Below are 72089 nucleotides of genomic sequence, written 5' to 3'. Positions count from 1 at the left end.
AGTACCTTCTTAATAACCCCTCCTAATCTGTGGTTTGTTTTTTTTTGTTGTTGTTTGTTTGTTTCTGTCCTAATTTTCTAAAAATATTCTAGTTGCTGAAACTTAATAGATATTACCTATGACAACTGCTTCTTTCTAGTCTTAAAACTGTACATATCTGGTACTGAGTAGAGTACATCAGTGCTTAATTGTGACTAAACTTCAACTCTGTGAGTACTTATTCAGAAGCAAGTACTGTTTCCCTAAGAGCCAAGAGATTTGAGTGATTTAAGAATATGATATCTGGGTTCTAGAACCATATAGCCCCAGACAGTGGTTGTGGAACTTTTCAAATTGCCACATAAATGGAGTTTTAATTTTTTTCACTGTTCTCTTTTAATTTAAATATCTCTCTCAAAATGAAATGAAGGCCAGTTCATTTTAAATGTCTATTTTTACTGCAGCAGAAGGTAAAGAAATATCGATTAAGGAAAAAGTTCATTCCATGGGCACCATAACATAACCCACAAATTATAAATAAATGGTACGGTGTTTGTTGTGAGTTATTGCAAATGTGTGATGTTTTCCACATCTCTACATAGTAATTGTATAGCCGGTGAGCCTATATACAGATAATAAACAAAAATATGATATTGGCTCAAACCGCCAGTAATAATTAGTTAAATGTTTTTGTGAAATTCTGCAGCACTTTGAAAATATTGCTTAAGGCTGACTCATATCAAATGAGTTCCACTAAAAACAATTCAGTTCCAGATTCTGAAGGCTGTAGGTGCTTATTATTTCTTCATCTGAAAACTTCCTTTCCTCCAAATTGAAATTTTATTTATTCAGCCTCTACAGTGCACTTACACGTTAAATGGAAATTTTTAGAGCACATATTATAAGCATTACAAAATTTGTGGTGATCCAAATCCTTTTTCCTTTCTCCTAAAAAGGAAATAACAGCTTTGGAAATTTACAAAAATGGTAGTAGTGGTACAACCTATTAGCAGACCACAACAGATATTTTAGTTGAATATGGATTTTTGTTTTTGTGGTTCTGAGGAATTCCTTACTGTTTTACTTCAGACTTGACTGTGTCTATATTTGAGTACTCTCCATTGCTTTTCAGACTGTTTTTTGTACTAATCTGCACTTAATTCGACACAAATCGTCAATGACAAAATTCCTTTTAGTTGATTCAAAACTTGACCACATCTCTTGTATGTTAAGAGAGACTAAGGTTATATTAGCCTCTATGTTAGTAGAGACTAAGGTTAGTAACTGTTTTATAAACATATATAAAGTCATGTAGCCTTGGAACATGAACCAACTCAGATAATTCTAAAATAAAGAGTATGAGAAGATATCAAGGAATTTTGGTGAATTTCTGGGAAAGTTGTGGTTACAGTTAAAAGTTACAAAGTATTAAACAGCACAGATAACTTATTACAGAATCACAGAATCACAGAATTGTAGGGGTTGGAAGGGACCTCAAGAGATCATCGAGTCCAACCCCTCTGCCAAAGCAGGTTCCTTAGAGCAGGCTGCCCAGGTTGGCATCCAGACGTGCCTTGAATATCTCCAGAGAAGAAGACTCCACAACCTCCCTGGGCAGCCTGTTCCAGTGCTCCATCACCCTCACTGTGAAGAAGTTCTTTTGCATGTTGGCACAGAACTTCCTGTGCTCTATCTTGTGGCCATCACCTCTTGTTCTATCCCCACAAACCACTGAAAAGAGGTTGGCCAAATCCCTCTGTCTCCCACACCTCAGGTATTTATAAACATTGATGAGATCCCCTCTCACTCCAGGCTGAACAGACCCAAGTCTCTCAGCTTTTCTTCATAGGGAAGATGCTCCAGGCCCCGTATCATATTTGTGGCCCTCCACTGGACTCTTTCCAGGAGATTCCTGTCTTTTTTGTACCGGGGAGCCCACAACTAGACACAGTACTCCAGGTGAGATCTGACCAGGGCAGAGTAGAGGGGGAGGATCACCTCCCTTGACCTGCTGGCCACGTTCCTTTTAATGCACGCCAGGATCCCATTGGTCCCCTTGGCCACGAGGGCACACTGCTGGCTCATGGTCAACCTGTCATCCACCAAGACCCCCGCTTATAGGGAAAGAAAGATCTAGGCATGGCAAACTTGGTTAGCTTACTGACTAACATTCATATATAACAATGCTCTACCTTCATAGACCTCCTTTGAAAATCATTAACTTCTTGCATCTTCTTTTAATTTAGACATTACCAATGTCTTTCTTCATTCAAATCACTAAAGTTTAAGGCCAGGAAGGTTGTTGCATCCCAATTTGTCATACATCGCAAAACATTAAACTTTATTCTGTTTCTGCTGTATTAAATCCAATAAAATGTCTTTGCCTACATATGATCCAGATAGCATATAGCCATGATCTAAGACCAAAAAAATTTTAGAGTTTTTTAGTTTGATGCAAAAACCTTTCACTTGTTAAATAAATAAATAAATAAATAAATCTTTGGCTCTGGTAACTCTTTTTCCTAACAGATGAAAGAAGCTGTAAGGCTTGCTACCATTAAAGAATACCTTCTAGCACATGGTCATTTCTTAATCTTCCGTTAGATCATCAAGAAAATAAACTAAAACAAACAAACAAAAAACAGACTAAACACTTGATCTTCTGCCTTCCATTTTAGCTATCCTTTCCATGAAGTTTTTTTTTTTTCCTTTTGCTACAGCTATATGTGTCACTATTTTACACAAAGATGAAGATGCCTTTAATTCCTCCTTGTTCTTTGTTATACAGCCAACATTTGCATAAGTGGTTTTTGTGACTTAATGGTCTTATTAGTTCATTTCTGTGTCTTTTTTTTCCATTACGGTTTCCCTACTGGAAACTGAAAATTTCCTTACTGAAAAATAAGAGTTCCTTACTGGAATTGGTTTCACAAGCTGGCAGGTTATGATGGGATACTCAGCACTGTCCCATTTGTGGGCAGAGAGTTGCTTTCTGAGGCAAAGTTGGACATTGAGACTGCCAGTTATGTAAGTTTTATTTATCAGAGATTTCACAGTTTTCATCCTTGTGTCTGCTAGTATGCACTTCCAGGTATCACTCAGTAATGGGGGCCTGATAGAAAAGAGGACCTGCTCAAGTTGTGCAGACCTAAGGCATCCCCAGTCTAAATATTAGTTTTACTGTTTCTCCTTCAAGCATAAACATCAAGCAACTTTAGGTTTATGAACTTAACAGAGTTGCCATGTTATCCAGGAACAGTAGCTCCCAGTTCATAGAGCATACAGGGTGGTCCTGGGGATTTGGCTCCTTATGTTTGTGCATGCACCTGCAGCACGCAGCACGTACTGGCACATCCTGCTCTACAAGACCTCAGTGGGAGTGGGAACTGCTTCCTCCTGCAAAGCTGGCTAGCTGTATCATGCTTCTCCATGACACGCTGTCTACAACTAAGTTCCAACAGGGATTTGAAATAGACAGGTGAATCTGGTGAATAAAAAATAAATAAATAAAAAATGCAGGGCTGGTGCTGCAGTCAGGGATTTGGCTACTTAGACCATTGGACTTGCTTTGAGAAACCTGGTCTACTGGAATTAGATGGGGTCCATCTGTATGAGGAGGGAAAGAACATCTTTAGTTACAGACTTGCCAAGCTGGTGAAGAAAGCTTTAAACTAAAGCTACCAGAGTAGGAGAATGTTGATGCTGACATTAACTATTGCTGCCCATAGATGCAGCACAAAAGTATGCCAACCAGTAAGTCAGTTTCATTAGAGGTCCAACTCAAATGCCTCTATGCAAACTCACACAGCATAGGAAATAAGCAGGGTAAACTGTAATTTTTATCCCAGTCTCAGGGCTGTGATATTACAGTCCTCAGTGAGATGTGGTGGGATGGCTCACATGACTGGAATGCTTGAATGGATGGCTACAGGCTGTTCGGGAGAGATAGGGAGGGAAGAAGAGGAGATGGGGGTAGCCCTCTACTTTAGGGAAGATCTGGAGTGTATGGAGCTTAGTTATGGCGATGAAAGGGTTTAATGTCTCTGCGTAATGATCAGAAGAAAGGCCAACAAGGAAGATATTAAGGTAGGAGTATATTATAGACCAATGAACCAAGCTGAAGAAGCAGGCAAAATATTCTGTAAGCATCTAGAAGTGTAAATCACTAGCACTCATTCTCATGGGAGACTTCAACTTCCCAGGTGTCTACTGGAAATAGGGGAGAAGGAGAAAACTAGGAGATTCGTGGAATTTGTGGAGGATTACTTCCTGTCTCAGGTGATGAGGGAACTTACTAGGGAAGGTGCTCCACTGGACCTCGTGCTTGTTAACAGAGAAGGTCTCAAGGCTGATGTGATGTTTGGAGACTGTTTCAAGCACAGTGACAATGAGATGATAGAGTTCTCAGTCCTTGGGGAAGCAAGAATAGCAGTCAGCAGAACTGCTACTTTGAATTTTCATAGGGCTGATTTTATCCTATTTAAGGACCTGGTTGACAGGTCCCTTGGGAGAGAGCTTTAAAGAATGAAAGAGTCCAGGAAGGCTTAATATTCCTCAAGAAAGAAATCCTGAAGGCACAAGAGCAGGCTTGCAGGCTGTCCCTATGTGCTTAAAGGTGAGCTTGTGGGATAGAATACTAGCCTAGCTAAATAGACAGCTTCTTCTGGAACTTGGGAAAAAAAAATACCTTTGGAAGAATGGAAGAAGGGGCCAGTAACTGAAGAGGACTACAAAGGTGTTGTGAGGTTATGCAGGGAAGAAGTTAGAAGTGCCAGAGCCCAGCTAGAGCTTAACTTTGCAAAAATGTTTTTATAATTGCACAAACAAGAAATGGAAGATTAAGGAGAATCCCCATTCTTAACAGGCGGAAGGGGGGAAACATAATGACGAGATGAGGAAAAGGCTGAGGTACTTACTGCCTTATTTGCCTCTGTCTTTATTAGTAAAACTAATTCTACTCAAGGTACCCATCCCATTGAGCTAGAAGACAGAGACAAGGAGCAGAATGAAGCACTTTCAATCCAAGATGAAATGGTTAGCAACCTACTATACCACTCAAATACCCACAAATCTATGGGATCAGATAGTATCCACCATAGGGTACTGAAGGAGTGACTTACCAAGGTCCCAGCTGACTGGGCGTTGGTGAATGTGACACCCACCTGCAAGAAGGGCAAGAAGGAGGATCCAAGGAATTATAGGCCTGTCTGTCTGACCTCAGTAAAAGGGAAGGTCACAGATGACATCTTGAGTGCCATCACACACCATGCACAAGAGAACCCAGCCAGCACGGGTTTACGAAAAGATGGTCCTGCCTGACTAGCTTGATCTCTTTCTATGAAAAGATGACCCCCTAGCGGACAAGGGAAGGGCTGTGGAGATTTCTTACTTGGACAGTAGCAAGGCATTTGATACTATTTCCAACAGCCTTCTGCTAGAACAACTGGCTGCTCATGGCTTAGATGAATGTAGTGTTTGCTTGGTGAAGAACTATCTGGCTGACCGTGCTCAGAGAGTCATAGTGAATGGAATTAAATCCATTTGGCAGCCAGTTACAAGTCGCATTCCTCATGGTTCAGTTCTGGAGTCAGTTTTGTTTTACATTTTTATCATTGATCTGGATAAGGGGATTGAGTGCACCCTCAGTAAGTTTTCAGATCACACTAAGTTTGGTGAAAGTGTGGATCTGTTTGAGGGCAGGATGGCTTTTCAGAGGTATCTGGATAGACTGGATTTATGCTCTGAGTCCAATCCCATGACTTTCAACAAGGCTAAGTGCTGGGTGCTGCACTTGGGTCATAACAACCCCATGCCGCAACATAGGCTTGGGGAAGAGTATCTGGAAGGTTGCCTGGCAGGAAAGAACCTGGGGCTGCTAGTTAACAGCCAGCTGAGCATAAGCCAGCAGTGTGCCCAGGTGGCCAAGAAGGCCAATGGCATCCTGGCTTTTATCAGAAATAGTGTGGCCAGCAGGACGAGGGAAGTGATCCTCCCTCTGTGCTTCTGTACTGGTGAAACAACACCTTGAATACTGTGTTCAGTTTTGGGCCCCTCACTACAAGAAGTATTCTGAGTTGCTTGAGAGTGTGCAGAAAAGAGCAGCAAGGGTGATTAAGGGACTAGAAAGCAAGACTTATGAGGAGCAGCTGACAGAACCGGGGTTGTTTAGTCTAGAGAAGAGGAGACTGAGGAGAGATCTCACTTATCACTCTCTAAAACTACCTGAAGGAAGGTTGCAGTGAGGTGGGTGTTGGTCTCTTCTCAGATAACAATTGATAGGATGCAATGGAATGACCTCAAGCTGCACCAGGGGAGGTTTAGATCAGATATTAGGAAGAATTTCTGCATGGGAAGGGTGGTTAGGCATTGCAATGGGCTGCCCAGGGAGGTGTTGGAGTCACCACCCCTGGAGGTATTTAAGAGATGTGTGTCTCTGGCTTTTAGGGACATGGTTTAGTGATAGACTTGTAGTGTTAGGTGGGTTTTTAGGCTTGATCTTAAAGGTTTTCTCCAACCTAAATGATTCTGTGATCCTATGATTACTTATCTATTATTATCTACTATAACATTAGTTGTTACTTTATTCATTAATTCATTCATTATAAAATTATTTTTCCTGGGACTGATGGCAGATTAGCAAGCTTGTAGCTTTAGTATTTACCTATCTGTAGTCCTCAAATACTGCACTAATGGTCTGGTAGTCCCAGGCTCATGAAAATAGACTTAGAATGAACCAAAGATCTCTTACACAGCTTTGTAAAACATTTAGGTACAAATTACTGTCATATCCCAATTTAAAAATGTTTATTACTAATATTATTTATTTATTTCCCCTTAAGAGTTAACATCATCATTCTCACATGATGAAAGTACTTCGGCCTGATGAAAGTATGTCAGTCTACTCCTCTCCAAATGCAGAGGAACAATTTTTACTGACTTTATTTACATATTTAATTACTATGAATATTTTTGTGTCTGTTTAGCTGTGGCTTTATAAAATTAATAGAATTTACTTGTCATAAACTTCAGCTTCTCCTAACTATCTTCAGCCTTGCTGTCTATGGATCTTGCATTGACATCTTCAGCGCAACTCAGATTTATTTCTGTCTTATTGCCGGTATGAGCAAAGACACTATTGTATGTGTACAATGTGTGTTTCCAGCTCACAAAGCCAAATATATCCTGGGCTTCATCAAAAGGTGTAGCTGACAGGTCGAGGGAGGTGATTCTCCCCCTCTGTTCCATTCTCATGAGACCCCACCTGGAGTGCTGCATTCACCTCTGTGGCCCCCAGCAAAAGAAGGATGTGGACCTGTTAGAGCAGGGCCAGAGGAGGGCCATGAGGGTGATAAATTGGCTGGAGAACCCCTCCTGTGAAGAAAGACTGAGGGAGTTGTGCCTGCTTAGCCTAGAGAAGTCTATGGGGAGATCCTTTCAGTAGCCTTTCAGTACCTAAAGGGGGCCTACAGGAAAGATGGGGAGGGACTCTATTGTAGTGACAGGTCAAGGGGCAATGGCTTTAAACTATGAGTGTAGACTTAGATTAGATATAAGCAAGACATTCTTCACTATGACAGTGGTGAGGCATTGGAACAAGTTGCCCAGAGAAGTTGTGGATGCCCTCTCCCTGGGAGTGTTGAAGACTAGGCTGGACTGGGCTTTGGGACACCTGATCTAGTGGAAGGTGTCCCTGCGCATATCAGTGCCATTGAAACTAGGTGATCCGTAAGGGTCCCTTCCAACCCAAAATATTCTATGATTTTATGATTCTCAATATACTTTATATTTCCTCATTTTTCATGTCTCATACTTTTTTATATTCTTTCACTTCCAATTGCATTTCACTTTTCTACTGAAACAAACATGCTTATGGCTAAAATTGGCCTTTTCTGGTTGTAAAATCATGGCAGTATTTAAGGACAATCTCTTAAATTCTTTTTAAGTATAGGTATTCTTATTTTTCTTCTAATTTTTTCCTTCCATACAAATTTGTTAATCCTTTTCCTCTTTGGGGATGTTTAGCTCTTCTGAAGTACTGGCTAGAAACATGTTTTTGACCATATTAAATGGTCAACTTTGGCAACCACCAGATTCCAATCCACTGATTAACTTGTCCTTACTCATCATAAGGAAGTTCAAAGTGGATTTACCTCATGTTGTACGCAATACTTTGTGTCTTAGAAATTGTACAGTGTTGAGAAGCTCACTAATGTTTTATTATGGGTTGCATGACATTGCTGACAACATTTCAGAAAATAAAATTTCCTATTAGAAAATATATTTGTTTTAAAAATTTCTTCATCTTGTACCTCATCAAGATTACCTCCATCTCTCTGTAAGATGTGGACCATCTCTTTTATAAATTGTCTCACATGCTGTATCTCACACTTTTGCTTCTGAGAGACAGCTAATGTAGGTGTCTACATGTATGCTAAGATTCCAAGCATTCTTTATCGTCAATGAGAATCTAGAAAATAGAGTTATGAAGCCTAGACTTAGCTCTCCTTAACACAGCCACCATGACAGGATTTAATTACATAAATTCTAGTATTATTTGAGATACTATAAGATATCCAGGTCATCTGTATAGGTTATGAGAAATGGCTTAAAGATCTGTTCTATTTTCAAATGGCAACTGATGACAAAGCATAGTAATTCATATTACATAATAACAAAATATCTGTGCTCAGGCGATTGCCATTTATCAAGGTGCTTCATTCAGCTGGTGATATGAAGACATCTACTGCTGTCAGATATGTCCTGGACTGTCCAGCACATCCACATCTCCACATCACTGGCAGTTATGACTTAAGATCATGAGATCTTTTGTTGTTTGGAAAGAGTGACAGGAAATCAGGTATGTCGAAGTAATCTAAAATTACTTTAGATATGTCTGGGGACCTGATACTTCACTTGGAGCTCCAGTCCAGGAGACAGCCAATCTCTTAAAATAAGGTAATATGCCCACTTTGTGGAAATTGTTTGAATGGTATTCTCTCCAACAGTTTTCATTGCCAATTTATATTAGCTGAGTATTCAGAACAATATCTGCATTCATATATGATAGAAACAGTGTCAGGCAAAATGAGATGTACAAGGTACAAACCTGGAGACAGTCAGGATCTGTTGTCCCAAAGGTATCTTCCTTTTTTAGTTTATTTTTATTTATTTTTTATTTTTTTTACTACTTAAAAGTATAATTTTAAAAAGGGCGGAAGGGGTCAAAGGTCAAACAAAAATTTAGAAGGCAGTCTAATATTTCCATTAAGTCATTACTTGATTCCTCAGTGAGCTGTTTTCTTTTATTTTAATTAAAGTATTTTAAATCGCTTTCTTATATAATTGTATAAGTTAGAAAGGACAGAAACAGCTTATAGCTTTGAGATTTGCAACATAGGCTTTCACAGGCTTATTTTGAATTTAAACTAGACTGCTTAAGGTCTAATTTGCTCTTCATCCAACCCAGGAAGAGACAAGATAGACCAATATTTCCTTCATCCCATGTTGATGGAGGAGAATATATCCGTTTCTAGGTATAGGTTTCTTCCTCACCTCCCATAGATCTTAGAACTTTCTCTACTCAGTCTGACATATTTTTCCTTACCTCTTCATACATTTCTAATTTCAGGAAACACTTCACAATCATTTTGGTATAATTTAGCATCTGTATATTTCTATACATGTATGTCTGTTTGCTAAATGGTAAACAGATTTGGCCTCACAAATGGACATAACAGATATCTCTTTGACTTCCTAGTAGACTCTTTCATGATTTCTTAATATTTATAGTTACTTTTTCATATATAAATATATATTATGAAACAAAATGGAATTACATTTTCAGACACTTCACATTTTTGGAATAGTGGTATGTATTTAACCTAGAGGTTAAATAACCTAGAGGGAGTCTCTTCTTTCTCTCTTCAAAAGCTGGGTTGTAATTTCTCTTGGATCATAAGTATGGAAAGTAAAATATTGCATTCAAATATTGTAACTCCTCCAAGCTTTCAGTCAGATCAGAACTCCATGTTATTAGCTGCTGGTCAAAGACAAAAAAAGACAGATGTAAATTTTGCCATGAAAGGCTGAAGAAGGCATTACAAATGACTGAGAAGAAAAAATAATAATAAAGGAAAACCTTCATAGAGCACATAGGTAACAAATTTGTCAATATCTGGATAGGCCAATGCAAAATATGAATAGAACCATATTACTGAATATGAGCATGACACATTTCCCATTTAGTCTCTACTTACAATAGTAAATCAGATAGTTCCTCTGGCATTGACAAATAATTTATTACAGTATTAATTTATTTAATTTTAGAATTTATCTAGCCTGAACTAAACAATTCATAGCCATGGTCTGTGACTTACTATTCTCAGCATGTTTAAAGGAAGCCACATAGTTTTGTGGAGTGAAATAGCCTTAGAATAGAGATCGGGTTAAGCTATACTAGCTAGTAGTTTCCAGAGCTGGAAAATGGCATGATTTCACTTAATAGCAAAGACACATCTTTAAACTCTGAGCTATAATCTGGGTTTTCAATACAAAAATTAACATTAGGGTCCTAAAGTGTGTTGACTTTAGCTGATCCACAATTTGACTTTTATCAAATTATTATTTCATTATTTTCATCATTTTCTCAAAATTTCTATGTGTTTTCACATGTGTGTGTGTGCATATGTCACTCTTGCTTTACACTGAAATTCTGAAGAAGATAAATGGATTATTTGCAAAAAAGGGAATAAATTCTACAGAAATAAGATCTGACTCCAAGTCTTAACAGAGTAATAATTTTTAAATGGAAAAGCTGGTTTCATAGAGGACTGTAGACACAGACTTAGAGACAGCAGTACCAATAAGACACACTATAATTTAGGTTATGTTCATATCTCATATATAACTTCAATAATGGCTAGCCAGTTGCTGTACAGCAAAATCCATTGCTTCTATTCCAATATCCTGAAAGCAGAATGAGATCTTGTTACCATAATCATACATATTCATAATAGTTTTGCTGGTAAACAGAAGGGTTTTACATGTGTTAAAGTGGTTAAATCTTTGCAACTACTACAGATTTTTGATCACAACAGTAATGAAATAACCCTGAGAGTAGCCAATAGCAGAAAACAGTATAAACACGGCAATACATTAGAAAGTCCCACACCATATTTAAAAGAACACTTGATGAGGCCTTCCTCCATTTTTTTTGTTTTGTTTTGTTTTTTATCCTACTGAGGTTTAGTCTCCCCTCTTTCTATGTCTTAGTAAAGAGGTTTCTTGAAGCATGCAAGTGATGAAGAATGACTAAGACTAGTACTAAGCACAAGTGAGAGACTGCATCATGTCCTGTATATCCAGGCCCATCAGAGAAGACTTGTGTTGTCTCAAATTGTTAACTTACCTAGGGAAATCAGAGGAGGAGCATTCTTTACAGCCAGTGGGGAATAGATGGTAGGTAATGGCCTGTGACATTCTGACTCAGGGCATGGTGATGTAAAAAATGTGTTTGATTTACCAATAAGAGTAAAAGCTCCTTGAAAGCCCCCGCTAATGTCTTGTCCCACATTCACATCCCAAAACATTTTCAGAAAAGGTATGTGCTTTTCCAAGTCTTGGAAAACAGGGTTTGGGCTACTAATTCTCTCAGGTGATGTTGAAAACTTGAATCTGTGCCTATGTGCCTCTAAGCCAAATAAAGATCATCTTGTCTATGTCTGAACTTCCTGCTAAACTTGGAACTAAGAATGTGCTTGGAGAAGACCTCATTGATTTTCCATATTTCAAGGCTGCAAAACAGGCTGTTGGGAGTGAATGGGGGCTTTTCCAGGGTCGTATATGCCAACATATATGGTTGGTCATAGATGCCATGGATCTAGGCCCGGAGCACACCAGCGGGCTCTGATAACACTGACAATCCCAATTCACATTCTCTGGCCATGTTGCCTCTATCCATTGACCCAGCAGCTGTATTTAAACTCAATCTCAAAACCCAGCTGTGGACATGCTTTAGATGGTTTTCTACCTTGCCAGTCTTGATATTGACTTGACATTTGAGTGTGATCATGGATGTGCCTCCTATTTACAGATCTGTCTCTGGACTGTTGGCCAGCCCTCTTTACAGTCACTGAACCACTCTGCTTTTCTTGATCAGGTGCTATGGGACTGCGCACCTTGTTGAGGAGGCTGTTGTCCTGCCTTGTGTGACCACTGGTGGAAACAAAGACCTGCTGCTCCACCTGGACTGTCACTAGTCCATGGGGCCAGATGGGATCGGCCCGAGGGTGTGAGGGACTTGGTGGATGTGATTGCTGGGCTGCTTTCCATCGTCTATCATCAGTCATGATCATCCAGAGAAGTCCCGGATGACTGGAGACTTGCTAATGTAACACCCATCTATAAGAAGGATTGTAAGGAGAACCCAGGGAACTCCAGACCTGTCAGCCTGACCTTGGTGCCAGGAAAGGTAATGGAGCAGGTCATCTTGAATGCAATCACACAGCATGTGTGGGACAGTCAGGGGATCAAGCCCAGTCAGCATGGGTTCATGAAAGGCAAGTTCTGCCTGACCAACCTCATCTCCTTCTATGACCGGGTAACCCATCTGGTGGATGAGTGAAAGGCTGTTGATGTAGTCTACCTAGACTTCAGCAAGGTCTTTTACATGGTATCCCACAGTATTCTCCTGGGGAAGCTGGCAGCCCATGGCTTAGACAAGTATACCCTTTGCTGGGTTAAAAACAGGCTGGACAGCAGGGCCCAGAGAGTGGTGGTGAATGGAGTGAAATCCAGCTGGTGACTGGTCACCAGTGGTCTCCAGGGGTCAGGTTGGAGCCTATCCTCTTCAATATCTTTATTGATGATTTGGATGAGGGAATTGAGTGCACCTTCAGTAAGTCTGTAGACGACACCAACTCGGGGGGGCAGTGTTGATCTGCCGAGAGGGTAGGAATGCCCTGCAGAGGGACCTGTACAGTTTGGATTGATGGGCAGAGGCCAATGGGATGAGGTTCAACATGGCTAAGTGCTGGGTCTTGTACTTTGGCCACAACAACCCCATGCAATGTTACAGGCTTAGAGCAGAGTGGCTGGAAAGCTGTGCAGAGGAAAAGGATCTGGGGGTGTTGGTTGACACTCGCCTGAACATGAGCTGGCAGTGTGCCCAGTTGGTGAAGAAGGCCAACGGCATCCTGGCTTGTATCAGGAATAGTGCAGCCAGCAGGACCAGGTTAGTGATTGTCCCCCTGTACTCAGCTCTGGTGAGGCCACACCTCGAGTACTGTGTTCAGTTTTGGGCCCCTCACTACAAGAAGGACATCAAGGCCCTAGAGTGTGTCCAGAGAAGGGCTACAAAGCTGGTGAAGAGTCTGGAACAAGAGTCTTATGAGAAGCCACTGAGGGAATGGGGGTTGTTTAGTCTGCAGAAGAGGAGGCTCAGGGGAGACCTTATTGCTCTCTACAGCTACCTGAAAGGAAGTTGTGGGGAGCTGGGGGTCAGCCTCTTCTTGCAGATAACTAGTGATAGGAGAAGAGGGAATGGTCTCAAGTTGCACCAGGGGAGGTTCAGGTTGGAAATTAGGAGAAATTTCCTCTCAAAAGTAGTAGTTAGGCATTGGAACGGGTTGCCCAGGGAGGTGGTGGAGTCACTGTCCCTGGGAGTGTTTAAGGAAAGGCTGGATGTGGTGCTTAGAGACATGGTTTAGTGGGTGACATTGGTGGTAGGGGAGTGGTTGGACCAGATGATCTTGGAGGTTATTTCCAATCTTAATGATTCTATGATTATATTCAGTTGAGTATTGTAGCCTGAAAATGAATAATAAGTTCAAGTATGGTATACCTTATATGATACACTTTAATACTATTGAATCCATAACAAAAAGAGCTGGGAAAAGTACTGGACATTTTCTCGTTTTAATGTTGAATATGAAAATATAAAGTTTTCTGAATTGTAGCCATTTACGCAGAGAAAGCCATATATCTTCTATTGTCCATTTTGCCAATTGCTAGAAGCAACAAAACACACTAATTCCAAAATATATTTGTGAGTATAAGCACAATATCATATCATGTATCAGAAATGATAATTTGCAATTCCCTTCATCCAGGCTTGGGCCAAATACACTACTTGGGACAAATCTTTGTGTCAGATTGTTCTGACGTGTTCTGGAGGTGGTTAAGGTAGTTTTTTGTTTGTTTGTTTGTTTGTTTTGTTTGTTTGATAGTTTAAACGCAGCTCAGGCCATGGGTGGCATCTTTCCTTCCTTCCTTCCTTCCTTCCTTCCTTCCTTCCTTCCTTCCTTCCTTCCTTCCTTCCTTCCTTCCTTCCTTCCTTCCTTCCTTCCTTCCTTCCTTCCTTCCTTCCTTCCTTCTCTCTCTCTCACTTTCCCTCTCTCTTTCTCTCTTCCTCTCTTTCTCTCTACCTCTCTTTCTCTATTTCTCTTTCTCTCTCTCTCTCTCTCTTTTTTTTTTTTTTCTTTTTTTGTCTGCAAAAGTGAATTCCCATCTGTAGCTTTCTGGTCCTCTAACTGAAAACATTGGAAATACTCATGTCAGTAAATGTTGGTAGACTCAAGGCCCACATTGCTTGTTATTTCCCAAAAACTTCTTCACTGTGTTGCTTGCTGCTCTCCTACATGTGGATTCAGAAATTTGGCATCATTGCTTTTCTTTACACTGTAGATACTCTGATTTTGCAATTAGTTCCCTTTATTTCTTAATTTTATTTTTCAATATTATGGTATAATCCAAAACAGTATGTCCATATATATATATATATATGTATAAAATAAGATTTAAAAAATAGCAGCTTTCATAGTTTTGTCCAATTCCATTCTTTGGTCCAGAGATTTAAATAAGTTCCAGTTTAAGAAGGAAGTAACAGAGCATTAACATTCTTTTTGTATGCTGGTTTAAGACACCCACATAGAGGTAATCTCCAAAATTTTTAAGTGCCACAATGTATACACCAAGTAAGGGAACTTCCTGACAAAACAGTTTTGAAGGAAATCATACCACATCTTCCAAGTATCTGAGAAAGGAAAGTGTGGTGTTTAACAGGCAGGGTCATCAGCCTTCTGTAGTGCCTGTGTCCAGACTGATCCTCAGGCTCTTAGGGTACATTAACAGTGCTTAACAACCAGAGCAGGAAGCAGGGCAGGAGACTAAAGGCTGGTTTATGTCACCTTATATGTATCCATTGGTGAGTATGGCTGTTAAGAGTGTTTGTGTTGAGTTTAATTCAAACAAAAAAGCAGTTTCCGTGCCTTTTCAGGGAGTGCACAGAAACTTTATTCTAATACAGCTGGAACAGCTGGAGCATTAGGATCTGCTGCCTCTGCACAACAAGGGTGATATTTTATTTTAAAATTTATCAACTACTTTTAGTTTTACTATTACATTTTGATGATGATATACTTAGTATTTGATATCTCACAGTCCATGTTTTTCCTTTCACAGTGTTTTCTGAAGTTGTCACAAGTGCATTCCCAAATTATTTTTCTCATTATTGAATAAATTACTTCCAAGTAAAACAATACCAACTACAACACTTTGGTGGTTTAAAATTTGCGAAGGAAAAAAAAAAAAAAAACAACCAACAAGCAAACAACAGCAACAACAACAACAAAACGCCAACACCTTGAAGTAGTTCGATGGTGATGGTGGAAAATAAGACCCCTTCTTTAAAAAGACACAGAGATGTAAGCCAAGCCCTGCAGCAAAACTGACTTCATAATAATGTGTATTTTCAGAGAGGATGCGAAAAAATAAATTCACAAGCAAAACAAAAAGAATATTTGACTGTGGACATGCAAAAGGTTATTGATTCCACAGCTAAACACTCTGATTTGCATGCTCTCCCCCTGCCCCCCACCAACAAAAGTACCAAAGAAAACAACATCAGCAAAACAAAACAGGCAAACAAACAAAACTAATACCAAGAACAGCAAAACACAGCAGTATAAGCATGTGAATTCATGTAACCTCTTTTCATAAATCCTCAAGAATCTCTTTCCCCCTGGTTTCCACAATTCATGAACAGCAACTTTGTTACTGTGCCTCAGCGACACTAGGTGGCACTTCAGAGTAGTGCTAGGATCAGAAAGACTTCTGTAATCTTTTCTGGGTATTATGTGTATGAAGTTGAAGATGCATAAAAGTAATAATAGCCTCAAACAGAAACTTAATAAATCAGATTTGGGGGTATTTTTCATATAAGACTAAGAAATAACCAATACTATCTGTCTGAGAAAAAAAAATAAAAAATAATAAAAAAAATAAACAGAAAAGGATTTTAAGAGATTTATTCACTGTTTTAGGTTGAAAAAGCGAGGCTATGGAACAAATATCTATTGCCAGACACTGTATCTAGAGGATTTGAGAAGCAGTCCAGGGAGGGAACTGAAGAAAAACTATAGGCCTGGAAATCAGAGCAATGTGGTCTGTGAAGTATTTGATCTGATACTAAGGATTTAAAAGTTAATCCTTTCCTGGAAATTAAATTAGATTTAATGTCATTTATATATCAGTAATCAAGTATGTGGTCACTGTCCATAACCAGGTGGACTTTAGAAGAGACAGATCAGCTTTGTTGTGGCCTATAAACCAAGCATATATGAAGGGTTTAATTTGGAGGTTTTCTTGTTAAGTTTTGAAAAATAAAATTATTTACCTTTATTTGGTTTTGCTAACATAAAAATGTATATATACCTTAGGAAAATCCTAAGCCTGTGGGATATCATTAATAATAATAATAATAATAATAATAATAATAATAATAATAATAATAATAATAATAACGGTAATAATAATAATAGTAATAATAATAATAATAATAATAAAAGGGGGGGTGTGACAAAGGGAAGATTTCTACAAAAGCAAATAACAACTTCAAACATTATCATCAAGCTAAAGTAAGGCATTAAAAAGGTGAAGCATTGCTTCTTCAAGATACTGTCTTTGTTTCCAACTTATTTAATCAATTTAGTGAGAAATTAGATTTTTTTTTTCAGTTAAAAACCTCCTGCAAGGATTTTAATGAGCATTCTAATAAGATTAATCTAATAAGATTAATGAATGAGGGAAAAATGATTAATTTAAATATCATAAAACAGTAGAAAATATTGGTCATAGCTCTGAAAAGTCCTTTGAATGAGAGGAGATGAAATTGAAGCTTTTATTCAGGTTTGTTCCTTAGTGCTGTGACAAATCACTGGCATCATTAATTAAAGATGACAAAAACACATTGTTGTCTAATTTTATTACTCTGTCTTCCTCATCATAAAAATACAGTTATGAAAAAATATGTCTTTAAAAGCAAAAACAGGCAAGGTGAGGTTTTGTGTGTGTATGTGTGTATCTTTTTATTATTTCATATTCAGAGGAAGCAATAAAAAGTTGCTGTACAGCAGTTAAATCCTTACATCATTCTTGCAGCTGAGGATCTGTCACTGCACCTTCTTATTCTCATATCTCTTGTTTTCACCAGCTTGAATTTTCAGATTATGAGGATATGTTTTTGGATAGGCTTCCTAGAAGAATCTATCCTAAAATCTGAGAGGTGGTCATCTGTTTTGCCTGTAGTGATCCTTCTGTGGTCCAGGGTTGCAGAAGGGGCTAGGGTACCTCAGCATGCCCCAGAAAACAAGCATTTTATTCCTTTATGGGAATAAAATGAGAGTAATCCCACATTTGATGTGGTTGATTACTATCTTCATTATTTATGAAGGGACTGGAGGTGGACTGTTTAGACTAAAGTTTTTCTATTTTATATCTCATTTTTTTCTACCTGACTGTTTATACCTTATTGTAAGCCCTTCCCTTCCCCTCCCTTCCCTTCCCTTCCCTTCCCTTCCCTTCCCTTCCCTTCCCTTCCCTTCCCTTCCCTTCCCTTCCCTTCCCTTCCCTTCCCTTCCCTTCCCTTCCCTTCCCTTCCCTTCCCTTCCCTTCCCTTCCCTTCCCTTCCCTTCCCTTCCCTTCCCTTCCCTTCCCTTCCCTTCCCTTCCCTTCCCTTCCCTTCCCTTCCCTTCCCTTCCCTTCCCTTCCATCTGTTCTGTATTTAAAAAAAAAAAAAAAAAAAAAAGTTTTAAAAGTATTGGGCTTCCCACTGTTTTGAAGTCTTTGCAGATGCTGCATGTAGGTTGGACCCAGTATAGGGTTCTGTCAGTTAGATATTGCAGAGTTGGCTGCATTATTTCTGGAAAATTAAGAGCATGTTTGCCTTCGGAATTGATCAACTACGACGATCTTGCTGGAGTTTCATGCTATAGGAATTACTTACTCTCTTTTATTATGGAGAACTGGGAATAACAAAAATCCCATTATATTTCCAGTCCTTTATTGATGGCAGAGAATGTACTATATGAGGAATACCTAGTGCTTAAGAATAGAAGGCAAGTAAGTTTGGTGTATTGGTATTGTATAGCTATTACACAGGCAGAGGAGAACCAGTTTCAGATATTTTCCTTTGGACTTAAAGTCGCTTCTAGTTTGAAAGAAGAGCCTTAGTCTGTAGAGATTTTTAAAACTATGGAGAGAAAAAAGGGAAGGTTGTATATATGTTCACATGAAGCTTTATGAAATAGGTTATTTGTATTGTTTTTAAATAAATTTCTTCTTGTAAGTTGTATCTGTTAATTTGAATAATGTGCATATTAACTGTGAAATTCAAGCTAAAAAAGGCCTATGCCCTCTATTGAAATGCCAGTGCTTAGCTTTCTGCATGAAGTCTCTCTCAGTAACATCAGAAATACAACTAAGAATCAAAGGGTAAAACAAGCAAACAAGCAAACTAAAACCTGCTGATTTTCTGTAGGGTTTTCCCTCCAGTGACAGATGGATATCATATACTGTCAGTTTTATAGATAATAACACTCAGAAAATGTGAAACCCAGAAGAAAATCAGATGCAAATGTTGGAACTCATTAGTTTCCTCTTTAAAACAAAGGTGCCAACAAGCCAACACACTGTTTCTGTGTAATGGCTTTAGTAATTCATTATAATTTCCATTTATTTATTACTTAAATAAACTACAACTATAAACTATATTGACTTTCAAAAAAAAAAAAAGAAGAAAAGAAAGGAGCTTTCACATAACCTGTTCTTACTATAGCTATCACTACATCAAAGAGGTTCATTTTTTCTGGACTTAATCATAATTAAAGTTATGATACATTATGTCATGCTGTCAAAACAGAAAATAAAGACAAACACTTTGGAGTTTGCCTGTATTACATTATTCTTTAATATAAATGACATATATGTTTTACAAATTAGAGAGATTGGCTTTGGAGAATTAAGAGGCTGCAGAAGATTCTTTTAAGGTGACATTTTGATTGAGTATATGTTTAGCTTTGTAGATTGACAGTAGAAATGTGCAGCCTACCTTGATGTGCTTGCTACCCATTAGAATGTGTTGAAGAATCTCAATTTGCAGAGAGCTTCAAATCATTATCAGAAGATACTTCTACAAATGGTGCCCCAGCAATGTCCAGATAGGCCTTGCAGTTGTTTCACTTTGTTTTTATTTTTATTTTTGCTATTCTTATGTTTTGGCTCATAATTTAAATTCCACAAATTCATCATATGGGGAGCCTGCATATCTCTACTCGACAGTTAAAAACAGTGTTGAAGAACCCAAATCAGTAAATGATGATGACAAATGTACAATGTAGACCAAGTTAACAGGGAATTATTACTATTTTTGTTTTAGATATACACACGGATTTATACCAATGGCCAAACCCTAATACCTTTGTCTGCAAAGCAACCTTACTGAAGTCAGTGAAACTGCTCTTGTGACTAAGATAAGAGGGATTATCCTAAAGGAAATTTAGTAATTGAGCTCCAGACATAGGTTATAGGTTTTGTACTGCAGACTACTCATTCTTTTGTTCACTAGGATTACGTTAGACTAATCCTGAATAACAATGCTCTAAAAGAATGGCAAACTTAAAAGAACTATGTGTACAATATGAATTTATTTTTATTTTTCCCAAAATAATGACATTAGCAACAATTTTATTTGCCTTTGCTAAATAGATACATTCAGAATTAGCTTAGTATTATAGTGATATTTTTAAACCTCCAGGGCTTGAAATAAATTTAAAGGAGGTAACCCTCACCTTCTCAAGTCTCAAAATGACTTGAGAGTCCTTTTCTCCTCTATTTGTCTTGTGTGGCTATAAAAATATGCTCAATCACTATCTTTTTTTTTCTTTTTTATATATCATAACTTGACAAATATTTACTCCGAATCTCATATACAGTGGAATGTGAAAAACTGTAGCATTCAGCAAATCAAAAATTACCACAGAAAGCATGCTGGAAAAGAAGGCTGAAATAAGTCAGTTTAAAGCACAGTCAGTAATTCTTTTTTGATGGCATGTTTTATCTTGTAGATCTGCAATGATTAATTTATTTTACATCAATGGATCATCTCCACTTTGCAGTAAAGTTTCTGGTATTTGGCATTGTTAGCAACAATTTTTTGAACAGGCCTATTACAACAGGTACTTTAGCTGAAATACAATTGAACCCCATCTTGAGAAATCTATTTGTAATTTCCAATCTGTATTGCAGAGCGTTCATGGATACACCGGAAAGCAGAGGGCTGGATTTCCCAGTATTGCACAGGGTTGCTGAAGAGACTCACACCGGAATAGGTAGCCTTTTTGGTGTTGTATCCAAGAGGGCAAAAGTCGTTGATACCAACGGAAGCAATTTTGTTGTTATGAAGATAGACCACCTAAAAAGTATAGAAATGCAGAAGTGAGAAATAAAGCTCCTGTGGCAAATAACATAAATCATTTGATGTCAAATACTTGGTTAGCATTGTGCAATACTGTACAGACTGACAAAATATCCACTTTTCCAAACAAACATTTGATTCTTCTTACTTTTTGAAATACCTAGATTATACCAAATTAGAAATAATTTCTAGAGAAAAAGCAGAAATCCTGCAAGGAAGTCCAGTAGTAATACTATCATTTGATTGTACTGTAACTGAAAGGGGAGTCAAATGTGATATTATTAATATAGTGCTGTGGTTCAGAAGCATGTGCTGTATATAAAAATGTATTTGGTGTTGATTGGTTTCTCTCCAACTTTCACTCTCATGACTCCAAAAGTAATTACTAATGATGATTAAAAGAGCTGATGGTTACTTTGCTCCAGAGAAACTATTTCTGATGAGTTTTCCCAAGGTAAATTCAGGCAGCGTTTTCCATTTGGGAGTCTTCATTCTTGTGGAGTTTTCTTTACTGTAAAACCTTAGTTTAAGTGAAGACAGATTTTAACTGGTTCCATAAGGTTATATTTCTTGCTGTTCAGTTACACAGACCTTAAGAATAGTACTGGTTTGAAATGTATATTTCTTCTCTTTGCCTTCCTGAAGACATAGTTTTGTAGGATACCAAAGGGGTGGTTCTTGGGAAAAGTTGAAAAATGTCACTGAGTCGAATCAAAAAACAAAACAAAATAAAACAAACAAACAAAAAACAATGGAAGAAATGTTCTCAGAAAGCAGGTTTTCTGAGCAAAGAAGAAATAAGAGTACACAAATAATTGTATATTTGTTTTTTTTTACTCTTAGAGACACAAATTAATGCCTACAGGTCTACACCCTTCCATAGCTACACCCACACAAAAAACAGAATGGGTACTCCCGTATTTTGCAACTTTTCTATGACAGTTCAATGGTTTATAAAACTTGAATCAAGTTACCTCTTGCACAAATACTTTTCTGTTCAAAACTAAATAACCATATATATATCATACAGAGTCTTCCAAATCTTGTTCTCTGAGGCAGTATAATAAACAATACCTGTATATATTTGTGTTCACCCAGCCCACTAGGTACTCTGACAAGTTCATTGTTATTCAGATGAAGCTCTCTCAGATGAGGTACATTGTTAAGAGACCCATTTTCAACTGAAGAAATACTGTTGAAGCTGAGACCCAATCTGCAGAAAATAAATAAAAATAAAAATAAAAAGTGATGTCAAAGTTGCCCACATTATCATCTTTCTTGGAGTGTTTACATCTATATACTACTGCAGTAGGAATGACCAGGCTAATTACGCATGAAGTTTACACTCACCACAGAGAACTAGTTTAGAAAAGTATATTTAAATGTCTGACATCTGATACGAACTATCATAATTATCATGACTTCATTCAACCTTTGTCCATAGTACTGCATACCTTCATAACTTACACTACTGATGCCACTGTATGGCATCATACTATAGCATCAGTAATATACATCGTACTGTGTAACCCCATAAGCACGGGCCTTTCTTTAAAAGCTGAATAAAAGTTTCTTGCGGGACTTTAGGAGCACTGGCTTTAACTTTCTTGTCAAAATACATAACCCACGGTGACCAGAACTGTTAATTTTAAATCTTCACCACATCCTAAAATACACATGTAGTTAAGAGCCATGTTGCAAACTGGAAACTGGAGCTGAGTCATATGTAATGATCTGCTCATCAGGACACAGAAGTGGGACATTACACATTTTTCCCAGGTTCCAGACCAGAGCTTTAACCACAGAATCATCCCTCCCAATTTATACTTCTTTATATTCTTGGTTTATTAACACAGTTTATGTCCAGTTTGGAAAACCTAGTTCTATCTGCATGTCTCTGTGTTAACAGTATTTAAATTTGCAATCATCAGACTATGTATTTATTTATTTGTTTGTTTTGTTTTGTTTTGAAGACACTCATAAGTTACAATGTTTTGTGTTGCAGTAAGGAATTCAGTGGTAATTCTTCAGTTGTCAGTAAGTGTGTTGTCCTTTGAGAAAATTATCTCTGTAAAAGCTAGATATACATCATCTAGTTTGGGTTATTTGTTTATTATTTTTATTTAGGCAATCTTTTTATAATTTTGAGAAAAATTATGTGATCTACTAATAACTGAAACAATTAAAGAATTTAATATAAGTGATCAGAATCCCTATGATAAAATAATTTGCTATGGATGAATACCTTTAAAGAAATCCTGTTTCACAGCAATATACTGTAATTCTTTGTAGCTTGTGCCTGTTTCAGAAGTCAGAATCTGGATCTAGTACAAAATCATAGAACTAAAAATTCTTTCGTGATATTTATAGCAGAGATGTTTCTAGAAATAGGGCAGTACAAGAACAGAAGCACATTTCAGAAATTTTCTTTTAAGAATAAACAGTCAAAGAAAGATCTTGCTAGCTAATATTATACATAAACAGTCATAATAATGCTCATTTAAATATTGCAAAATTATCATATTATTAAAAGACAAAGGAAAGCTTAATGAGATCTCCCATTCACATCAATGGAGATTTCATTTACTCAGAAATCAATTCACAGCACCCTATATTTTTACTAGAATTTGTTAGGATTTTTTTTTTATTAATCTAATTTTAAAGTTATTAGAACAAAATTCCTGTAGAGAAGAGTACATCAAGTTTTAATAAAGCTTGGGAGATTTGATTCTACAGAGCAATTTGGCCTGGAGATTCACAGAATTACAAAGGCTTTCAGGAACAGATATTGACAGTGAATGTTTTTGAAAGGATAAAAAAAAAAAAAAGACAAAAAAAAATTAGGCAGAAGACTATAAATTTTTAGTGAACACATATCTGAATTCTCACTTCGTAAACAGAAGTTTCATATCTAGGTAGAACAGCTTGAGAAAAGCAGGCCTGACTCTCATATTGCTCTGTTGAATCAAAAGTAACCCATTTATAGATATTAAATATGGAAAAGATCCAGCTCTGGATTAGCTCATGCAGGGAAAAGCTTTTGGGGAAGAGTAAAACTGGAGGAGTCTATACAAATAAATAAATAAATAAATAAAAATAAAAAAAAATCAATCTAACTCATAAGCAATGAAATTACATCTCATCTAAATGTGAATGAACTCTCAGTCACTTTGGGCTTTGTTTACAAATGAAATAAGACAAGATTCCTATGTAAAGTACAGGGTGACTAAGAGTAAATAATTAAGAGGAAATAATATGATCTTCATTCCTCCTCTCCCCCAACATTTTTTCCCCACATGGAAACAAATGGGAGGAAGTTGGAAAATGACTCTTGCTTACTATGTTGCCAAATTTTATTTCCTTTAATATTCATGAATTGTTAACATAGTGTTTTGGCTGATTTAATTACAGCATTCTACATCAACAAAACCACATCTAAACATGGAAGTAATTCTCAGATCTTTTTCACATTCTTTTTTCTCCAACAGTCAACTTTTTGTTATATGTACTTTAAGAAACTGCATTATTCAAGGCTTGAAGTGTATGCAGCTAGATCTTTTCAGTAAACTTCAATAGGATCTAGATTTTAATAACAATAGTTGTATAATGTGTGTACTCCCCTGTGGAGCTCCTTCCTGAATGAAACCAGGAAAGTCCTTGTTCAGTTTACATTCTTGATATATATATATTTTTTTCCACTCCAGCACCATACAAAAACTTTTGAAAGACATGAGTATTTTTACAAGGAAAACAAACAAACAAAACAAACAAACAAAATATTGGTGGTCTGTTAGAATGTAAGAATTCAAGAGAGAATAAATGGTAGATCTACACCAAGCTCATGCATGGAATAGTTTATGATTTAAAACACACACACAAAAAAAAAAAAAAAAAAAAAAATCTCATAGGCTGACTGTATTTTAAGTCAGCTATTAGACTCTTGAGCAGTGTTGATACAATCCAGGAGAGTGGTCTCATGCATGTTTCTGAAGTCTTAAACATATAAATAAAAATTATTTGTGGGTAACTTATTTTTGTTGAATTAAAAGGAGAGGCATATTTTCCCTTAGATTTATCCCAGATGCTGTTCTGTAGCTCTCCCTTTGCTCCCTTCTTTCTATGTGTCTGCTGTGTTATGTCCAACGCCCTCCTTTTTCACCAGGTCTATACTTTGCCTCACTTTTCAGCTTTGCAAAGGAAGAATTTCTTTTTTGCAAAAGAAATTTCTGACAATGCTTAGATTTCTTGCTTGACTGCAGGCCAGAGAACAGTTTAAAAACTGGTGCCAACTCAGAGCAGCTCCACATTTCCACACCACAATCAACAGAGTATCTTGTTTCTCAATACAGCACAACCACAATGGAAGCAGCACAGGGACAGATATTTTTAGTAGTCCATTAGCACTTCTACATGCTGCTTTATGCCTAAGGAAGGAATTCCAACAATATTACCCATGTAACATCTATAGTCTTTTCCAAAGATTAATGTCAAAAAGCAGAAAAACAGCATAATCTGAAGGACAACACACCTCCCCACAGTAAAATAAATTACCCTCTACCTCACAAATTAAGATCTTGGTGGTTTATTTATTTATTTATTCAAAGTTAATCATTTGTCTGAAGGATTGGATCCAATAATTTGAGTAATAGTCTTGTAGATCAAGTACACTTCCATTTTCATAGAAGTGTTTTAAAGTATCATGGTATTAAAAGACCATGTATTACAGGCTCATTTTCATATTTTAGCATGTTATTTAATGTGAATGAATTCACAGATAATTCAGTATGTCTACAACTGTTCTTCAGGAATTCTCCTTATACTTTTTAACAGCTAGAGAAATTTATTCAACAACAGATTCACAGATTACCAAGGTATAATCACCATGAAAAATGGGACCTTTTCACTTACATTGTATGTTTCTTTGTTGTTGTTTTTTCTTTTTTTTTAATCATATTCTTGGATTCATTACTAACTTGTCTTTTTTGAGAAACAGTGGAAATATTGTTGCAAGGTCTGTTAGTTCTCCTGTGGTTTTTCCTCAGTTTCCAGAGGAATTTGCATAAGCTATGTCCCACATAAACTGCCTAAATTATCAATGGAAATACATTGAAAGAAGTATGACATAATTAAAAACTCTAATTGCTTTCTTTATCTTTTTTTTCTTTTTTTTTTTTTAATCAAAGAAATAGTTGTCCCTGGCATACCTCATTCATAACTGAAGATAATCGGAAAGTATAGTTAGAAAAAGTGTTTTGATCTGTTATTTCAGTGCACAAGTCCTTAGGAGATTTTTGTGCTAAGCTATTTACTGCTCCAGTGATAATAATGCTGATGAAGCCCAGAATTATGTTTTCTAAATGTATCTGTGATGGTTACAATTTCAACTAATATTTATATGTGAAAAGAAAAAATGAATTCTTACTTAGCCAAGTTGGTGAGTCCAGACAGGCCTTCAGCATCAATTTTGCTGATTTTGTTACCATCAAGATGAAGTTCCGTAAGGGATGGAGGAAGTCCTGAGATAGAGAACATCATAAAATTACTTTTGATAAAACTGGATTTTGTTTATCTATTTATTTTAATGGACTTGTGTTATGCTGAGGCTCCTTTTACAGTTACAAAAATGATTTTTAGCTGACATGGCCAAGAACAATGAATGGAACAAAACACTTTCACAATCAGGGGATCTGGACACTGCTAGTAACAATTTATTTGGCATGAAATAAGAACAAGCTCCTAAGGTCATCAAAGAGCACTTAATTCTTAAGAAATAGTTAAACAAAATTTTTCATAGATATGAATTCTAGCCTTCGTGATAATATAAATAAGACATATACAATAGTGTAAGAGAAAGAGTCTTCGTTTTAGCCAGACTATGCATGTATAAAAATATATAAACACTTGGTGCCTAGATATTTAATAAATAATAGCAGCAGAAAATGAAATTATAAAGATGAGGAAAAACAATGTTAATGTTATTTTTAGTGGGGTACATATTAGTTTGCAAATTCTGTTTTTCAGGGGAAAAAAAAAAACTACCAAATATTTTAACTATCTGAGTTTCCCCAAAGGAACAGCCAAAACAGGAAATGTGGCAAGAAAGAAACAACTAGTATTAACTTTCAAAACAGTAGAGCTACTTCAAAACATTCTGCTGGCTGAAGTACAAATAAATTGAATATAATTTCCTCTGTATTGGAACCAACCTTCCTTCCTTCCTTCCTTTCTTCCTTCCTTCTTTCCTTCCTTCTTTCCTTCTTTCCTTCTTTTCCTTCCTTCCTTCTTCCTTCCTTCCTTCCTCTCTCTCTCTTTCTCTCTCTTTCTCTCTTTCTTTCTTTCTTTCTCTCTCTCACTTTCTCTTTCTTTCTTCTTTCTTTCTCCTTTCCTTTTTAAATGTTATACTAAAGTTGTTTTTATTTTGTAGCAATTTACAATAAAATGCTTTTAAAAATTGCAAATGTTTCTGTTTTACATTTGTTTCTGTTTTGCATGTCTTTTGGCTTCAACTCCACAGATTCATGGAAGGATGATTTTATGCTTGTAGCGCTTTAGTTAATTCTATATGGGTTTACATCTGTATAATGTTGATCAGGTTTACAAACCAGAGTTGGAGGGTGAAAACATTCTTCCAATTTATATTTCAAACTTGAGACAAGGAAAGCAAAATAAAATAAAATGGCTTACTTTTGACAGTATACCTCTTGTGGAGCTTCTCATAAGAGTAAAACAATTAATTTTTTTCAAACAAATAAAAGCCAACTGACCAAAAAATGAGTTTTTATTTTATTTTATTTTATTTTATTTTATTTTATTTTATTTTATTTTTTATTTTATAGCACTCAAGTAGTGTATACTCTAAAGACTCAAAAGACTTCCATAATTTATTGATTTTAAAGTTTCATGAGCTGACTAAAAGTCGCCATGTTACACCTGTGTAGATCTCTCAAATATTCATTGAAGTCCTTACCTTTTGGGATGCTAGTAATGTTGGTGTCTGCGATACGGATATAGGAAAGCCTCTTCATCCCCTGAAAAGCTCCATTTTCAATGCCTGAGCTCTTGAGTGGATTTGTGCCTAGTTCTGCCAACAAAACATGTTATTGAGCTGTGCTTCAGTTTATGTATCAATGTCCATTAAACTTCAGATCTCTAACAGATCAAAGCTAATTTGGAGGTAAAATTCATTACCACATTTCTTGGCTTTCTCTCTCTATATATATTTTATATATAAAATTACTGAGTGAACTAAGAACGACATCTTAATACACTGTGTTGATTTTGTTACAATTTATTATGCTCTTACCTAAGACAATCACTTGATTCAGTCCATTAAAGACAGCTTTCCTCAACTTGGAGATCTCATTTTCATGAGCCCGTATCTCCTGAAGTGACTTTGGCATGTTTTCTGGAAGTTCCTTCAGGTTATTCTTGGACAGGTAAAGTCTTTCCAGTTTCTTCAGAGGAGCAAAAGCTGCTGGGCTTATTTTGCTGATTTTGTTGTTAACAAGGATTAATGCCTGTGGAATAATAACGAAAGAGATCTTACATGGTTACTGGAGAAATTATCTTAAGAATGAAATATTAAAAAAAAATACTTATTATTTTCTAGTGTCTTTTGATCATTTTTTAGCCAGTCTAGTGAACTGAAGAAAATACAATGCAGTACTAAAATAAATAGATTAAGGACTACTGAAACAGTAAAAGATAAACAAGGTTTAAAAAATAACTACAAAAGGTACTTCATTGCTGAGGTATATGCATCTTCTGTTAACACCCAGAAAAATCAAAATTTATATCCACATTCATATAAAATTAAAATGTTCTATTTACCTTAACACTTCACCCACCACCCACCTCCACCCTCACCCCTGCAGGCAGATAAGTGGGGAAATAGTGTTGTTTTTTTCTGAGGATAGTTACACCTTGTCCATCATCATACAATTATACTATCTTTTTTTTTTTCTTCTTTTTTATTAGAGTAATTTGAACATTTATACTCTAAGTCATGTAGTGAAGTATCATGGACTTTATTTGTTTTGCCTTTTGTGTAGGAATCTAATTTATCTCCACCCTAACTGTGATATCTAGACTCTGGGTAACTGTCAGAAAATTAGATCCCTGTACAGACAGGGAAGAGAGGCCTCCATGAAAACTCTGTTAACTATAATAGGTGGTCTCCATTTTGAAATAGATTATCTCAATTTTTTTAAATTTTACTTTACTGCTGACTTATGTTGATTAATCAACCATGACATAAAAAAGGCAAAGTCCCATTACTGCCAGAAAAGTAATTCAGGTTAATGGAAAAGATTTCAGATATGACAAATATGAGAATGAATCTTATAACATCTGTTTACTATCTACTTATAAGACATACAGCTTTACATATTTGTGCAGTGAATTAGGTACAATGGACTATATAGGTATGGATAGCATTATCTGTTTACATTTATTACTGGAGAAAAACTATAGTGGATTTCTGTTCACTAACTCCATCATGCCATTTTTTCAGAAACAGAAGAAAATAGTTGTTAATACACTCCCCCCAAATGATATTGCATATATTATAGTTAACATTCAGTGTATTTTAATACATTTTTAATATTTTCAGAATTAAATGTTTACATGTTTCTTGGAGAAAAATAGAACATTTAGCTCTTTCCACAATCAGTTAAGTATTAAAACAGTGTCAAGAAGCGTATCGGTATCTGTGTCAGCACCTACCTATCAAGAAAATTGAAAGAGGGGTAAGAAGATGGTATAAAATTGTATTTGATGCATGTTTGTCCCCTAATGGACTCCTCTTGCAGTTCATCCTGAGCAAAGCAAGCAGTGTGTTCTGTACATGGTTTCTGAGTACGCATAAAGTTGAGCAGATCTGTTTTTAATTTTGAATGCTAGCTAGCAATGCTACATTTGCAAGAGGAGTTAGAAAAGGTCATTCACAGTTCAGCAGAGTATTTCACTAACAATAAACCACTCCCAAAATAAATAGATTGGTCAGAGGAAGCTACAGCCACAGCTCTCTTGTATTTCAGACTGTTATAAGAACTTCCATAAGAACACATCAGTTTTGGTTTCCTAAGAGAAAATTGCAAGAATTTGGAGACAGATGTAGCTTCTCCCCTTAGTGTACTAAGGCTACCTGCACGTATTAGGACACAGGCGACATATAGTTGTTGTGAAGAGTACAGCTTGAATTATACAGATTAATCTCTCTCATTGCTCTTATTATAATAATGGAATAAATGAATGAGCTACTGCTAAATACATTCTTTTGTTGTTGTTGTTGATTTTACCATAATTTTATTTTCCATAGATATTTAAACCAATATTCATTGAGTTTAGACTGGTGAGCACTTGTAATTTTTATCCTACATCCTGTTTGTAGCATTTGGTCATTTATTTCAGCTAAATATTTCCTTGTCTTATTATTATTATTTCTTATCTGTTTTAACTTGTTTTCTTTTTAGATAAAAATGCTTTTGGTTTGATTATCACAGCTGATGTTCTGATACAAAATACTTCTATCTGGAAACAGGCAGATATATATTCAGATAGGCCCTGTAATGTAAATATTCTGTGAGTAGCTGATGTTCAGAGAATAGCTAAAGCTCTTCCAAGAACTGTTAGTCCTGACCAAAACCAGAAATTGTCCATGTATTTAGGATTAATCTGTTCTGCTTTGCCAATGTTTTCCTGAATATGATCATGTTATCTTGGAGAAACACACAAAACAATTATTTTATTCAAACATTCAGAAAACCTATCTCACTTAGAAATGATGATATCTGTCAAAGGTATACTTAAAAATACTTTCACTGTGGGAACATATCTATGGTGGTATAAACTGGAAAAGTATCACAAGCCTGTAGTTTTCAATTTCTTTGTACCAGAACATCAGTTCTGTCTTGCATCATGCTGTGTAAGACCCTGTTCCTCCTATTTTAAACCTATATTATTTTTCACACCACTGTGCTGTTTTAAAGAAGAAAAAACAAGCCCACACATCAGAATTTGCAAGAGAAGTTTTACTGTCTCCCAGAGCAACAGCAAATGATGAGGATAACACACCAGCATAGCACCTGGCCAGCCATACCCATGGGTTTCTTTCCTACTTCACAATAACTCTATTATATGCAAGACTTAAAGAAAGAAGTTATTAGCTTTGGAGTGCTGCTGTTTATTTTCTTCAGAATGTGCCCCGTATGGTTTGCATGTAACAAAAGTTAAAACAAAATACAATAAAATTAAATGAAAAACTCAGGGGAATTTAGAGGTCAGTGAAAACAGGAACTAGAGAAGAAAATCTGAGGGAAAACATCTGCAGGCAATGTTATTGAGGAAGGGATGTTAGACAAAAAAAAATGCCACATGGACTAAGTTTCCTGAATATAGCACAGATGGCATGATGGGACATTATTATATTCATCTTGCTAAAGGACGGCTCCATATACTAATTTTGTGCAGGGCAAGCAATTCTCAGAGGTTAAGATGAGAGTCAATCTGAAAGTTCTGAAAGTGCTTGAACCATAGCTAGCACTTGCAATGCTGCTAGTATGGAACAATTTGGCAGACTTCAGAAATGTGACAGTTTAGGGTAATACTTGAATAGAGCCACAGGAATTGAATTATTTTTTTTTAATCTATCTTCTTCCATGCTTCATTTTCTTAGTGGAGGGAATAAAGATGATTCTTTAAAAAAATAAATAAATAAGGGGGGGGGGGGGGGGGGCACGACACCAACAACACTGAAGAATATCACTAAAATCCAAAAATACAAAAGACTTTCAGCATGCACAGCTTTCATCGTGACTTGATATGGGTTTTGAGACACTTAGCCATAGGCAAGAAAAGAGGCAAGAAAATAAAGAGGCACAAATACACGAAGTATTAAAGACACCATATAGTTGGGCTCAGACAGCTCATACTCTTATCCTATGAGTAGGAAAATGGATATATAGCATGATACGTATAACATAGCTTTTGCAGCTCTTATTCAGCTCTTACAGTATAAACATTGACTCTGTTATGTTCATTACTATATATTGCAATGTAGTAATACCTATAGACTACTTCATCATTATCTGCAATTTACACAGTGCTCAGAGAAGTAAAATAGCTTTGTTCCAAAGATACTTTAATTTTTACTGAACTACTTCTAGTAGTAACTATTGTAGTAACAATAACAACTACAACAAAATAAAAAATAACAAAAAAAAAAGAAAAAAAGGACTGTATGAATACTGCTTAATTAAAGTCCATAGGAGTATGGCTATTTATCTCCCTTTGGTCTGGTTTCTGCTTCAAATATTTATTCCCTAAACAAAAAGGAGAACTCACAGTTCACAAAGATTTTGGAACACTTGTTAGCATGCTCTTGTCAAAATACACCCTGACAAACTGCAGAGTGTGCGTGTGGCAGTCATGTAGCATCGTTCTTCTGCTGTTATCAAAATGCGCAATTTTTGCCCTGGCTGGGGGTGGGAAGAGGGATACTGTATCTTTTGGTACAACTTTATTATGTGAGAATCTCAGGGAACTGTTCTGTGGCTTTTGCATCCTTACATCTGTTCTCCTTGGTTTAGAACAGTTTGAAGTGAAAGCCTTGCCAAAAGCTGAAATGAACTGTAAAACAATCAGCAAATTATTATCAAGCGTGATACATGCTGATACATCTGTTTTGCCAGCTGGAGATGGTACTCTTACCTAACATCAAATCTTTAATGATGCATGTGGCCTTCAGGGTTTAAACTGAAAAATCAATCTGCTGACCCAATGGAATTTTTTTAATTTCCTGGGTTATGTATTATATTATTAACCTGTTGTTTTATTATAGTGCTGCTATGTACAGTAATGCCTTAAGAATTGTAAGCTGAGGAATCAGGTGTCCAAATAAAAATAATAATAAATCTGATTTTTTTTTCTTTTTTGCCTTATGGTTTCAGTTATTAAGACATATTCATATCCTGGACATACAGTCAAGTTTTGCCAAATTATTAGGAATGAATGTGCACATGTAGGGGAAACAAAAACAGGCAGACAAAAAACAACCAACCAACCAAACCAAACCAAATCGAACAGACTAAAATAAAATAAAAATAAAATAAAATAAAATAAAATAAAAACAACAACCCCAAAAGAACTTTACATCCTTCTCTAATTATGTTTTACCAGAAGATAGAATTTTACAAAATAAGCGTTCATTTTTAAAGTCATTTTATCAATAGTAAAGATCGGTAAACTTGAAACAACCAAGAGGCCCTGAATCCAAGGAGGTCTCTGAATGGAATTCCAGATGTCTTATCTTCTGAATGGCCCAAGATGTACAGAGTTAAGACAGAAGAAGGCTAAAGGTATCAAAAAAAATAAAAAAAATGATGGTGCAATGATTCTTTTTATGTTGTTACTTAAGTTCTTTTGTAGGCTTTAGTAAAGTGGTTCAAGTGGACATAACTAAGAAAGGCAAGGAAAAATGGGTGACATAGAAAGCAGATGGAAGAGATGGATGAACTGTGAAGAAGGAGACAGCAAGGCATTGAAACAAGACTACCACTTGAGGAAAGAAGGCTTTCCTAGAGGAAAGAAGGCTGGGGAAAACAGTTTGATCACACCCACAGAAGCTTGTTGAGTAATCTCAGCAAGCTGAGGAGCCTGGCGTACATCTAGTTTGCACTGAGTTTGAGCCGTCACTAGTAAGTGTTGTGTAATGTGACTTGCACAGATGACCAGAGAACTGCTGGCTCTACATTTTACTGCTCCAATAAAAATAATCCTTATGCTCTAGCATTCTAGAGCCAGAAAACACTGCCTTTGTCAACTGGGGCAAACATTTAGGTCATTCATTTTATCATAAATTACTTGTTTATTTTACTGCTTTATTCCTTTTTTTTTTTTTCCTTTAGTTTAACATTCTGAACATCTCTAAAATTTTGAGGATGTCAAACTATTTTTTCCTGCTATTTTGCTCACACAGAAAGTTCTTTGTCCTCTGCAGATTAAAAAAAAATAAGATTTTACATGCATGTTATGTGTTGCACATTGCTGTTTTAGTGGAAAATCTCATCGTGTGTTCAGCATAATGTAAAGGAGAGTCTGAGGAAATAGGACATCTAAGGGAGTGTTGCATTTCAGAAAGATCAACATCCTTAATTATTATTACTATTATCATCATCATTATTGTTGTTATTATTATTATTTTATTTCCTCAGAATAATTGTCAGAGGCCTACAGATTCTCTAAGCTGGAAAGAGGAGAAGTGTCTCTCAGTTCTGTTAAAAAATATCTGCTATAGATGATAGTGGGAATCGAGTTCACAGGAAGAACCTGGGCAGACATTTCTGAATGTTTTTTACAGTAAGCTGGTGGCTACTGAATCTTCATTCTGTGATTTGTAGAGCAGTAAGTTTACCTAACTTCTCATTTGATTATGACTGGGAATGGGAACTGAAGCTGTAATGAATCATCAGAAAACTGTGTTCTTTCATTAATATTTTTTGATCTATTAGGAATTTTTCTGTATTTCTGGAAGATGTTCTTAGACTTTTCCTCAGTTAATCTAGATGGTTGTCCTTCCATAGGGAGTCTTCTTTTGGTTAAAAACAAAGCAAAGCAGAGCAAAACAAAACAAAACAAAAAAAAAAGAAAGAAAGAAAAAAAAGAAATGAGGGCATGAAATATTTTGTTCACTATTTTTTCCACTAGATATTGCTACAAATATGTCTATGGGGTAAAAGTACTGTATTTTATCCAGAAGTCTCAGTTTGGCTGGAAAATTCTGACAGTTGTATAAAAAGGTATCTTCTGCCTTTTCCAATAGCATCTCTGTAACTGTTTTGCCACAAGTCTAAATAGGCAAATCTTTTACACAGTATCAGACAATTTTCTGAAACTGTAAAACTCTGTCCTTGGCTCTAAAATGGGCTGTCTTCTATTTTTTTATTTTTTTATTTTTTACTTTTCTCCTGAGTCCTCTGATTAAAAGTATATTTCAAGTTTCATTTTTTAATAGTATGAAGTCTCATTCAGTTTTTGTAGTACAACTTTAATAGTTTAGTCACATTTTCCTGGATTAATTGAAAACTACAAAAATATCAGGTACACCACAACTGCTGACTAATGATTTCTGGTTGTCTTCCTTTGCAGGTATTTATTGCTTGCAGTTAAATATTCCCTTAGTTGCATACTTTTCTACCTGTTTGCCATATTCAATAGCTGCAAATTTTAACTGCTCTTTGACCTTCTTAAATTTTTTATTATTATTATTTACACAGAATATCTTTGTAGGTGTTAAGTCCTCTTGTTCTTCCATTTATGAATTTAATCTCTTTTGTATTGAAAGAGAAGCCACAGGCAAGGTATAGGTAGATCCTTTCCTTTCTGCTAACTTTAGCTTTTAGTACAAATTGAACTTCATGTTCAAACTAACTTGTTCATGGAAAACTTTTTAAAAACTATTAGTCCTATCGTAGGTGATGTCTGCAGGATTATTTATTTATTTATTTATTTATTTATTTATTTCCAATACCAGTATGAGTTGGGATCTAGGGAATTGTTCCCTAAATGGACATACAAGTAGTCACTGTATGCATGAGATTGACTGCAGTTTCTGATTATTTCAGACTTTGGAACAATAATAGCTATAATATATGTAAATCTTTCTGCTTTAGTAGAGTGTAAGAAGGTTTCATAATTTAGAAGAAGTCTAGAAACTTTTTAACATTACACGGTCAAATACAAGCCATGTGTATTTGGGAATACGATTTTTAAAAGTATATATGTGATATATGTACATTTACATCACACACACATATCCTTAAAACAAAAAATGACAATGGACCTCTATCAACAGTAAAGTTTCTCAAATTTATTTATTATATTGATTAAAAGCAATATGGCTCTGAATAATATTATGAGGGAGGAAAATGGGAAATATTCCCAGATCTTACACAAGCAGAATGATGCCTGCCTAGAATAAAGATGGTGCCCAGTTACTTAAATGTACTGCATGGGTAAATTATTATGTTGGGGAGGAGACAAGAGGATTCTTTTTCTGTCTTGAATATATCCAAGAAAACCACATTGCTTTGAAGGTCATTTTTTAAAATTTACATTACTATTGTAACAATTTCCACTAGTCCCTAAATATGCCCTAGGTAGTTTGGGGATTAAGATGAACTAATGACTTCTTCCCTGAAGAGTTACCTATTTAATTCAGTATTAAATTATATCTGCTGTAATAAGGAAAAGAACATCTATAGAATTAACTCAATGAGTTATCATTCACAAGTGCTCAACTCACAGCACAAGGTATAATAAAGACCAGAGCTGAGTGACAAGTAGGGAGAAGTCATTGGTGCCAGTACTTTTCATCTGCAATACTATGCTCTGATTCATTTAATGCAGTGTCGTGAGGAAGGATTTCAAAAGATTCATTCTACTGACAAGATTTTCTCATTGAAAATACAGGATGTCTCTTTGAGGTGGATGAAAACCAAAACAAGTGAGAAGGAATTAGCGTGTCAAATCTGTTTAGTAGTGAAGCACAGAAACTGAAAACTCAGATTTGCAGCATAAATAATCTCATTCTAATACAAACTTCAAAATAAGTCAGGTGAAATAGGGTATAGAAACATTGGTTTCTCTTTGCTGACTCTATAGGCTATCTACACAACTAGATCAGATGTAGATATCTATACAGTAGTTGCTAAAATTATGTGACAAGAACCTCATCATGATTTGCTCATGCAGCTCCCTCCATTTTGGACAGACTGTCATTGCATCCCTAATAATTACTCAAATCTTTTTTGAGTTGGCTTCTTGGTAGCAAATGGGAACAATAGAATTGAAAGAGGTTGTGAAGTGCCAAGAAAGTGAAGTCAAGTAATTCATAATGCTTATAATCAAAAAGGATCAAATGAAACTATGCACAGAATAAAGTGACTTGGTGACAGGCTAGAAAAATAATTTCTGCTGCAGCATTTTGAAATATATCTGAGTTAGGGTATTACTTTCCAAGGCAGAAAAGTATTATTATTATTATTATTATTGTTATTTTATTATTATTACTATTATTATTATTATTATTATTATTATTATTATTTATTAAATCTGGAAATAAAGATATTTTGATACAATTAAAACAAGTCTATGAGGTATGAAATTTTAAGATGTTGATAATAAGCAAAGAAATAAAAGAGGAGGACCTCTGATAGAAGAACAAAAATTTGGAAGCAGAGGAAGGTTTCTGATGGAAACTTGGAAAATAAGAGAACCAGAAAAAAGGGTATATAGAAACCAGGGAAGGAAAATATTTTAACAAAGAGAAGGAAGTCAGTAGTGTTGGAAGAGACTGGAAGGTAAAGAAGGATGAGGATGGAATTTTGGTAAGAGGAGATTATTGGCAAAAACATAATTTTATTGTAGTGAAGTGGGCAGGAGGTTGGTTTGAAAGGGGGGTTGAGATAAAATTATTAAAGAAAACTGATGAAAAATAGAATATATTCTCTAGCACTCCTTGAGCTCCAAGGTGGGACAGGAAGGCATACAGTAATGAATGACTGAGGCAGCAAGTTTGAGAACAATTTTCTTTTTTACTAGAAATAACCAAACCACCGTGCCAAAGGGAGTGAAAACATAAGTAAAGAGTTGAGAAAAGTTACAGTGGGGGTCAGGAGACTGAATGGAAGGGAGACAGGTACAAAGAGATTAAATCAGACAAGGAACTTCCATGGCAGGAGAAGAAAGTTTACAGGAGAGAAATAGGAAAGAAAATTAATAGGCAGGGCTGGTGGAGGAAGATCACAGAGCATTTCATCAGTTTTCCTTAAAAACATGGGTACCAGGCCAAAATCACCTTTTCTATCCTTTTTTTTTTTTTTTTTTCAAGTAATAGTTCAGCTATACACTTACATGAAGATTCTTCAAGTTTTTGAAATCTCCTTCTTTAATTTCAGTTATTTTGTTGTTCTGTAAGTCCAGCAGAGTTGTATCAGGGGGAAGATCTTTTGGCACTCTTTCCAGACCTAGGAACAGTGAAAAGAATAAACAATCGACTTTGAAAGAAACTTCAAACAGGGGTCAGTACTTTCCTTAGTACTATTTACCTTCCAGTAAACATTTCTAGAACTCATTTCCTGAAGTATGTTATGAAGTCTTATTTGACAACATTTCTGTCTCCAAAGTGTCAAAGGGAGTTTTATTTTGCTATGTCAAATTAAAATGTATTTATTCACATTTCCATTCTGCCTTTTTCCAAGTTATAGAAAATACTGAGTTTGTCAAAATTATTTCTAACACATTTAACCCTGCTGAACTGTGTGGATAAAAATTGCTTTCAGAAGGAGGTATGGCATTTATTAATTTCACTGTGTGCTAAATTTTTTGGACAGAGAGCATTTCCTGCTATCTAAGTCAATAAACTTTTCTTCAAAGAAGTATGATGGCTAATTACATTCATTTCCAGAAAAATATTATTTATTTGACAATAACTGAATAACTTGCAGTTAAGTCCACCTTAAAGAAAAAAGAAAAAAAAAAAAAACACAAACCCCCACTTTTCTTTCAGTTGAAACTATGTGAAACTATGTCCAAGTTTTCTGGAGAACAAATCTCTTGGTTTCACTACAACTGCCAAAAGAACATCAGACAGTTTAAATTAAAGACTCTCTTTGGGACTATTTTCTGAATAGCTGATATGTAAGTCCAATGAAGTCATGGAAATGAAATTATTTAGTGTTAAATAACACTCACTTTACCCAGCTTTGCTTTCGTACGGTGACTTGGAATAGAGCAAATCTTTTATAGTCATTCTGATTTACCACAAAATTAAAATGTTCTTTCCTAACTTGTCTTTTATTTTTATTTTTATTTTATTTTTATTTTTATTTTTATTTATTTTTTTTTTTTTTACAGAATATGAAATGCTAAATGAATGGCTAGTAGGAATAATTTATAGCCAGTAATAAAGTCTCAATATGGGCATCTAACAGAAGTGTATTTTTTTCAGGAAGAATAGACTTTTTAACAATAAAGGTTTAAATAAATATTTCTGAATGTATACTCAAAATCTCTTGAAAAGATTTATCTGTAAGTATCACCAGTGTCTCCCCAACAAATCCTAAAAACAAGCCTTCATAAGTTATCTTAATATGGGTGTAGGAGACCTAAACTTTTGAAAAGTGCTTCTTTTACACTTAGCTTTAACTGATGATAGTACTCTGTGTAGAACACATTCTGTCGTTCTGACATTGTAAAAAGTTGGTTTCTGAATTTAAAAACATCCTAGCCACTCTTCCAAATTTATCTCCCCCCCAGCCCTCAAGTTCTAAAACATTAGCTAAACAAGTATTAAAATATATGAGTCTGATATTTATTAAAACTGAGTACAATATAGATTAACCTGGCTAATTTTTAATCCCATCGGAACCCAAAAGTTTTAAAATGAAGAATCTTCCAGTTCCAGATGAATAAGTAAAAGTATGTACTGTACATAAAATGACAAGAGCCAAACCTCATATCTCATCCTATTCACCTTACTGATTTTCAGAGCATGAATAGATGATACAGATTAAGGTTCTTCATATTACTAAATTTTTTTTTCTCATTTAGGCATGAAGTTCATTTTTACTAAAGGCAGTTGCAAAACCCTAATTATTTTCAGAAATGCGGGGCTAGAGCTCCACATATATATAAAAATATAATACCATATAATTTGCATGTTGTGTTTGGAAAATTTCTGTACTCTGCAGACAGCAGTGATGTCAGCAACCAAAAATTCTCTCCCAAAAGCACTGTTTGTTTAAGGTCATAATTTTGTTATGAGAAGTTTTCAGAATCCAGCAACTTTTATAGTATTTTTCACATATAAATGCAAAATTTAGTTGAATTATTTGGATACAAATTAATATTACTATGTTGTGGTTGTTAGTACATTTATATTAAAAAGACTAGTATTAGTAATTTAAGTTCTTGTGACAGAAACCAGTGTACATGAGAGCTATATAGCTGTACATTACAGAATGCCCTTGAAACATGCTTTGTAAGAATACTTGGATTGCCATTGAAGGGATAATTTGCTAGAGACTAAACTAAACTTCAAATTAAATTTCCAGCTGTACTCTTCAAGCTTCACATGTCAGATTCTACAAGCTCAAGCATTTTCTGTGAATGAGGTAGAACTGATAATTTCACAGAGCATTGAAGTTAAATGGTGGTTCATATTATAGTAAGACAAATATAATCAGATAACCCTTTGTGAACAGCGATTTATAAAAGCTTATTGTACTAAAATCTAGGAGGTACAATGCAATTATTAGCTCTGCATACAAGGAATATAACTGCCATCCCTTAAAATACTGAACTTGTTTTATTACCTATCTCATGTATATTCTGTTATGTGTTTCCTGAAGCCATTTCTAAAAATGGTTTAGAAAACAGCTGAACTGAAACCATGGTATATGATTTTTCCTTGTCTTGTCTGAGTTTTGAACGTATGGAGAGCAAAGTATCATGCATTGTATATAGGAGTACAGGATGCACCTCAGGTGCCATAGAGATGTTACATTCATATTAAGCAGTATAGTACACCCACCAACTGACAGCTATATCAAATAGAGCTCTCCAGTGACACAACAGTTTGTAAATGGGTGGATCTGGACACTGCCTTATAAAATCATCAACAAATAATTCAGGATTAAACTGTGTTTAACTTGTCGACTGGATCCAGGTGTTTCACCGCTTGTCCCATCTACATTGGTTTGCACTACAACAGTACTTCTACTTGTATTCTACATCTATCCTGGACCTGCAAGCTCATGAAGCCAGTTTCTTCTCTGGAGTTTTATTGCCTGAGGAGCAATCCTTCAAGTCTTTCTAGTCATAACAGGTCAGTATATAAGCAGTGCACACGAATGGGGGAGTCTAACATGAAAGCATGACAGAATTTGAAATGAATCTAGAAAACTGCAATCCCACTAGAAGCTAAAATGGCTCTTGAATCTTAAGTTAGAATTACCATTGCCCAGGATGATTCTTGGATTCTTCTGGCTGGAAGACAGAAGAATTTAGAGGGGAATTGTGGGCTGTACTTATTACTTATTTCCCATGACTTAATGCCCATATACTTCTGAAAACCTGTTGTAGTGTGACTCTATGTCCACCTACTGCCTTCCTGCGAAATTTATGTAATGTCAACTGACAGAGGAACTGGTACGGGAAAATACCAACTGAGTCACTTCTTAATCATTTTAAAAACAGTTTACACAACTATTTCAGCTTTTTTTTCTTTTCTCTTTAATATACATTTAAGCTTGTGAATACAAAGAAAAGAAAGCTATATGGCAATCTTTCATAGCAGTCTGACTTTTTATGTGAATACTCAGGGATATAGAGTTTGGTATTCAGTTCTCTGGAAATATTTCAGGCCTCTGGTTTCTAAGATGAATGTAGAACTGACTAAAGATTTACATATTTCTGCCTTTCTATCTGTTAAATTGAAAATGCATATTGTTTTATTAATTTCGATTGAATAAAACTAGATCAGTTACTATTTAAGTTGTTAAATGCATTAAAAAATTCATGAATGAGCAGAAAAGGTATAGCCCCACCCTTACAAAATGCTTGCTTACACTGAAATTAAAAGCCTAAATATTCTGGAAACATAAGGGACTTAACGAAAGAGTTCTTATCTTTAGTCAGAAAGCTATTGCCATTTGCACTAAAATAGTTCTCCAAGAGAAATCATGTCTTACTTACAGAAGCTAAACAAATATCCATTCCTGCAATATGTGCCAGATCAGTGTCATTCTCTGCAGATTACAACAAATAGAAATTTTCTTCTGTCCTACATCATCAACCCCTAGCGCTTAGCGATTCCCACCAGCATACATGTATGTGTGTAAACATGCATGGATATGACAATACATAAAGAGTAGAATACTAGACAACAATAATAAGAAACAAGTAAATGAGCTTGAAACACTTCCCCTTGTTGCTCAGGATCAGTTGTACTTTTATTTTCCCAGCAGAAGGTTTCCTATTCTTACATTCTTATTCTTTCCTATTCTTAACTTATTCTTACACTAGTAACTACATCACAGATTTCTGGAATAACTAATATAATAATATGATCAAATGTATTAGAGGGATGCCTAGCAAAGCTGGATCATCAATGGATTTCTTTCACATAGACAACAAGAACCCACACTCACTTTTGGAAGTACTGTGATGGAAAGGCTCATCTAGAGTCAACTAGAAGATGATCAGTAGAGAGAGGTTATCAGGACCAGGAATCCCTCCATAGTGGGAGGACGGAAATGAAGGTAACCTTGCAGAAATCAGGCTTGTCTCAGTGGGATCCTACCTATGTGATGTGTAGTATTTTCTCATTATTTCTTAAATAAATTAGATTAATGCTATTGCAATGTCTGGCTGCTAATCTGTGATTGCCTCTCCACTTGGAAAGGACAGAAGTCTGATGGGTCTGGAGATTTTATGAGACCAGAAAATAAGCACAAATGAGCCAAACTAATGATACAGTGAGGCTGGTATAATTCAGCCCTTATTGAGTCCCTGAGAGAGCAGCAATCTGTGGCTAGTCATCTCCTGTGTAGTGATACACCAGCCCAACTCACATATGCTGCCATTTAGCCAGCCAAACAGGTGTAGGAGATGTAGCAAGGATTTGGGAATATTTTGAGGACTAAGGGGGATTAGGGATTTTGGTATACAAGGCAAGCTTCATTACTTTTGCAGCTCAGGGAATTACCTGCTCAGCTGCAGGAGCTGTGATCAAGTGGCTGTGGAATTGTTTAACCCCCAAAATGTGAAGGGTGGCATTTGAAACCTCCCCTCTATGAAGGGGCTTCAGTTCACTGCTCCAGTTTCTCAGAACTGAGAGTCTGCAACATGGCATGAAGCCACATTTCTGCTGAAGCCATACAACTATGCAGAAAAGGAATGCAAGATTTATGGAGCTAGTGAGAGAGATGAAGCAAAAGGGAGTCTGAGTCTGTAGCCCAGAGATGAGGACACTTCCCTGGGAACTGTATCCTTGCAACACTGAGACCACATAGTCAAAATAAGAAATATGTGACTGGTGCCAATTACAAATAAATAAATAAATAAATAAATAAATAAATAAGTAAGTAAGTAAATAAATATATTTTCCCTCCCCCTATCCAGTTTACAACAAACGGGGATGGGGCTCATTCCCCTGAATAAACATTCCCTTTCCCAGCTGAGGAGAAGGGGTCAAAAGGCAGAGGGAGATCTGAATGCTGTAGCTCAGATACATGTGTTATTGCATTGCAACACTCACAATTATTATCATAGGGGCCATAAAATGGGGCTCTTTTCAAGTCTCCTTTAGTTTCCACTAACAGCTGCTGCCAGCTGAAGAATTTGGGCTGAGTTACATGTAATTCCCAGACGTGGTCATCAGCGGCTGCTCTCCCGGTGGGGGCAGCCTCTCCAGCAGCTGCCTGTGCTTCCTCTGCTATGTGTTCTCCCCTGCTCAAAGCCCAGCTCTGCCTCGTCTCAACAGTGGGCTGTGTGGACTCTGGGATGAATGGGGTGAATGGCAAACTCACAGGTTCAGGAGACTATGTCAGGGAAAATAACAGGACTCAAGGACAACTTTCTGGAAGGATGTCAGGGAACATGGCATAGTGTTGAATGTTTCAAATTAGAAGAGTTCACTGAAACTTTCCCAGTCTGTGTACTTCAGTATTTACTGGAATTTGTTCTCTATTGTGTGGGATTTGAAAATAGGAGTGGTTTCACAATTTGCATCCTACCAACTTTAAAAATAAGAAACAATTGTCTTTCTTTACAGAGGAGTACTCACAACCTCCTTCTCCCTCCCACTTTCAAATGAAAAGTCTGTTCTTTACCTTTCCTTTTCTTATTATGAAATCATCAGTACTAATGGGAATATTTTAATTAATTAAAAAAAAAAAAAAGCCTGAAGAATTGGAGAATTGTTTTTTTCTCAGGTGATTATTCTTAAAGGTTTAAGAAACAACAACAACAACAACAAAAAAGAGCAACACAGTTTCCACTGGAATCCATGAAACTCTTAAAATACATCTTAAGGTGACAACCATTTTTCAAATATTCTTCCTGCTCTTCAGTCTGTAAGATTCATGTTCCATTAAGATCCATGTGGGACTTTTCATCATTTTCATCACATATTATTATTTTTGTATACCTCTGACCCTTCCCATTGGAAAGAATGAGAAAATGAACTCCATTCCGTGCTGGGATGGCCTTTCACAAAAGTAGACCAACTGGTATACTACTACACTGTTTTTTTGTTTGTTTGTTTTCCCAAACTTTCACAACATTGTTTTCCAGAACAGAGTGAAGAACACAGGGAAAAAAAAAAAAAAAAGACATTATGATCAACTGTGCAATTCCATTATGATAGTGTTAATAATTGTAAAAACCCAAAGAAAGGTTTTAAAATGAATGCATAACTTATCTGCTCACTTCCATTTCTACTCACTCTGTGTAGTGACCACATATTTCAAAATATAACAAATATTGTAAGCTATAGATTTGATGAATTATTTTTCTGTGATAGTCACATTTCTGGTACAGAGAGATTCAGCCTCCTGTCTCAAAAAATAATAATAAATAAAATAAAATAAAAAAGTAATTATAAAATAAAATAAAATAAAAAGTAATTATAAAATAAAATAAAATAAAAAAGTAATTATAAAATAAAATAAAATAAAAAGTAATTATATTCTTAAATCTTAAAATCAAGCAAATACCATTTCTGTGTTCTTTCTAACTGACTTAATTTCAAAGGTCTGGAAGATATATACCTTATCAGGAAGGACAGATTTATTTTAGAAAGGAAGAAAAATATTTTTGAAACAATCGTGGGTCTTCAGGGATGAAGACCTTGTATAAAAAATCAAATATCGTGAGATTTCTGAAGTAACTGCTAGAATTGCCAACATTACAATTCCCACTGTCATGGTTACTGACATAAAACATTCTATCAGAGAACAGCAACAGTCCTGTGTGATTCATGCAATCTGCCCGTATGGTATGCATCATGGCTTTAATCAATGTGGATGCAATGCAGATGTACTATCTATGACTATTCGTGCATTGAGGTGAAACATATATTTCTTATGAATATTCACAGTATTCAGAAGAGAGTATTTCAATGACTGGGGAAATTTCTAACATTAAATTTTGAATGAACCTTTGGATATTTGATATTTGTCTGTTTCACAGTTTAAGCAGCAGGCAATAGATACAAATCTAAGTCTACCACTCTAAATCTTTACTTTGTGATTTAGCAGAAATAGAACTAACTCAAAGGGGTAGCCATAAAGAGTGGTTTGGTGGGATCTCCTGTGCTTTCCAGTAAAATTACACTTTCCTTTTCTCACCACATAGTCATTGCACAGCTCTAGTTTTATTATGATCTGAGGGCAGAGGTTTGTTACTGGTATTTTAGGGACGTGAGCATTTTTCATAAATGTTTTAGGATTGCTTTCAACTTCCTTTCATGCAAACAAAGGAAGAGAGCCACCATGAATATGTCTGAACATAGTGAGTAACATTTAAATAAATGTTGAGAGAATTTCCTGAAAGAATTAGGGAGCCTGCAGAGCTGTTAGTTTCCTCTTTCTACCAGATTATGTTATATATATTCTAGTGACTCTTTGACATTTTGCTTATGTTACTCGTTTATTTTATTGGTTATTTAGTGATAGACGTCATCTGAAACAGTAATCTCTTCCAGTCCGTATGATATCAGATCTCCACCACAGAGTGAGAGAATAAAGAAGAGAAGATAAATTTTAGCCCCTGACCCTGAAAGCTGCAAGATTTTCGTTAGATTCCTATCTTAAGTTCCTTTTTCGTTTTCCCTCACCTGTATTTGAAACTTACTATAGGTCTCCTTTTTTAAACATTTCTTTTATGGCTTCCCTTGAAAAAGTGAGATTTTCCCTTTCGTGTTCATACCCTCCTCCTTAAATCTTTCCTATTTTGTCTGCCTTCCTGTTTTTCTTCCATTGGTTTTCTTCTCTTTCATTTTATTCTTGTATTAACACACTGTATTTTTTAAATTTTCTCTGCTGCTGCCGCTATATAAACATTATTAGCACTGTTACCCCTCTTCCCTCCCTCCCCCCCCTTTTTATTTTTTCCATTTTTACTTCCAGTGGTGAGGAATTAATATGATCTCCTCAGTTTGAAGGTGTGGAAATCCTAATTGAATTTATGGAAAGAAAAGGCATTATAGCTGAATGATAACAGTCTTTTAGTCTTGTTTGGCTAACTCACTTATGTCTTTGCTCCTACATTTCTTGGACGGAGGTGTTTTTTTGTTTGTTTGTTTGTTTTGTTTTGAGAGAGAGTGTCTATTGCACCAGTACAAACACTCTTCTTCCATGTTACCCTAAAATATGAATTCATTGAGAGCCAATTTAGTGTCTGAGGCCCACATTGGAGCAGTAGAAATGAAAATATTTATTGGAAAATGAGCTTCTAGACTTAGTGTTTAACTTGAATGTTTGTAGTGATTAGCTTGAATGCTATGTCCAAAGTGAAAATGCTCTAGCATGGAAACTGAGGCTGTGCTGGGCTTTCATATTTTAGGTGATGCGGATGATGCAGCAGAAGCTGTTTCTAGGATGACCTATTGCACATGTCAATTGTGATGATATATTACAGAACCAGGCTGTAAATTCATTTATATTTGCATGTCTGTAATGCTGTAACATTTCTAGAAATAATCTGTCCATTTATTTTACCATTAAATCCCTAAAGTTACCATGAAATCAGGTGGGCTTCTAGTTTTCACTGCTTTTATGTTATTTCATATTTATTACGTTATTTTTCATATTGAAATAAAAACTGCCAACATCCTCTCCTTAACAGATTTTTGTAGCACTCCAAATAGTTTCCAGGAAATGAACAGCAGGCTAGTATGGGATATCCTCCTAGGTGTCTTCTCACCTAAGAGCATGCACAGAGAGTACACACAGAATCTTTAAATGTTGTTTTTCACTCTTCTCATTCTTTATAGAATGCCTGAGAAGTCTACCGTATGATTGCATGTATAGCAAATGTAACCCTGTTGACAATGGTGTACAGACCTGTTCAAGGCCATCAATCCCATGAGCTGAAAACTACTACACAAAAACAAACAAACAAAAACCCTACAACAAAAAAAAGCCACCCAGAAAACAAACCATCCAACCAACCAAACACATACAAAACGAAAGAACAAAACCCACAACACCTCCCCCATACACACACATTTGTGGGCATGGTCCTTGGTTTTAAAGGCCCCTGTATGACTGTGTTCATTGTTTCCATCACTTTCCTTGCTGAGAAGCCAAGAAGAAATTTTTGCTCTACCTGTTTTCTTTTCCTAGTATTTTCCTTTCCTTTTCTAGACAATAATGCTCTGCATGAACGAACCTTTAAACACAATACAACAGAATTCTAGCATTTGCTATTACTGTCAGTCAGGACAAGTATGTAAAACAGGAGAAGTAAGTTTCAAAAGAATGTACAATGCATTGTAAAGCACATATTATTTGACCTGAACTTTATGAAAAGACAAAAATATATTCAGAAAAAAATAAATATATATTTTTTCCCTGTAACCACATGGTAGATCCAGGACATGGATAAAGTAAAACACAGACCAGTGAATCCAAAGTTGATAAAGAAGGGTTAGAAATGATACTCTCAAACCTGGGTTAGGAAGATGTTTTAAAGATACACTTAAAAATAGAAACTTTTCTAAATACCATGGTAACTGAACTCTGTAAAAGCATTTTTCCTGAGTGGCTGGAGGCTGGTATTGGTGGTTTTTTGCTATTGTCGTTGGTGGCTTCAGGTAGGACAAATTCCTAGGTCACATCCCTACTGGCTGAGGGTTCTCAGTGAACTCTGGGAAGGAGCGTTTGGACTCCCTAGATCTTTCTAAGACTTCGCAGGAAGTCTTTAGCAGGTGAATAGCACAGGTTTTGTGTCTTGAAAATATAAACAGTTTCTAAATAAATATATCTGTTACCAAATACTACAACATATAAAGATGTTGAGAATTTAATACAAATATTATAGATGTCCATAACATTAGTAGATGTCAGTAGTGATTATTTAGTATAATTGAAGTGCTTCAGTTACGCGCTATGTTCTGTAATGACTTAACAGTTGACTCACTTTTTTTTAGCTATTAGTTACTTATTTGTACTGTGGGATATTTTAGAAATGAAACCTTGTTCTATTATGAACCAGAAAACAGTCACTTCTTGTACCACTTGCATTTGGCACTCAGGATTTTCATTCCTGCCACTATGCTTTCTTAAATTGTATTTTCTAGTCTAAAACAAGTGAATAAATCTAGAAACAAAACAAAAACAGCAAACAAACACACAGAAGTGGTAACAGTTACCTTGGAGCAGGCAACAAATAAAGAGAAGATGTATTTGGAGTGAACTAACTTTCACCCAGAATCATGTCTATCAATGGGAACTGGAACATCAAGAATTCAGGTAGTAAAACTGGTGGTTTATAACAAGGCTTGTCTTTTGTTCTTACAGTGGAGAAAGCTAATATTTTATAAGTATAGATCAGTCTACATCTAGCCAATATTTTTCTTCTTGACAACTTTTCAAGAGTGTTTTCTAATTATTTTCTTCTTAATTTAATAATTGTTTCCAGGTTTACTGAGCTTAGGGCTTTCTTTCATGGTTTCTTTAACTTCCAACACAGACCCAAAATAGTATGTCAACTGCATAGATAGTAAAATTTTTATAATCATGGCAAATTTATTGAAAAACAATGTTGCTATCCTCAAAGTTGACTTTTTCGTCCTTTAGTTTTATCACACATAGCTTAATAACTTAACCTAAAAGCTCAACAAGTGAAACGTAAGTTAATGAAAACATTTATTTTAAAATTATATTTTTTAATATCTGGTCATTTAAGATAATCTGGTCATTCATGTTTTTTTCTAATTGCACTTTTAGAAACCCATCAGATTTTGAACTAAACATTTAGCTATAAAAATTACGGTTTAGAGAGGATGGTAATGGTAGAGATTTAAAAGCTGAAGTACTCAACAGTTTCTGTTTTTCCGTCTATTTTCTTGGACTCATAAAATGACTGATACTGATCACCAATAAGGTAAGTATTATTTTTCTTTAAGAATATTTTGTGTTGACAATGGAAGTTCAAATCAAGGTATGTCCCAAAGGAGCTAATTTCCTTTAAAAGGAGAGAAGAGGTTCCCAATCAGAGATATGATCAGAAAATGGGTGTTCAGTTACTTTTGGAAGATTTTATACAAGGTAAATTGTCTTTTGTCAACTAATAAATTAGCTGTTTTCATGTTAGCATTATCCAGGTGTTGAAGGGCTATTAGTTAATATAACTTAGACATTTTATGTATTCAGATAAACTGTCTCACGTTACTGGATCCCTGGAATAATGTTTTACACAACTGTGAGCTTTTCACCTGCTGATCTCAAAGTACTTTTCAAATACACACTCCAGCATCCATGCTGAGCTTCAATACATGCTTCTTTACAGCTGGAAAAACTCTGCAATTCTGAGCTGTGAGCAAAGCTCCAATTTAAGATGTAATACAGCTTGAACTTTAATTACTGACATTCATCTCTCCTGCACTTTTTGGAGACCACAAAGCCCCCATGGATGCTCATGGCAAGATGGCTGAAGGAACCTTCACCTTCTGTGAAGTCTCTAAGGAAGGCGATTTCACCACATCCCACAGAATACAAACACTGCTCAATTCATAAGGGGCTGCTAGACTCACCTGAAGGTGAAATAAAGCTCTGTCCACCATCACTGAACGTACTTAAGGAGCATTCTGCATCTGCCACAGGGCTGAATAATTACATGTTCTTTCTCTTGTCTACCAGGGCACTCTGAGAGGAACCTTTTCTTGAGACTCCCTTTGGGAGGCTGAGACTTTAAATTGAACTGTCAACTCTTCCTAGGGCTTTCACAAGGCATTTTTGCCTGGGCAGATGACTTCATGTCTTTCCTATATTTGGTATTTTGATACATGAAGAGCTGCCTCTGACCAGCTATATCAGCCACTCTGCAGTGCATGCTAATAAGGAAGATTACTATCTCTACAAAAAGCACAGCTGTAGCGTAGTAATGCCTTTATTGAAGCATGATCAAAAAGTGAACCTATGGTTCTCTTTTGGCAACAGGAGGAAAATTCAGAAAAGGCAGGGCTTTCATAAAAATGCCACAGTGGTCTTCTTTGATGAGATCCTTGAGCCTGTTGCACAAAGGTAATAAATCTCATATGAGGTAGGCACACTGGGCCTTGTTCTCAATATGTCAGTAACTGCACCTCTGAGAGAATTCTTCTTTGGGGTGTGAGAAGACAGTGTTCTCTTTCCTGCTAGTTCAGCTTTTGGCTCGAAGGCAAAATAAATTAATTTGAAGGTATGTGTTTAGGAAGATGTGACTAAAGCTTAAAAGTACAAGAATGCAAAAATTCAGCTGACACTAGTGTAACTAGACCACCAGGCTTTTTTTTTTCACTGTTTTTATAAAATTTAGATGTATTTTTTTTAATATTCCCATCGAGTACTCTTGGGACATGGAAACTAGGCAAAAAAAAACAAAAAAAATAAGTAACAATAAAAGGGCCAAACCTCACCTCCAGGCCCTCCTGGATGTTATAGTTCTGTTGTTTTTAATTTTCCACATAAGTCTGTGTCAGGTAGTAGACTCTTCCTTACACAGCAAGAATTTACAAATAGTAAATGCCCCTTCAGGCACAAAATGAAGCATGCAGAAGAAGAAGAGAAATCTCCGTAAGTAGCCCAAGTCAGGTCCCCCAGCTTCCTTGTTATAACCTGCCCCCTGCACCCAGCTGTAAGGAGGCCTCCTTCCATGCCACAGAGTAGAAGACAGGATCTAGATTACAGCTTTCCTTTGTGGACAAGGATTTAATTTAGTAAGTTCTTAATATATCCTTGGGAGGAGTCTTGTTATTGCCTGAAGCTTTTCTTCAATTAGTGCCCATGGGACTACATGAATCAATTTGATAATTCTGGGCGAGGGAGGTAGCTAATTTGATTGGGTAGGAAACGCCTGGAACTGCAAGGGAAAGGCACATCAGGAGCAGTGGTTTGCAGGGAGTTACAACTCTCATTGCTGGTGTTAAGGCTCCAGCATACACGTTGTCTCCCTGATCACTGTGCCCTGTGCCCTTCATCTGACAGCCAAGGAGCATACTTGGTCAACTTGGCAGAACCTCCACTGCTCCCAAAGAAATTTTGAGCTCTTAGAGTCAGCTTCTGGCTTTCCTCAAGTCTTTGGGTAAATCTGACCTCACCAGAGCCTGAGTCACACAGAAACAGACTTAAGGCAGGAGGAGTGCAGAACAGAGGCACACTCAGCTGTCCTGTCCCCACTCTCAGGGGTGTCCATTGGACCTGTGTCCTGGTGAGCCTCCCATCTGGGCCAGGCCCAGAAGTGGCTGCCATAGCTACACGTGACAGGGATAGAGAAAACTTCGTGCCAAGGCTGGATAATGCTGAATGGTTATAACTTCCCTGAGCTCCGCCAGGGAAATATTACTTATTTTGCTGGACTGCATTTCTGAACCCCAGGGAGATCTCACTTCTGTTGTGCCCAGGGGCTGGATGTTATCAGCCCAGCTGCTTCAAAAGCACTGGCTTCTCATTCCATATCTGCACTATGGGGGCTTAAACCAAGCTGAAAATGTATTTCTTATCATCCCTCTCAAAATTATATGGAAAACATAGACCTGGGGCTTTAATCACTTTATTTCTGAGTCTCCTTGACATTATGGGATTTTATTAACCCAGAAGCAATTGCAGGCAGTGGACTGTAGTGAACCCCCTTGGAAACCACATGAATATGAAGGGGAACTGAATGAATGTGGGAGCAAGTATAGCAACAAAGGGTTCCTGTGTGAGTATCTCTACTTTTTAACTGAGTGAAAGCTCCTTACATTCTGCAGAATTGAAACAGACTGGGGAAAAGTTCCTAAAATAACTTAAATTCCAACAGCATTATCCAGCATAACAATGATAAAACCTAAGGTCTTCATGGTATGCGGGGCAACCTCCTCCCCACTCCCTGTTTGCTACTATCTGGTATCTAAACAGTGAAAAAGAAAAATCTTGCAACAGGGCCAGTACCGTGAAAGTTTTATGAATGCATGAGTAGGTTAGTCTGTGCTCATTTGTGCAACTTGGCTTGCATTGTTCACTGGGTCCTTGCCAAACATATCTGTTGCATAATTATGTGGCTTGCTTTAAAAAAATCACAGAAGTTTCTAGGGATGTAACTAATGTTTCCCCCTCGTTTCTGTACTTATACAACACCCACCACAGTTAGACCCAAGCCTTTTTTGTTAGAATTGTGCCATGACCTACAGTAATTATCAAAGGTAATGTTATAACATAGGAAAATAGAAACACCAGAAATACATTCAAACATCTGAGAGAAGACTCAAAAAAAATAATCTATAAAATTATGACAAGATATTCGTTTGTTCACTGAATAAACTGTCTAATTTCCTAGTGAGGAAATACAAAAACAAACAGAAATATATATATATATTTTTTTTGAAATGACTGACTAAAACTGGCATAAACCAGAAGCAGTTACACTGAAGTCAACTTCATTACTTGTGATTTCTGCATGGTAAAGTCAGAACACAGTGACGGCAGGCATGGCTTCATATCCTGCTGGCCTGATGATATAGACAAGCCCTTGTACTTGTGGGAGTATGGGGATTTTGTAAGAAAAGTTCTCACAGCTTGAACAGTGTCTAGGACAGATATTTAATTAGGAACTCCAAAATGTGTTCATTGTTTTGGAGTGTTTCCAAGTTCTTTCCTCCAAAGAGCTGGTTCTATGGTTGATTGTTCCATGATTCAGTGTTGGTTGTTCCATGCTCATGTAATCCTATGGAAATAGGATGATTTTTATGTTGAAGTATTTGTCAGTATGATTAAGGGTGTTGGAGTCTGAACCATGCAATTTAAGACCTTTTAAAAATGTTTCCATACCCACATCTAACCTCACTGAATTTATTTAATACAGTTTTGAAGGAATAGCCTTGAAAAGTGATTTTCCCTGCAACAGAAATCTGTGGTGTTTCAAAGAACAAATGAAATGTGCATACATAAAATATACATAAAAGATCAAACATATTTTGTGGTCATGACTGGACCCTTTGGACACACTCCAGGGCTTACCTAGGTCAGAGCACTGCACCACGCGGAGATGGCACTGGCAGCGGAAGGGGCACACTGGCCCAAATCCAGATATGACAGGATCATCTGTTGGAGCCATATCAGCCGACCCCTCATCCTCCAGCATAAAGTCAAAGAGGCCCATCTGGTGGAATGGCTTGGCCAAGCATACTGGCAGCAGTAGGATGAAGAGGAGAGCCAGCTTCATGGCTTAGTTCATCGACTCCAGGCAGAACCTAGGATCCAAAGCAGGGAATTTAAAACAGAAGTAGCAATTTTTCCATAGCTGCACAGTTCCTGCTGAAGGAGGTCCAGCATATCCACCAGTTGCATAACTGTTCCTTTCAATAAATGAAATCTGAATTTTGAAAATAAGACAGTTATGCGATAGGAGTCTGGTAACTACTTGCCAATAGCCTATTTTTACAGAGAGATTTAAAGGCAACTCTAAACACATCTGCTTGCACATTTAGAGTAATATTTATTAGGAACAGGCAGCACTGTCAACTTTGTTATGCAAAACAGTCAACACAATAACCCACATTTTCCATGTGTCTGTTTTCTGCCAACGTAACAGTCTATTTGATTTCATTAGCATTTGTTTCATAGCAATGGGTTTGTTCCCTGGGGATGAACCTCAGGTTCCCAAACTCACTGTAATGCAGTATGTCATGTCTTGAGAAACCATTTTTTTTTTTTTTAAAGTGCCAGCTTGCTGTGTGTTTTAAATTATAGTAAAGCTGACTGAGAAAAAGATCTAGTGATGGGGTGGAGAGAGAGGGGGGTAAAATCTTTAGCTATTTAAGTAAGCTATACTTCATTCTCAGTTTAAACAGCACAATAAAATGGAATACAATGTTGTGTTATATTAGATATTCTTGGCTTTCTTTCCAGACTTTTGGCTAGGGGATTTTACATTATAACAATGCACCCTGAAAATCCTCTGCTTTGTAATGTGTAAGCATTTGAACTGATGCTTGCAGTGTTGTCAGCATACTTTCTAACTGGACTTCAGGGCCTCATCCTGCAGTCTTTCATGCTCAGAAGCAACTTTACAGAATTATGAATTACTACTGATTGCTACACTGCCAGATAAGCAAAACTGCTTTAATATGTGTTTTCAGGACTTCGGCCTAAATGCATTTCTACACACTGTACATTGTGCTACCTATGTTGTTGTCACTAAGAAAAAATTATGAAACAGCTGTTTCTATGTTTTGTGTCAGGTCTGTAGAGATCAGCTAATCTTCTGAAAATTACTTTCTTTTACTATTTACTTTACATAAGGAAGCTTATGTTTTGTAACCTTTCATAGGTTTAAAAACAACACAAATACACAAAAAGAAAATTGCCTTCAAGTCATCAAATGATAGAAAGGCAAACTTGTATTTTATTTAGGAAACTTAACATATTCCTGAATACAGATACTGATCTATGTAAGGAAAGCAAAAATATTCAATGGCTTCTTAAAGTCAATAATTAGATCATTGAAATTTGCTGATGAAATGCCTTGTCTGTGTGCTAGTTGGGATTTATATTATCTAGAAGTTATCCAACAGTAAGGGGTGTGCTATATCATTTCCCAACTCCATATTGACTAATGAAGATTGAAAAAAAAAATGGGAGGGAGGAAAAGGAGAATTAATGTCTCCCTCTCTCTATTGACATAAGGAGCCTACTAGGTGGGACTAGATGACAAACATGGACAGCTGATATTAGGTGAGCATTGCATACTGAGGCCTCTCTAGAATACCACATCCAGGTACTCTAACAGAAATAGTATGAAAAAAAAAAAAAAAAGTAAAAATATAAAAATCACAGGCCGGGAATTAGATACAATCTGTATTGTGCCTGAGTTCACTTTCCTTTACAATTTTTTACCTACAGATGTCAAAAATGCAGTCCTGCAGAAACCTCTGAGGTTCAGTCTTAAGAGGATGATAAGGTTACCTTATCAACTATGATAATGTTTTAAAATCAGTTTATAGTTCTGTCATCTACCTGACAGGAAAACAAGTGTCTAACATCTTCAGATGTCCCAAAGACTTCAAAGTGAGTTCAGGTGGAGAAAAACATTGTTTCTGTTATCTCTATAAGAAACATAGTTGGTTTCTTAGTTAGACCTGAAAGTATTTTCTATTCCTGGAGTAGACCTTCATATTACCCACTATATGCACTGAGGAACTTGGCAGACCCTAACATCAGCTAGAGAGTCAAAGCCTTTTAGCCCATCCTGGTAGCAAAGCCCCATGCCATACAAACTCGTGTCATGTAGCTGGGACAGGCTGTGTTCCCGGGTGGAGCATCCTCCTGCACTCCCTCCTACTCTGGCCCCTGCTGACTTCAGGGTGATGTCCCATGCCCAGCCTATACCCCTATAGTTCAGTATTGATGGGCAAGCAAGGATGTCACAACAATGTCATGTTAATACATTGTGGTAAGTTATGGTTTAACTTCATGCAAGATTTGGCATACTTATTATTATGTACAGATGATTATAGAATAACAATGCAACTTATTAATAGTTTGAAATGAGAATGCAAACCTGCTAAATCATCACTATTCATTTTAATAAGCTGCTCTGTGAAAATTATCAATAAAATGCTACCTGAGTACAGAGTATTTTTCAAAATGCTTATTAACATCAACAAACATTGGGAAAGATGTGCACCATCCCCGGCATGGCACTGTCAGTCAGTAATTAAAAAAAAATAAAAATAAATCTCAGCTCTTTCTTGCATATTATTATATTTTTTAAAAACTGTTGCTATTTCTTTCAGTGTCACTGCCTAAGCACCATCCTCCCCCAACCCCCACCCCCTTCCCAAGAATGCACAATCAGGATCTTACCCTGGAGTTAAATTACTAACACCCTCCCCTCACAAGGGGGAGAGGGGGAGGGAGGAGGGAAGAGGGAAAAAAAAAAAAAAAAAAAAAAATGCACTGGCACTCTGGAAGTGTCTTCACACTTTAGTACTTGATCATATTAATATTGATGAACTTCACTTATCTCAGTGAAAACCTGTAGCAGGCCTTTTCCTTTGGTCCCTGTTTTGCCAAAACTATAACAAATTCAGAAAGAATTGTGTATAAAGGAGGACTGTAAGGCAACAAAGGATATCAAGGATCTAATCTGATCACAGCAGAGAAAATACCAAACACAATTACATATTAATCAAGAATTAAAAATAGATATGTGTATGCATATATTTATGTATTTTCCTACTGCAGGCACACATATCTGTTCACATTGTTTGCATGTGTAAATGAACATAAACAGATACAAAATATATACAAAAATGTACTAGTAAGAAATGTTTACATTTCATTTATAAAAAAAATAAGGAAGGAAAATAAACTCTGAATTCTTAAAGGTCTGTGACACAATATTTATGTCTGCAGGACAGAACTGTTTAAATTTGCTTTAATTATGTGTTTACAATGAGTAAGACTTTTCCACAAACAGAGGAAACTATAGCATAGACTTGGCCACATTTCAGTTCAAAATAGCACTGGAAATATGCTTCATCAGTTCACGTCACCACGGTATTGGTGGTCTTCTTGTCAGTTTGCCTTAATATTATATTTTAAATATTAATTCTTCCACCATCATACATCTCTCAAAATGCCACAAATGGCAAGTTAAACAATACATTCAGTTTCAAAGAAATCTCCTTCATTATGTTTTTTGTTTTTTTTAAAGTCTAGATTTGGGAAAAAAATGTTGGGAGTCTAAAAGAGACTAAAATTCTTTTAACAGGGATTTCAACTCCAGGAATTTTCTTTTCTAATATTTCATTCACAGGCAGCTTCTTTAAATATATCCTTCATTTGTACACTGTAACATAATACTTTCTAACATTACAAAGACATACACCGATCCTGTTTAACTATCTACTACACATCTTTTTCTCTCAAATCAAAAATTACACTCATTAAAGTTTGGAATACATATGAAGAAATCTGAATAAAAAATATATATATCTCAGAGTGCCATTTAAACAAGAAATACAAGAACTCAACACTTTTTTTTTTTTTCTTTTTTTTACACTCGCTACATCACAGATTCTAAACACTGAATTGCAAACAGAGAATATACTACTGCAAAAGTTTACAGTACGGAAAAAGAAAGGACTATAGCAGTGCTTATACAAATCAAAACAAGAGACAGAACAGTCAAATAAACAGTAGGAAATGTGCACAGTCCTTAAGAATGCATTTTCATGTTTTCAAGAAACAAAAGTGCTGGATACAACATTTAACATTGCTAAACATTTAGTAGGATTTTTCCTTGCTTCTGTTAAAATTCAACTACTTGCCGTAGACTTGCCTGAAGTTTTATTAGTGCAACATAGTTCAGAAGAATTACTGAAAACCATACCTTTTAATCCAGGGATTTGCAACAGGAGCTCTCAAAGCTGAGATGTAATTAAACTAAATATTCAACCCAGGCAAAAGGCTTTGCAGGTGTGGAAAGGAGGAGGGGGTAAGTTCAGCTCAGCGACTGTCACTTGGTGGAAAACCCTCCTGCTTCTATTCCATAGCACAGTTAAAAAATAAGGTTTCTCTCAATGAACACAATCCAGGCTGACACCCACATTAGATCATATGGTAATGATATGTCTCCTGTATTGTAGCCAGAAACTTTATCAGCTCTTTTGCCTTCTTTTCCTTCCTTATTTTTTTTTCCATTTGCTTTATTCCTTTTTCATCTGTTTAGATTCCCAAACTGCCTGAACACTATAAGACAGATGTGTAGCTGTAAATCATCTCACTTATTTTATTTCAGTCTCTAAAACATATATTTAGTGAAGTTTTCTTGGTTTTAACTGGTTTTTTTTCTTTTTTCTTTTTTCTTTTTTTTTTTTTTCTGACTCATTGCTGAGAAAGTTTGGCTGTTCCTCTTGTTTATAATACTTGTAATTCAAGGAAAGGATATAAAATTTATCCTAGAGCTAGCCAAAGTGGAGATTAACATCAGAAAAAAGGGGTAGCTTTAGGTAAAACTATTTATACAGATATCAACCTGCCTCTGCTTATGCTATAATCATTGTGTAAAGCAAGTAGTATATAGTGTAATATACTACTATTATCCTGTTTAATAATAGGCTTTTACGTATTTCTTCATACTACAGCATGTTTTTGATATATATGAAAATCATGTTTTCATTAGTTGAATTATTGTAGCATTTGTGGTTAAAACTGTTTTATATAAACTTTGCTTTTTTTTTACTGCTTTTTTTTACCAGAACAACAAAGGAAAGGAGAAATTAGATTCAACTCTTTTTTTTTTTTTTTTATGATATACAGTAGGTTTTTTTGAAACATGAATGAAGCAATGTCTTTTACTAATTGTTCAGATTTATATTTTAATTAATTTCTCTTTTGATGCAAATTTCAATAGAATCTAAAATGCAATTTCTCTGTTCCTGCACAATTTAAAAAAATCTAGAAACCAGAAAGGACAATAAATACAATAATTATTATTTAGTTAGTTATCCAAACACATTGTGAACATGTGTAGCTTCCTTGTGCTGTTAACTGTCCCGTCTAAATACTGGAGGCTTATGTCTCTATGTTTTGACTTGTATCCTTTTATTTCTACCCCTAGGCTAGGACCAGGTGCAAATCTGAAATTAAAGCCTGTAAAATGTGAAAGTATGTTTAAAAGAAGTCAGATTTTTTAGAAACACAATAAAATCTTGAAATTTTAGCTATTCTTTTAATTTGATTTTAAGATGAGCCAAGAAAACAGCTCTTAAAATTTTTCTTTGGTGGAAGAAAACATGGTGGAATAATTGACTGTTAGTTTTGGTCGGTGTAGCACAAAGATGTAATCAGAGACCTTATATTACAGCTTCTTTATATATTTAATTCTAAAAGTAAGGAATATTTATTCCTTCCCTGTCCTCAAGCCTTCCTCTGCCTTCTTTCTCCGCCTCACCAATGGATTCAAGACTGCTAATGATTTTTGTTGCGACTTTTTTTTCTACATACGATTAGTAGTGTTCCAAGATTTCATGCTTACAACAAAGCCTTATCTTTGTCCAGAAGTGTCTCCATGAGGCTTGCTGAAATCTTGGCTGCATCTTAGTAATGTCAGTTATTTGAACCTTGGTCACCAGCTGCATCTGGTTGTTTAAAAATACATTTCAAAGCAAGATTTTGATGAGGAACAGGTCAGGATAAACTTGTTGTCAATTTGTTTCATAAAATCCATTTATATTTCCCAGCAAAACTGTAATATATTTGTTCTGATATCTGGTATGGGGTTGAAAGGTGTTACAAGTTAATAACTTAGTCATCTCTTTGAAGGCATGGAAGAAGATGGAGAGCCACCTCTCTTTCTTTTCTGTCTTTGGCAAGAGGTATAGTTGAACAAAAATATAAAGATCAAGGTGAGAACAGGTGGAGCACTTGGTGCACATCTTCATCAACTGGAGGATTTTCTTTCTTTTTCTGTAATGAAGTCCATCCCAAGAACCTCAGAAGGGTACAGATGTCACATCCTTTAGGAATTATGAAAAACCCTAATTCTGACTGTTGATACCCAGAAGTAGAGCAGGTATGTTTTATGTGTCCAACCCCTCCTGAAATGCAAAGTGGAGTACCTGGGGGACTGAGCAACTAAGGTGGTGGGGACTTATGAGACCGAATATCAGTACAGTACCCTATAAAGTGTTAATGCACACTATTTTCTAGGTATTTTGTGTGCTTATAAGGGGATGTGGGATCCTTTCTGACACAATTATTCTTTTATTCCCTTTCTTTGCATTCTGCTACGTCACTCAGAAGAAAAATGACATTGAAACAAACAAACAGTACAAAACAATATTAAGTCAGTATGTTATTTAAAGGAACATGACTATATACAGGGCGTAGCATCTATAAGCTCTTCTTGTCCGTCTGACCTACTTTGACAACCGCTTAGTCAACATTAAAAAAAAAAAATTAGAAAAATTGGTTTCTATAAAATCTTAGTCCGATTTAACCAACCTATAGGGCTACATGCTGCTCCAAATACCTATTCCCAGAAAGTTACAGGCAACTGCATATTAATGATATTTATATAACAGTATTTTTATTAAATTTTGATGGATAGCATCTGCTTTGTTTGCTCATGGCTTATTTTGTGGACCTTTCATAGGTCAGTGACAGGAGATAGGAGAGCAAGCCAGACTGTCTGCTGTTGATGACTATGCCCAGGTCCAGTGGAAGTCTCTGCTGGAAGGGGGTGAGCAGCTGCCCGGTGAGGAGCAGAAGTACCCTGGGGGAATAGCTCCTGGAGCGTGGGGCTGGCCTGGAAGATAGACGTGTCCTGCAAGCATCAGGAGCTGTCAGTACAGGTTGCACGCCTCCTCAGAAGAAGAGGGAGCCGACACAATTGGCTCTCAAAGAGTGGAGGAAAAAAAAAATAAAAAAAAATTAGGGAGCCTGGGAAAGAAGAGTAGCATTTATTGCAATCCAGAAAGTTACTGGAATGAAAGCAAAGAAGGACAGGATCTGCCCTTCAGGGACATGGTAGCTCAGAGATTCAGGTTCTTCCTCATTCTAAGTTTCCTCTCCTGAAAAAGGCATTTTCCTTGGGCTGCCTTCTAATAGACGCCAGCTTTGATGATCAGCACCTGGTTAGAGTTGTTGTGGTTGCTGTGGTAAGGAAGTGGGGCAGGCAAATCTGCTTCAAAGTCCTCATGAAACAGCTAGTCAAGTGCCTGTCCCCAGCAGGGGATGGGATGAAACAGGATCTCTTGTTTGGCTGCCTCTTAGGGGCTCTTGCCACCTCTCCTATGTCTCACGCCTGGGCTTTACTTGCTCCCTAGCATGTCATCCACTGTTCTCTGTAATATACTACTGGCTGTCTCTTCTCTTTTCTGTTCAGTGCATAATTTCTTCCAAGCACCCATAGAAAGATGTTCTTTAACATAGCAATGTACTTCTTCTACTAAAAATGCAAGTAAATATTGACTCAAGCTTAATAAACATTGATCCAGGTAAATATTGACCCAGGCACAGCCTGGGAAAGTAGTTAGAGAGACAGAACTGCCATTTCTGAGTATTTTGAATACCTATTTTCCTTCAGTGTTCTCTGACCTCATAAATGATAGTCATGTACTTCTTTATATTTCTACAAATCAAAAAGACCAAAATATCAGACTTTGGACAAGTACTACCCCCGTACAAGAAAAGATGGGTCTCCGGGAAAGAGTCCAGCAGAGGGCCACAAAGATGATACGGGGCCTAGAGCATCTCCCCTGTGAGGAAAGGCTGAGGGACCTGGGTCTGTTCAGCCTTGAGAAAAGAAGACTGCGAGGGGATCTTTTTAATGTTTATAAATACCTTAAGTGTGGAAGACAGAGGGATTTGGCCAACATCTCTTCAGTGGTTTGTGGGGACAGGACAAGGGGCAACGGCCAAAAAATGGATCACAGGAAGTTCCACACCAACATGTGAAAGAACTTCATGGTAAGGATGATGGAGCACTGGAACAGGCTGCCCAGGGAGGTTGTGGAGTCTCCTTCTCTGCAGATATTGAAGACCTGTCTGGATGCCTACCTGGGTAACCTTCTCTAGGGAACCTGCTTTGGCAGGGGAGTTGGACTCGATCTCTTGAGGTCCCTTCCAACCCCTACAATTCTGTGATTCTGTGATACTATCAGTAACGTTATTTTTTCTGTACCAGTGAAAATACCTCCTGTACAACTGTTTGAACAAAAAGCAACTAAATTTCAAAATAGAAATCCTTCTTTTTGGAGGAAGTCTCTTCTGTCAGTCTGTTTTCTTTTCTCTCCCTTTCCCACTCACAAGATCATGTACTGTGTAAACCACCTCTCTTTGTCATCTCTCTGGTTTTCTGAATGGAGACTATGGAGTTTGCAGCTCTCTTAATGAAACAAACTCAAATTGCCTACAATTGAAGTATTTAACACGTGATCATGTCCTTTACCTTGGTCTCTTTTCTACGGAAAGTGTAATTTGTTCCTGTTTTTCCTGACACTGTTTTTCCTTTCCTCTGGTCTGTCTATTCTCTCTTGAATCAAATTGTTCTGTTTAAGTACATCCAAAAGATGCAGCAGCTAACTCATACCAATATAGCTTTACTACTTGCTGTGATTTCCAGTGTTCTGAATTTAACTTTAATCCTTGAGGACAAAGCCTGTCCTAACTCTTCCTTACAATTCTGTGGTGTAGATGCACATTTTGTGATCACTCTTAACTTGTTTTCCTCAAAAACACAGTGAACATATAAAATCAGATTTGTACCCGTACTCCGAGCTGCTATCCATTCTAGGAGCAAAGAATGAGAGGAAAGTAAAAGTGATCATGGGACCAAAGACCCTAGAATCTCCAATTAGTGTGACTAATTAATAATAAAGAAAACATATGCAAAACCTTTTCTTATTGTACACACTGATATGCTTTTGTAATGATACTGAGGTACCCCATTTACTTTTTTTCAGTGATAGACAACATCACATTTTTTTCCTGCCTGACTTCTGTGTGAGTGTTAAGTCTTCCACCCTCCAAAAAATCCCTTACATGAAGAAAATAAAGTGCAAGTGTATCCCCCTCACCAAAGGGCCCAGGAAGATACAACTCCCTATGGGAATAAACCTCACTGTAGGAGTGAAGGCCACAAATGACGGAGTGATGACTCGAGAAGAGAGATGACTAGCTTAGGTAAGAGAAGAAGAAATTTAAAGTGCACTGTTTCATCAGATTTTGACTTTTCTTTTTATTTTTCAGTATCCTGAGTTGAAGTCCAACAATTTTCAAGGTTCTAATGAAAAATCCAAACCTTTATTCTCATTTCGATGGACCTTAGATCATGCTCTGGACAACTTTCATCATCCCATCTGGATTACACAATGCCCTAGAAAAGGATGACAATAATTCATGCAATTGTTGGAACTATATGCCTTGCGTGTCCTTTGTTAGTCAGGGGTTATGAACCAGCATTCAAAATGAGACACATCCTGTGCAGCTCTGAACAGCCTATTCCCAGATTATGAAAAACATATGAATGGCCAGGTCATCCTTGTTTTCCAATTTAGTCATCACAGAGAGCAAACTGCTTTAGAGGAAGCTAGTGACTGTATTACTGAGGAAAGTCCTGAAATAAGGAGTGTAATAACAAAAGGAGGACATCTATAGTAGCATTTGTGTTTGTGTCTCTCTATATTAAAATGGTAATTTTTTAAATGTTGGAAATCTGCTGAGGAAATAATTTATAACTTCAACTAAACATATAAAATAGTGACTTTGAAGATATAAGCAATGACATCATAAGTTACTGTTTTTGTTTGGATTGTATTACCACACTACAGAAGACTGTTGAGAATCTCAAGGTGGATGGTGATGAGTTAGTTATGAAGGAGCCAACTCTGTCTAAACAGAGTATATCACATGGGGTTCTAATGAAAAAGATGTGTACTTCATAATTATTGAACCTTTCAAGTAATTGACTGCATCTGAGAAAATTTGAAAACATAATAAGGAAAAATAATGACATGGGAGCAGAGTTCAGATAACACAGTTGATATCTAGCATTCAAGTGGAAGAAGTGATTGTGAGAATATTCTGTTTTACACAAATTTTATCTGTTTTTTAAGACACAGAAAGTAAGAATACAAGTATCTTCAAGAAAAGCAAAATGGAAATTGATACAAAAGGAAAATTTTAATTGTAACATGTCTCAGAATTTAATAAAAGTCATGAATAACTTCTAAATCTTTTTTTTATAATCAATGCAGAATTAGATTTCTTCCAAGATCACTTGAAATTAAGGTCATCAAGCATTTAAGAATTCATTTTTAAATCCAGAGAGTTATACTATAGACCAGATAACAGTCTTCAAAATATCCATTGCATTTCTTTAAGTATTTGAAGAATCATTCTATTTATCTTGCTGTTAACTAGTGCCTTGAACACATGAATGGATAGACCAGGTATGTTTTTTATTTGTTGGTTTGTTTGTTTGGCAGATTTTAAGCAGATTCTACTTTTATTCTTATAAATAAGCACTTATTTATATAAATAAGCTCTAACTATATACAAAAAAGATTACTCAGACCAACTGGTGGTGATGTTCCTCAACAGCAATTTTCCATAGTGAAGCTGGAAAAAATAAATAAATAAATAAATAAAAAGTGAATTAATAGGAGTAATAGGGAAACACTGTTTTTTTTTTTGTTGTTTTGGCTTGGTTTGTTGTTGTTTCTGTTCTTGTCTATGAGTATGCTTGGTTTGTATTTATTTAGCTCACTGTTTTTATTATTATTATTGTTTTTAGGCCTGCATGTGTAATAGATGAATTTATTAACATGATGTGACAGACCCTCAGTGGACATGAATCATAATTTTATAGAGATTGCACATCTTGTGATTTACCCCATTTCAAAATCTGGCCACTGAATCTTTTGACTCATCTTGATCTCTCGTAATATACCAGGAACCCTATCCTTAGAGATCTAAATCAAGGTTTGGAAAAGTGACAATCAGTTTTCCTCTATACACCTAATAGTTCTGATTTTCAGAGAGACATTCAAAGAGCAGTTTTTGAAAATCAAGTATTTTATAAGGCACTGGAAAAAAAAAATGAAAAAATAGACCAAAAAAACAGGACTAAGAGAAAAACAAAACAAAACAAAACAAACAATAAACAACAACAACAAAACCACAGGCACCTAAACAAAGTAATCACCTTTGAAAACCACAGTGTATTGAATTAGTTTGGATCTACCAACTACATTAAAGATGGAGTTGTTTTGCCTTACATGCAAAAATGAAACGGGATGTTTCAAAATAAATGTATCACATTTTTATAAGAAGATGGAAAGCTTACCTCTGAAGAAGCCACACATATTTGCAAGCAAAAATCTGTTCAGAGCCTGCCCTTCATTTATAAAACCAAAACCACTGTAAGTTGGATCTTGAGACTTGGACAGGTTGGAACAGTCGTTTGTCTTGTTGTTAAAGGTCTTCCACTGTGTTTGTGCATCCTGTCTATCCTCCAAATTGTTTGAATCACCTCTGTAGGAGGATGTACCTTTCTTTCAGTCACAGTTAGAAAATTCAGCTCTCTGAGGAGGAGTTCACACTACATGCAACCCATTCACAGCCTGCAATGCAGTTACAGCCATTTTTGTGTCAGTTTAAAATGAGTAATATTTGGCAAAAGAGGATATGGAATGGAGTCACAAAAATAAATAACTATTTGGTTTTAAATTATAGGACATAAGATAGAAAAATAGACTTTAAAAATACATTCAAGAAAATTTTAATATTTAGAGGATTTCGTAGAATCTTTCAAGGACCACAAAAGCTTTAAATTTGTGGCTTTATTATTTTTTAGTTTATCCAGCTATGGCTATAGGTTATATTGTACTTCATCCTAAAGGATTCTTATTGTTTAGCCTGAAGTGCCTAGTTAATATTCATAATCTATTTGTCAAGTGTACATCCAAGATGAAAAATTATATGGTTTACAAAGAGTCCATTTTGCAAATTTACTTCTCATTCCAGGTAGCAAAGTCATTGCATTCTTTCAGCTCCAACTTAATAAACCTCTGGATTATAGCATCCATGTGGGCCAAATTCCAATTTATGGTTAAAATTACGTTAATATAGTTATATTTTCTTCTGTGGCCCTTGAAATAGTAAAGATGAAGTTACCTGAAGTGTCTAGGATTAACTATAGCCTTCCTTATAAGCTTTACCAAGACTTGAAGGAGCGGGCACTGCCAGGCTGAGAGGCTTGATGGTCTGATCTGTCTGACTATATTCAACTATAATGATGACATAAAGTGTTGCTCTGGTGGTAGATCTGTATTTCATCCCTTGCCACCACTTTACTTAGCCTCGTTTCTCAAGTATTTACTGACTCTTCTCCACAAACTTCACATACTAGATATTTTATCTTAATTTAATAAAGAGTTATGGTGCTCGCACCATCTACTGAAATTCAACCTTCCTTTTCTGTAATTCTCCCCATGACCTCTCAGATTTTCTATTCATTGAAATAGTTCAGTTGTATTTTCTACAGCAAGCAGCTGCTTTGTATAGTTTCTATTCCAAATAGTAAATTGAAAATTCCTTATTGTATGTTTCAGATCAAAGGACAAAATCAGCGGAACTAGAAAAGTACAAAATGTATGAAATGTTACTGCCATTTAAACTGCAGACAGAAAAATATTTTTTGTAGTTTTTACAAGTATTCTTTAAACCTCAAAAGAAGTTTCAGCCTGTCTGAGATTGTTATTTTTATATGGCTTCTCTTATGAGATTACATCTCAGGATATTTTATTAAAAAAAATAAAAATAAAACTAATATGACCTTCTGTTTATAATAAAAGGTTGGGGGTTGTAAAAGACAAAAATTCACATTCTTATATTTCAGGTCTGAATCTTTTAAAAATAATGTCAGATATCTTTCATCAAGGAAAAACAGAGTCAAATTACTACTTTGTAATGAAAATTTGTACAATATTTATGACAGCTTGAATTTAGTTTCCTTACCAGTCTTAGAATTAATCAGCCTGTTCTGAAAAAAAAAAAAAAAAAAAAAAAAAGCTGTGAATTTTCCCTTTTAAATATCCTCTTTGTGTATTTGCATCCTCTTTGTGTATCCTCTTTGTGTATTTGCAAAGTGTGTATTTGCATATTGTCCAGTGAAGTGCTCAAAGAGATTTAACTTTTTAAATTATAAATAAAGAAGGAGTTGCTGTTTGATAACAAGGAGAGACAAGCCATGTGCTAAGTGGGACTATATGAAATACCGTAGTAGCATTATGATCCCTATGACTATAAACTCTTGAATCAGGGCAGCTTATAATTATACAGCAAACTTGTGCAAAATATGACATAATAAAATATGACTTTTCTAGACATCCATCTTTACCCCTTTTTTTTTTTTTTCTGATTACATTTTGTTTGTATAAGTCCAATGGCATCCTGGCTTTTATCAGGAGGAATAGTGTAGCCAGCAGGACCAGGGAGGTGATCATTTCCCTGTACTCTGCTCTGGTGAGGACGCACCTTGAGTGCTGTGTTCAGTTTTGGGCCCCTCAGTACAAGAAGTAGATCAAGGCCCTGGAGCTTGTTCAGAGAAGGGCTACAAAGCTGGTGAAAGGCCTGGAACACAAGTCCTGTGAGGAGCGGCTGAGGGAACTGGGGATGTCTAGAAGAGGAGGTTCAGGGAAGACCTTATTGCTCTCTACAACCTCCTGAAAGAAAGTTGTGGGGAGCTGGGGGTCAGCCTCTTCTCACAGGTAACTAGTGATAGGGCTAGAGTGAATGGTCTTAATGATTGACAGGGGAGGTTTAGGTTAGAAATTAAGAGACATTTCCTCTCAGAAAGAGTAGTTAAGCATTGGAATGGGTTGCCCAGGGAAGTGGTGGAGTCACCTTCCCTGGGAGTATTCAAGGAAAGGTTGTACTTGGCGCTTAGGGACATTGGTAGTAGGGTCATGGCTAGACCAGATGATCTTGAAGGTCTTTTCCAACCTTAATGATTTTATGATTTTATGAAAGAAATGACTGTTGCTTTACTAATCTCTGACCTATACTCTGACCTTACCCAGACTTTCCAGGCTTATCATAAGTGTGAATTTCGTAGTTGTTGTTGTTGTGTTGTGTTGTATTGTTTGTTTGTTTGTTTAGATCTACTGTTTACTGAATTTTGGTTTAGCTTTTCTGAAGTCCTGGAGGTAGTTCAACACCAGTCAATTAACGATTACATAGGACACAGAAAACTGTGCATCAGTTTCTAATTCTTCCAGTCTCTTTGCTTTTGGAGAACAGTATACCCAATAGAGACTTTAAATGGACACAAAGATATTCTCTATTACCATGTGTGATGAGTTTGTATCCATATGCATTTTTATTTAGAAGTTTATGAAGGAAATTATTTTGCACAGAATATTCTTTTGCTTGTCTTCATAATCACTAGGCTCTTTCAAGACAAAAAGACCCCAAATCATCAGATAGGAAATCTGACTGTGTGACTTGTACATATGTTTTTACAGAAAATTCCAAAAACATTTAACAAGAAACAAAATTGTTTTTGTATAATATTTTAAAACAGACAACACAATCAAATGGAAAAAGTAATGGAAAATTATGACAGCTATAGAGCTCTGTTCTCCATCCTGTTCTATGTAAAAGTTCTGTTGAAAGAATCTCATTTATTATTTGGTTCTCTTGGGTTTTGAGTAATTTCTATAAAAGAACATTTATTATATTCCTTTTTAACTCAATAAGATTTTTCCATAAATGTGGCTATAAGCTGGAGTCCCATCTCTCTTGTATTTAAATGTACATCACCTACTAACTAGTTACATAATATAATAAATATGAGATAGTGTTTGCAGGACCGCCAAGTAAAATGTAGCGGTTTCCTTCAGTCTTCATTAATTAAAAAAAAAAATATATATATATAAATATATATATATATATGCTATCACAAACTAATATAATTAATTTGAAATGTGTATCATGGGTGAGGACACAGACATGCTTTAGAGTTAATGAAACAGCACCTTTTTATTATTTTATTTTTAAAAAACAAAACAAAACAAAACTGCATGTTATGTCTATGAGGCAGAAGTTCTAACACACTCAGTAGAGGTATGCTACTGCAAGCTTCTGATGAAATGCAGGATGAAGTCTTCATAACTAATAGCAAAGTAGGAGATACACCAAAAAAGACCATCTAGTTCATCTTTCTTCTGTGAGGTGACATCAAGCAAAATACCTCTGAGAGATGTTGATTATTACTACTTCCCTTGAAGAACTGTAGACTTGGACTTCTTCGGTTTCTTTGGTGTAAATATTACAGCTTATAATTTAATATAAACCTATGTTCAACCTGCTATGACTAAGTTTACAGTAGTCATTTAAATTGGCTTGATTTAGTTTTTTTACCCTTAGAGATTTCATTTATAAATATTTAGTGGGAAGTGCATATTATTTCAGAGAAATATTGTAGCTTGTTTAATTTGACCCTCCCCCCAACAAATCTTTTCATATGTGTCTGAAGTCAGAAATTATGGATTAAAATGACAATGGAGTTAAGCTTGTGTTTTTCTCTTCATTAGTACAATAAAAATGTGGACTCAAATTTTATAGCCATACATTTCACATGAACCACTAAACATCCAGAAATGTTGAACAAAGGAAGACAGTTATTGTCATCTCTCTGGATTTCAGTAAAGTTTTTGATACTGTCTCTCACAGTATCCTTCTGGACAAAATGACCAGAATACAGTTAGATAAAAGCATAATAAGATGGGTGAACAATAGGCTGATGGGTTGGGCCCAAAAGATTCTTATAAATGGGGTTGCATCAGGATGACAACCTGTCACTACTGGGGTTCCCCAGGAACCCCATATTTTAGGACCAGTCCTCTACAATGCTTTCATAAATGGTTTGGATGAAGGACTTGAAGGTTTTATGAGGAAGTTCATGGAAGATACTAAATTTGGTGGAGCTATTGACTCCATTGAGGGTGGTGAGGCCTCGCAGGGAGATCTAGACAGGTTGGAGAGCTGGGCAATTACCAACATGAAGTTTAACAAGAACAAGTGCAGGATTCTGCACCTGCGAAGGGGCAACATGTACAAGCTGGGGGACAAGTTGCTGGAGAGCAGCCCTGCAGAAAAGTATCGGGGGGGGGGGGGGGGGGGGGGGGTCGTCTTGTTTACCTCAAGCTGAACATGAGCCAGCAGTGTGCCCTGGCAGCCAGGAGTGCCAGTCGTATCCTGAAGAGTATCAAGAACAATATTGCTAGCCAGTCAAGGGAAGGGATTGTCCCACTCTAGTCTGCACTGGTGCAGCCTCACCTTGAATACAGTGTGCAGTTTTGGGTGCCACAATATAAGAAAGGTATAAAATTGTTAGAGACTGTCCAAAGGAGGGTTACAAAGATGGTGAAAGGTCTGGATGGGAAGATGTATGAAGAGCAGCTGAAGTCACTTGGCTTGTTCAGCCTGGAGAAGAGAAGACTGAGGAGAGACCTCATTGCGGTCTACAGCTTCCTGACAAGGGGGAATGGAGGGACAGGAATTGATCTCTTGTCTCTGATGACCGGTGATAGGACCCAAGGAAAAGGCTTGAAGCTGCAGCAGCGGCAGTTCAGGTGTATCAGGAAAAGGTTCTACACTGAAAGGGTGTTCATGCACTGGCACAGGCTCCCCAGGGAAGTGGTCACAGCACCGAGCCTGCTGGAGTATAGGAAGCATTTGGATAATGCTCTCAGAAACATGGTCTTATTTTTTGGGTGTTCCTCTGGGGACCCAGGAGTTGGACTCAATGATCCTTGTGGGTCCCTTCCAACTAGGGATATTCTACGATTTTCTGATTCTATGAAATGTTATTGAGGGAATTTTTAACTTTGAGACACACAATGATGTGATTTGTAGGCATGAAAGTATAGTAAAGCAACTTTAAAACTGCAGATCAACAGGACTGCAGAGTTCCATAGACAAAGCAGAGTTTTTTCTGGCACTGAAGGTAGTCTTTGCAATCCAGATATTTTCTTGTGAAAGACATTCTTGGAGGGTGGATATTTAAAAGGCAGAATAGTTATATTAATTATTTTCTGTACTAAATGTTACTAAATTAAAGAAATTCCTATATGCAAAAACTGTACCCCTTGAATATATGAAAAGCTTATGTTCTAGCACATGGTTCTATAAATAACGAGTGATGTCTCAGAATACACATTTTTGTGGAAAAAAAAAATTATCACTTACAGCACCAATTAAGCTTGGCTGTATATAATTAGAAGTAATTAAATAAATTAAAGAGGAAAACAGGAAAAAATCAGGTAGAGAAAGAGGGCAGGAGAGTGCTAGATGGAGAAAGGTTAAAATTCAAGCTACTCCTGTGCATGCCAGACTGAATCACTTAAAGTTTTCCTCCCCTCATACATATTTTTCTGACATTTTTTCCATTTTTCAGCAATAAGACCTAAGAAATATGTGCACTTGAACACTCCCAGAGGGTTATACATCTTTTTACTTTCTCTCATGCTGAGAAGTTTCTTCAATTTCTTTTAGAAAAAGGACTTTGCTAGAAGTCTCTTCTAGTGAATTCTGTGTTCAAGGTTTCCTAATTCAAAAAGTGTTTATTATTATTATTTATTATTATTATTTTTATTTATTTATTTCTGAATTGTAGGTAGAGTGTATTGAACACTGGAATAATATAATTCATAACTACACTCATTTCAATTTACTTGTTGCTTAGAGGGCACTGAAAGCCTTTCAGCTCTGGAACAAGTAATCTTGCTGCTTATTGGCCGCTGCAGGACCTATATATTTCAGCTGGGTTACTCTGGTGCAGTTCCAGGGTTACACAGAGTACGACAAGGGCAGAAGAGTAAAGGCTGTCACAGGCATGTCAGAAAGCTGGTGCAGCTTATCTAGGATGATCCCAGGGAGAAGGCCCATGGGTATTTATAAAGTAGTTGCCAGAAGCGACTAATTAGTGAGGAAATCTGCATACTACATATGCATTTTTTTCATAAGGATTGTTATTCAGATATTTATTTGCTTTATTTAACAGTTTTTCTTTGCTTTATTTAATGAATAATTCTCTTTGGAGCAAGTTATTCAATATTTTTTTTTTCCAGATTCATTCATCTTTACGCATAATTGAAGAGACTGAAGAGAAAACTTTTTTTTTTGGCAAGAAGTTCTAAAGTCTTTGTCAAGGAAGTTCTAAATGCTTATTTAAAAGAGGTCAATGAACGCTTCCTGGTATGATGCAAAAGTTAAATAAATATTATTCTATCTATCATTCTCAGTCACATATTTTTAAGGCAGACACAATAAAAATAGATTATATGAGAGGCCGTGAGAAAACATTCTGAATTAATAGGCTGAGATATGAAAATTGTTTGAATAATATTATTATAGTGCGTTTACTTGAGGGTACTTGAATTAGTCTTCAGATATACCTCTTTTGCCTTATGACAGCTTGTATTACTCTCCAGATACACTTCTTTTGTTTATGACAGAACACTGAAAAATAAGAGTTACTTTCTCCCAAATAGTTCAGAAGGAAAATTTTGTGTGATATTTTGAGTAAGAAATATGGTAAT

At 36.1% G+C, this 72089-nt stretch overlaps 1 protein-coding gene and 1 long non-coding RNA gene across 3 annotated transcripts; one reads left to right on the top strand and one right to left on the bottom strand.

The window, feature by feature from the left end:
* Positions 1 to 19198: 19198 nt before the first annotated feature.
* On the bottom strand, positions 19199 to 57780 carry DCN (decorin). Its single transcript, XM_083821478.1, has 8 exons — positions 57368 to 57780; positions 52990 to 53222; positions 37640 to 37752; positions 28032 to 28245; positions 27696 to 27809; positions 26151 to 26244; positions 21803 to 21941; positions 19199 to 20725 (listed from the first exon to the last, which is right to left on the bottom strand). The coding sequence occupies exons 2-8, from the start codon at positions 53192 to 53194 to the stop codon at positions 20531 to 20533; spliced, it is 1074 nt and encodes a 357-aa protein (XP_083677604.1). The 5' UTR covers positions 53195 to 53222; positions 57368 to 57780; the 3' UTR covers positions 19199 to 20530.
* A 91-nt stretch (positions 57781 to 57871) lies between these two features.
* LOC310893020 lies at positions 57872 to 63620 on the top strand. 2 transcript variants are annotated; one of them, XR_014578649.1, is made up of 6 exons: positions 57872 to 57986; positions 59302 to 59354; positions 59457 to 59551; positions 60134 to 60220; positions 62445 to 62664; positions 62731 to 63620. It is a non-coding gene; the product is annotated as an uncharacterized lncRNA (long non-coding RNA). The 2 variants fall into 2 exon arrangements; XR_014578648.1 differs by lacking the exon at positions 60134 to 60220.
* Positions 63621 to 72089: the final 8469 nt, after the last annotated feature.

Source organism: Anser anser, assembly GCF_964211835.1.
Source record: "Anser anser genome assembly, chromosome: 1".
Classification (NCBI taxonomy): domain Eukaryota; kingdom Metazoa; phylum Chordata; class Aves; order Anseriformes; family Anatidae; genus Anser; species Anser anser.
Note: the sequence above shows the minus strand (reverse complement) of the source record. Positions and strands in the feature narration are given on the sequence as shown.

Bases quoted from the DNA above. Each gene is read 5' to 3' on its own strand.
- DCN (XM_083821478.1), bottom strand. From the start codon at position 53,194: ATGAAGCTGGCTCTCCTCTTCATCCTACTGCTGCCAGTATGCTTGGCC. The intron at 37,753-52,989 runs GTAAGCCCTGGA...CACTGTTCCTAG, and splicing joins GGTGCAGTGCTCTGACCTAG to GTCTGGAAAGAGTGCCAAAA. The intron at 26,245-27,695 runs GTAAGGACTTCA...TCTCTATCTCAG, and splicing joins CATTACTAGCATCCCAAAAG to GACTTCCTCCATCCCTTACG.